Source organism: Cinclus cinclus, chromosome Z (genome assembly GCF_963662255.1).
Source record: "Cinclus cinclus chromosome Z, bCinCin1.1, whole genome shotgun sequence".
NCBI classification, from domain to species: domain Eukaryota; kingdom Metazoa; phylum Chordata; class Aves; order Passeriformes; family Cinclidae; genus Cinclus; species Cinclus cinclus.
Genome location: NC_085084.1, coordinates 32,672,559 through 32,744,647, shown reverse-complemented (window position 1 = coordinate 32,744,647; position 72,089 = coordinate 32,672,559). Strand labels below are relative to the sequence as shown.

Here is a 72,089-nt window from a genome sequence, read left to right as displayed (position 1 = left end):
ATGTTCTTCAATAATCTTTAAAGTTCTGAATGGAGTACTGTATTAACGCTTAAAAAATAATAGGTTATGGTAGAGATTAGATTCTAAGTATAAGCACACAAGGAAGGATATTGTCATATCATTTAAACTAGCCTGAAATGTTTTTTATTTTCCCTAAACTTATGTTCTTCAATGATCTTTAAAATTCTGAATGGAGTACTGTATTAACACTTATAAAAATAATGTCTTAACTAAAGAAGAGCATTTTTGGTATAGGTAAATAGTTGCCTGAAAAATGCTATAGGGACATGTTCAGATATGCTCCATTGTTCTTAATATAGGTATTACTTTTGCTGATGCTACATCCCATTGGACACCCATTTTAGTTATTTTTTCCAAATGCTTCACTCTGAAAGCACAAACCAAATTAAAACAGAGAGGCCAAGCCCCTTTAATACCTTCCTCTTGAACTCTTACATGTTCCACCTTAGCCTTCTCAACAAGATGGTTTGAAAGCACCCTGCCCCACTAATTACATTTATTTAATTTATGTTTTCATAATATTTTCACTCCACAGGTTTTTAGAAAATTAACAATTTTTCATTCACAAGTCCTCACAGTTAGGTAGCATTAATATTCCCAGAATATATATATATATTTATATAATTGTGGACAAATTCAAGCAGACATGGTAATGGAGCTTGTCATCACAACTCAGTGACAAAGGTAAAAGATCACAGAATCATTAATGATGAAAAAGATCTCTAAGATCATTGAATCCAGCTGTTAGCCCAGCACCACCAAGCTCAACCACTATGCCAGTACAAACACCACATCTATATGTTTTTTGAACACTTCTGGGATGGTGATCCCATTTCTTCCATGGGCACTCTGTTTCAGTGTTTGATAACACTTTTTGGGTCACATGAGGTTGTGACCCAAGGGTGCTTCACCTTTTTGAACCCCCTTAAACCAGCGTTGCCTCACCACTTCAAAATGTAAATTTGCACTGAGTATAAGACTACGTATCATGGGCTAAATGATAGTTCAGATTCACATCTGTCATTGCTCCAAGCAAGGGCTAACTCAATGAGCTAGCTCTTTACTTAAAAGAGCCTGCTGAAGAGAATTCCTGGCTCATATTAGATGGCACCAACGCTTAACAGAGATGCACAGAATTAAATAGCTTTTTTTTTTTTTCTTATTAACAAATGATTAATCTCAAATACCACTGTTTCTTTGTTGATGCCCTTCCCTTCTTCCCATGTGGGAAGCAGAAGGCACAATTCCCTCCACTCAGACTGTACACAAAGTTTATAGCACTACTCAGACTGTACACAAAGTTTATAGCACTTTTGAGAAGAAAATTTCCACTCTTTCAAGCGTTGCTCTTATAACTCAAAGTGGCTTTCTCTTACTTTGTATCTCAGTTTTTTTCAGTCTTGCCTGTACATTTGAAATTAACACTGTACCAACTAACATTTCATAGAAGAACACGAAGCACCTAAGCCTATGTGCAGTTTGGATTTCTAAATGTATTTGCATAATAATAAGATGTAAAGGTACTCCCATGCAGAGTTATCGTATCTTCCCTGATTTAATTGTAAGATAGTTATTTGATCTACTGAGATATTTTAGGAAATCCCCTCCTAAAGCTACTGAGTTTTGCGTCAATCTTTGCTGCATCTGTTAGCTGAAATGTTTTGGTCCTTTATTTTGCACATAGTGATAGAGAAGAAGTGCCATAAATAAGTACAAGAATGGGAATAAGGCAGTTTTGTGCAGTTGATTTTTTTTGTTTTGTTTTGGTTTGGTTTGGGTTTTTTTTCTGTTTGTTTTGTTGGTTTTTTTTTCTTTTTTTTGTGGAAAAGGAAGGAACAAGAAAGGCATTGACTTTATTAAAATATATAGGCAGCTCTGAGAATAATGGCAGTTTCACTGTTGGCCACAGGAGTGGCTTTGCTCTAAAGACCTTCTTTGAACTGAAGGCTGTACATTTAGATTTCATCAGCAAAAGTGCTTTCTGGCGCAATGACTTGTAGTATTTTCATGCAAATGATACAGATGATAAATCTGTATCCTAACTATAAGATCACTAGGCAGATTTGGTGTAACAAACACATTGCAAAGAACAATAAGCATCATCAGTGACAGGAGTGAATTGATTTCTTCCCACGTTGTGTAACACTTTTATGCAATATTCTTCCTCTTAGTATGTGATTTCTTCCCACATTTTGCACTGCTTTTCTGCAACATTCTTCCTCTTAACATGGCGGTTTTTTTCAGAGATTTTTCCACTACTATGATATATTATAAAACAAAGAGAAGCTACATTGATATATGGTCTAAAGTTCAGTTTAAAGAGATAAAAACTCTGAATGCAACTAGACACACATTTGTTTTACTACGAAAAAAAATACAGACTTCATAATTTTTAAACCAAACCATCATTTTAGTATTGTGACTCATGACTTCAATGGTAAAATGGGGCAATATATATATAGATGTGTTTAGCCACATGTCTTCATCTTTAAAACCCAAAAGATACATAATTTGCAGTGTGGTGTATTTGGGAAAATTGCAGCTTGGAAATGGTCCCATTTAAGTGGTTTTCTGCATTCTGAGTTTTGTGATGGCTCATCTATACACACATTTGTGATTTTAATAGCAGCACAGTTCACCTAATCATAAAGTTAGCTGAGGTCTAAAAAGAGATAAATCTTTTAAAACTGTTAAGTCTCATTCAGATTTCCAAGGACAGGTGAGGAACTTGAAATGCCCAGAGTATTGATATGTCTATTATTATTATTATTATTATTAGTCAAACTGAGCCTTTTTTTTACTAATTTTTTATCCAGACTCTGCTGTGTGGCTTCTGCTGATGCTTTATATCTGGTCAGTTTGAAAATACAGATGTGTGTCTAGAGAAGAGCTCCTTTTGAAAATAGCTAAGAGTTTTATTCAGGAAAGGTTGGTCACGAATTAGCAACACCCAAAGGAAAAAGAGGCCAAAGATTTGAATAATTTGTATGTATTCTCTCCTTAAGCCATAATTATGGGAGTGTTGTAAGTGCAGAAGGTGAGGCACAAAGAGATAATAGATCCTGTACAGGTGTGCACTGTGATTTGGACATCACAGCAAACTCTGCAGAAAGCTGCAGAATTTCTTACGCCTTTTATAAGATGGAAAATCTCCAAAATAGCAGTAAATTTGTGATTGTAAGTTTGAAATACTTGTTGTAATAAGAATATTTTCTTAAATAAAACAAAGCACTGAAGGTATTTACAAAGATATGGTCTTTTAGCCCAAGCACTTACACAAAACCTTCATACACCTAAGAAGAAAATAACAGGGTGGTAATTCATAAAAGAAGAAAAAACTGAGCCTTGCTGTCACAATTCCTCAGCCTAAGATCATAGATGCTTTTTACTACCTGCAGAATAATACTGCAAGATTCATCACAGCACACTGTTTCCCAGATATGAGAGACCACAGATGAAGATCACACAGTTAACTATTCTCAGAGAATCCATCCAGGATTTATAGAACAACATAGTGAATGAATCCTCTGCTGAGGCACACAGCTAAAAATATTTCTTTCTAGTGAAAGCATCTTTTTCTAATTTTGCACTGTGCAAAAAGCTGCTTCAGTAGAGCAGCACGCTTGGCATTTCTCTTTTACCAAAAATCAGTACAATAAAAATTAACACCAATGCAGCATTAAGAAATAGGCATTCTTTATTTGGCACCAGATACAAGGGGATATTTCCTCTGAAATACCATGCATCCTGAATACAGAAAAGGTTCCTGTGTATATACTGTATTTTAGATACTATAGGTAGGTTTTTCAGAAGAAATATACATATATGATAACCACTTCCCCAGAATCATTAGCATATATTTCCTCCCATTGGCACATGTGTTCTCTTGTCCTAGTGATCTCTGGTGGCTGGTGATCCTGAAGTTATACTTGACCTCCTTATGAACTTGCTACTACATCCTAAATTAGGAGACATAACTGGCCTAGTTCATTAACTTGCAGGTCCTTAGATCAGTGAAGTATAGTTTGTGATTCCTTTCCTTGGTTAATGTTTATTGTAGATTTAACGGTATGGTTCCATAGGCTAATGATTTTGCAAAATGATCATTGTATTAACTTACCAGGTGCAAACAATTCTTCCATCTCTCCTATATTCTTTTCTGTGTTGTGGTGGGGGAGTTGCATAAGAAAATAGTTTGAAATATTGTCACAGTTCATGCAACTACTCTACAGTTTCTTTCCATGAAGCGTATATAGCAACATACCTCAATATGAGAAATACCATAGGAAACTCTGTCATCATCTATGGAACTTGAGCAAGCTGGGCAATCTGCTGTCAGAATCAGACCTGTTTGATGTATCTGTGTCTGCAGGATCATAGGCTTCTGTCCAGTACATGTACATGCACACTATTAGAAAATTATTCTGTGCTTCTTGCAGACACCAGTATAACATAGTTTTCATTAACACCTCTTTTCTTGCAAAGCCAGTGATGAATTGATACTTGCACATTTGTGACCAACAGCTTTAAGAGTTTTTATGTGGAAAATCTCAATCTGAACCAGAAAGCAATCTGAACCAGTTTGTCCCATGTGAGGACTGCTCTGTTTACAGCTCCAAGAAACATCAATTTGTGAGAAGTTGCTGTTGACCACAGCTAAATGATTTGAGGACCAATCAGCACAGTAGGACCACCTTACTATCAATCTTTGTGTAATGCAGGGTCAGAGGACCTGAGAGAGTAAACAAAAAGCCCTTTTCTTTTCTGTTTGAACTTTCAGTTCATTACCAGAGGTTAACATGGGTGACAAGAATGTCATTCCCCAAGCCCCTGACACCCAGACATTTGCATTCCTCAGAAAGGGATGGGAATTACACAATGCTGGCTATCTCCTAAGCCAAATGCCAGCCCAGTGCTGACCTACCTGGTCTCCAACAACTGCAGATGATCTCTTACTCTCAGAGGACATGGGAGGATCACACACAAAAGAAAGATAAAAAAATAGACAGAGCATTTTTGTAAGCACATAGCAATTAAAACAGTAGAGAGAAAAGGTAATTTCTCTTGATGTCGAATTTAAAAACGCTGTACCGTGTTTTCAAGTGCAGCTTTGGTCTCCTACTTGAATAGCAATATATCATAAAGCTATATTTCATAGCAAATAGAGCTTTAGTAAACTTGCTCTGCTTCAGATTAAAATGAAACGCCATATATTTTTTCCAGAAATATTATTGTTGATTTATTGTGAAAAGAAAGACCTTTAACTGTATTTAGAGTAGACACAAACAGAAATGACCCAAGAATACTAGCATTTTGTGTTAATTCCCTTTTACTTCTTAGGCTACATCAACTACTTGAACTTTCTGCTGGATCAGAAGGGAAGTAAAACACAGCATATTAAGTTAAAACCAGAATAGAAAAAAACCAGAATATTCAAGAAGACAGATGACTCCAGGTCACACTCCAGCATTAATTTCTGATGTGTCCTTGGGTAAGTCAAACAGAATGATTAATCTGAACCAGATATTGTTGCAGTAATGCCTAAAACTATTTGTGTAAATTATTTCTGAAAAGAGGGATTATTCACACATATTTGAGTTGTATGCTCCTCTGCAGACGTAGCCCTCTCTCCATTTACTACAGAAGAAAATTATGGGCTCACTTAGATATTTAGTTTGTGCCTTCTTCAGATATAGGTAACATGAATTTCTTTAAGTTCTAGTTTAGACTTTATTATCTCTAAATCCATATGTTTAAAACATAGTTACTCTTTTTTTCATTTTGTCTTCTACAGCTCAGTGTTTGGCTTTTTGGAGATGGGACTGTCCCTCAATAAGTGCATACAGCACCACACAAAACAGAATTCCTACAGAATTACTGTAAGATAACTAGTATTAGCAACCTCTTCTCTAACTCTTGTAATGGGTGATATTTGCCTCACAGTCTGTGGTCTGGTGGTTACAGTACAGTCTGAGCTTTTGCTTCAGTCAGAAGTGAGTTTATTTGCAGGTAAAGGTGACTAAAAAGTAAACAATCAGAAAGAAAGACTCAGACTAAAAAGAGTTTAGATAATCTTTTTCTCTTTTTTAAATTTGATTTAATCCCTTGCATCGGAAATAATGTAGTTCTCACAGAGACTGTAGCTTTCAACTGGCTCCTGGCTCTGATGAAGGTTTCACCTTATGTTGACAGAATAGGTGGGTTTCAACACCTCTTTAGATCCAGTGTAGGAACTTGATTAGGAATGTGTTTTTGGAAAAATTTCTGTTTTAAGACCTTTTCTGTAAGTACTTACTATTTTGAATGTCACAGAGAAGGGAGGATATCTTCCTGCTCTGTCTGCTATCAACTCTGAGATCAGTAGGGCCTTAGTCACCACTAGCTGTGGGGAAATGCCATGTAAATGCAATAAGTTGTTCATATAAAGGATTTTTATGTGCTCTGGCATAAACACAAGACATCTTGAGGTAATATATCTGCCCTCAGAACAGCCACTAGAGTTCCATCAGCTGGTCCGCAGCTACTAGAGCCCTGTTTTAGGACAGTGGCAGGAGAGATTAATGCAGTGCATTCTTTAGAGGCTTCTGTGGGGATGATTATTTCTTGGGAAAGAGAAGAACTTAATGAAAATTAAATATTTTTACCCCAAATCTGCTTTATTTAATATTTACATCCTCAGTTTGTTGCCTGCATGGATGTTTACACCTGCTTTTGCAGTGGGGCCCACACAGAGAAAAGTGTGAGGTGAGCACATTTTTTTGTGCCCCAGCAGTAGATACATGCATCTGGCACTGCCAGTGCCCAGCTGTCCAGACAGCAATGAGCTGCACCCCAACTTTGATTTATTATCTTTGTTACTTCTTCCTGTGTAGAGTATGGAATAATAAACATTAGGATCTTTAGAGCAAGGGCTACCTTTTCATTCTTTGTCAGTGTGACATCAATCACTATGGCATCCCTATCTATGCCTGGGGTTTCTATACATTATCTACAATGTAAATAGTAACTAAGAACAGTGACACCTGTGTGCCAGCAGCTGAGATTTCAAGGGTATTTATGTCTGCACTGCATAAAGAACTGTGGAATCCTCCCTTTTTGAATAGCACTTTATATATCTCAAGTCATATGGCTTTCAAAATTTTACCCATTTAAAAAATATTTTGCAGTTTCAGTATGAATGATAACAACCATTCTTATGCTGAGTTGATCTGTAGATAAAAGTCTGAATATTATAGAACTTGGGGTAAGGATTAAGGCCACCATGCCCTGGTCAGCTGATTCCACTGTGATAGTGATGACCCTCGTAGCCTGCAGCAGTCCATGGCATAAACCTGATGTAAGCCATGGATGACAGAGACACTCCAGCTCTGCAACTGCAGTCCTTAAGTACTCCTCTGTCAGAGGCGTTGTATCCTAGGTTTGCTTGTATGTTGGATAAAGTGGAAATCCAGGATCCATGAACTCACAATGACAAGAGTCTGCATTGAGCCAGCCCCCCTTTGACTGTGAGCCAGTGCTGGTGCAGAACAGCAAGACATAAGTTTATTCAGGAAAGGGGAAAGAACTGAAAGATCCAAAGCTTAAATTTAATCAGGGGACATAGACCTGTCAGGGAACTTAAGACTTAGAGGTGGCATAGGTCCTACACCAGTCCTTGCAGCAGCTGAAAATCAAGATAACGTTGCTAATATTATTTATATGGGAAGGCACAATTGGATAATTTTTTTTAATGTTCTGACAGAATAATGTAATGGCTGGAAGGAGGAGGTCATATTGCCTAGTCTCAGTAGTATTTATCACATGAGGAGCAGAGAAATATGGGCTACTTTTTCTTAACTGTTAGTTTCAAAAGCAGTTTTTTGTGTAAAATCAACAGTAATAATGAATGAGCTGAATAGCTACATCTCATAATGGCTGTTGCTATGGAAATTATGAAAATATGCTTGTTCTTAGAATTACAAGGAGTCCCAGAACTTCAAGGTCCCTTCCAACCCAAATCATTCTGTGATTCTGTGACATACAGGATAATAGCAAAAAACCCCCACATTATAACCACTCTCTTCACATGGTTCCATGACACTAGACAAAAATGTGTAGGCCTGTTTATAATTCTTATCTCCAAAGTCAGTCTGCTATCATTTACACTATCATACACATAACACTCATGCCATCATAAACACAACACTTTACATGGTCACTTCAAGAAAAGATCCTTGAACAATCAGGATACAAATGCAAAACTCCACTTACATCTTGGGCTCAGGCAGTTCTTTAATAAGTTTTGCGTTATTTACCCAATTGTTTCCATGGGAACCTCTAACTCTGCTGCTAGTAATTGAGAAAGATTCATAAAGTTCAGCAAAGCCAGCTCAAAAGAGCAGCTGCAAGCTGTTTAGGTGGCCTAGATGAGACAGAACAAAGGGACCTTTAGTAGGAGACAGGATGGAAGAAACTGTAGTACCTTAAAAATAAATCTGTATACCTTAAGAAACAAGTTAGGTGTTTTTAGCGTATTGGTCCCATCAGTCCATAAAGGGCAAAATTCAGATGAAAGCACATAGCACACTTTTAATAGCTCCAGGCATTATTGAAACTTCTATATTAAGGGCAAAATTTACATGACTGGATAAATTGCAAGCAACACACAAACCACATGTGAAAGTAAAAAGCAGCAATGCTTCCTTAATTTTGGCCAGAGCATGAAGAAACTGGACCTGGCCACACTCCAGGTTTTCCCTTGCACTATAGTGTATTTCTTGGGCTCTTAAGTGCCAGGGATGCCACCTATGTGCATTATATTATCTTCTGCTCCTTTATTGCCACACTAGGAGTGTATTTTTCGCCCAGTAGAAATGAAGGTTGAGGCAAAGCTTTCTGAGGCTCTGTTTGCTGGCAAGGCATTCAGTCCTACTAAAATTTTTACCTAATAAGGGAATGTTGCCTCTGAAGTACCAAAACCAATATATCATGACTTGTCAATAGACAAGGACAAATGTAACTTTAAATGTACTTTACTAACAGAAATATATATATAAGTGAAAGAAGAGATCCATGGACTGAATCCTTCTATTAAACTAAAAACAGAAAAGTTCCTTTTTCTCCAAGGCAACTTGTGAGATTTGTACAGTTTATTTGTTAATTTGCACAGTACACAGTTGAAACATAGAATTTTATGAAGCATTAATTATAATATGAAAATTTGAAACCACTGTTCTTGATACTGAATTTGTTTGTAACATTCCTGGATTAATCCTACCAGGATTAAAGGAAACTGTGCTAATTTTTGAGCATGATGATTTTCTAGCAAAAACTAGTTGCTAAGTTCTGGGGAATTATTTGATCTTTGTCTTTGTGGAAGTTCTCAACTTTGACAAGCTCAAAAAATATTCCATTTACTGTCTCTTTTAAAGCAGCACTTCAATGAACTTCAGAAAGAAATATATTTGGCAAATGCAGTTCGATACTTTTACTAGCACATGAAGTGATGACCATTACATTTTTGTATTTTTGATGATGGCTTGGCATGCTGTCTTGGTTTGAAAGACAGGTGTTTGCTAAGGAAAGCAGAAGCTTCCTTTTGAACTGAAAAATGTGATCCTTCCTTCCCACAGATTATTATGATTTTGAAAATAAGAGAGCTTTCAGGTAAAGATATGGGGATAGGAATAACAGTTCTTTACTAGTATATCTAACAAGACAAACAAGAACAACAGCAGCTATGAAATTACCCACAAACAGAACAGTAACTCAGTCCCAGTGTTTTTTGGCTGCAGGCACCTTTTCCCTGAGCTGCAGTTCCCGGTGCTGGGGGCAGGCAGGTCCCGCAGAGCTGCAGGAGGGCTGGGGGTGATGGCAGAGCTGTCACAGGGGGAGAGAGAGATGGAGAGAGCCCTCCGCTCACGGTGTGGGTCCTGGTACTCAGCAGAGTGCTGGATGGTGGCAGGTTACAGCGAGAAGGCAGCAGGGCAGGGTCTGACAGCAGTGAGGATGGCTCCCGGCGCTGGGATGGCAGGGATGGATCAGAGGCAGCGATCGTCCTTCTCGTCCGAACTCCGCGGGGAAATGGGGCCGAGCCAGAGCCTTCTGTCTGCTCTTCTGGATGTTTGGATATCGAGGGGTTTCCCTCTTCTCTCCCCTCCCCCTTGTCACCAGGGCCCAGTCAACAGGTACCTTAGCATGACAGTGGGGAAAATTCCACAGAGGGAAAAGGGAAAGAACCAACCCCCAACACATGCTAGTGTTCTTTTGCCATGAAAGTAAGGCCAGACATTGCAGTTCCACTCTATTGCTGATAAGATGGGAAGATGAAAATAGGAATACAGAAGCTCAGGGATTTGGGGATTTACTTCTATGTTGAGTGGCTGGGTTGTGTTGTTACAAAGGGACATCTGTGAGAAGAGTGAATTTACTATCTTTAACTCCAAGCTGAATCACTGTGCAAGTGCTCCTACTGCTCATTGCCAGGTAATTTTAGAAGTCCATCACCAGAGCAAAGGGAATCACAGAAGACAGATTTACATTGAATTAAAGATTACTGATGGAAGACTTCGCACATATACTACTAACTTCCTTTCAAAGTGATTTACAATAAAGCTTATGCAGAATGCTGCTGTTAAGGGAGTCATCTGTCACAGAGAAGGACAATGGTATTGGTTTGGAGGGGGATAGTTGGACTGTTACGGGAAATTTAACCAACAGCTGATCTCCGTGGCTGACATCAGGAAAAGTAATTTAGTCTGGAGTCAATGAATCTCATTTACACCTGGTGAAGTAGATAAATGCTTTTGAGATTCCTTTCTATGAATTGTTGAAAAACCAGTAAGCAAAAATAAAACCTTAATTGTATCACCTTAAGAAGTCCATTGAACTTTTCATTTTAATTATCCTTTCAGCAAAATGTGATAACTGTATCTACCTGTGTCCCTGAACAGTTGTGAGAATAGACTATTGTTCCTAAATAGCTTGCAGGCTGAAGAGGGATAAAAAAGTTAACAGTTAATGTTAGCATTTAGGAAAAGAAGAGCAGAAGGATGAAAACATCACAGGCAAAATCCATGTGTGCTTTTTACTGTTTTCTCACCCATTATAAGAGTCCCTTCAGAACAGAAGAAGCCAGGCACATGAAAAAAATAGAGACACTTCTGGCAAGATGTGCAGGGCAGGCCAGTACTACAGCAATATCTGCTCATGGGTCTTCAGGATCATCTCTCATCATATGGAAAATGCACACAAGAGCGGGGGTTGATGTACAAGTGAAGGAAGAGAATGCTATTCATTTGTTTGCTGTTGCTTAATATGGGCTCGGGCAGTATCTTCCCAGGCCTTCTTAAACACACCCTGGTAGCTGGGAACACTTTCATATGGAACAGTTATGAAATACTATGGCTGATGTAGTTCTGATAAGATGCTGTAGCAATATTTATAAACTGCTGAGCTCTATAGATAGCAATACACTTGGTAACAGGAAATGGGACATGGTTGCTTCACCTCTGCAATTAGTGAAGCAAGTCTCTGCATGTTCATACACTCTTATACAACATTAACTGGATAGAAAGACTCTCTTGGCACTTGGGCTCATCAAAATGCCACGGAGACAGTATAGTATCAGAAGGCACTGGGCAAAATTAAAGAGCTTAGAACACACTGCCTTCTTACAGGCAAATTCTCTAATACCTGTACTGCTGTGTAAATAATAGGGCACTGAAAATACTTGACTGTTGGTATGATCGGTATACATTATTCTCAAGTTGGGACTGCTTTTTGCCTCCATACAGAAAATTTTTCATTTTCTAAAATGCCTGTCATACTAAGGAGTTTTGCAAATGCTGGGCCTCTGCCTACAATCAAAACCAAATAAAGCAAAGTAAATGTAAAATAACTGAGAGAAATTAAAATATTAGTCATAGCATCTTGTGTCAAGGTTTTGCTCATGTCCCTCAGCAAACAGATGTCCTTTACCTTTTGCCAAGCACTGATTTAAACTGCTTATAAATAGCATTTTCTTAGCTCCTTCTCCCCTCTGCCAGATCCAGGGAATTTAATCAGATTGGAATCAAAATCCATGGTCTCACTGGTGATAAACTTCAGATCAATGTGGTCAGGTTTTGTTTAATCACTACCAAATTTCACACCATTTGAATTCATGTGATCTGACAGTGATTCAGATTAGCTTTTTTCCCTAAGAGTTAAGATTTCAAAACATGTTGCATAAATACAATCGTCTTACTTTTAAGAAGTTTTGTCAGAAATCCACTGTGTTTATAGAAGGAAGAGGCAATGGAGAGTTAGCACTAGAACATCACTGAGCATCTGTTGGGGGGGCTTAGCACACAGTGGAAGAGTGAGACTGGGCAAAAATTTGATAACTTTCTAAAATCTTTAAAGCTATGACTCTAAAGACACAGAGACCACATAATTCTAGGGGTCAGGGTTAATATTTGTAATGGGGAAAAGCTTCTGTATGGTGGCAGCAAGTGAGATCTTGGTGATGGAAAATCACTACCCTGACAACATGAATAGAAACAAAAACCTACTCCTCTCTGAACTGGTTGCAAGAAAGTACAGCATTTTAGTCCTGTCTGTTGTGCAAAAAGAAGGTTTTTCTATATCTAATATACCTAAAAATACAGAATAAACTAAAGAAACTAAAAAGTCATAAAAGTGGATGTAAGTTGGAAGAAAAAGTTAGAAAAACATGTTGAACCTTGGGAAAGGAGGAAGAGGTTTCTTTTGTGCCTTGTGTATTGCTGATAGCATGGTTGTCACTGTGTGCATTGTAATCACAGCCATTAGAGACACACAAGTGTTGCTGCAGATACTCTCAGTAAAATTCTTTGCTAGTGATGACTTCTAGTGTTGCTCTTCATTACGTATCAGCAGAAATATATTATTCTGTGGATCAAACAATCCTGCACATTGCAGTGCCAGCTGGCCACTGATTCATTTCAGTGAGAAATCCAACTTGAAAAACATGATCAGGATGTCTCTCTTTGGTAAGCTGCACAAACAGTGCTTATTGCAAGCTAGACACATGGGCTTGACAGCGTGCCACAAAAACACACAGAACACAGGCATGTTTCCAAACACTCTCACTACCTGTTTCTATGTACTAAATTTTTAGAGCATGCTCTGGAGACTGTCAAGGTTTATGAAGGCCTGCACATCTCTGACGTGATCCCCTTTTTCTGTTGCTGACCCAGGCTGAATTAAATTTTTTTTAATGTGGTTGGTTTGGGAGTTTTTGATAATAACCTCGGCTTTTTGTTTTGCTTTACCACCATATAATTTCATCCTCTTTTTTGTTAAGGGGTGCCTCTTCTCAGATATGTGAGATCTTTTCTCTGTTACAGCAGATTTAAAGAAAAAGTGATAATGAAAGGGAAACAGCTGTATCTATCCAGGAGAGAATTTTTTTCCATGCAGGCACTTCAGAAGACAGATCTCATAGCCACAGACCTCCTTAGAAACCCTGCCTTGCAGGAGATTATGGCTGGGAGGGTGAAGAAGCTGGAACAAGATGCATGTGCTGAGAAAGGTCTAGGCAGACCTGTAGCAAGTAGAAATAGGGCAGAAGGTTTTCTGGACTTCAGCTAGTCCTCCAGGACTAAGTACCTGGAGAGTTTACAGCTACTATCATCTTCTTTTTGCCTGACCTACATCTATAGTAGACAATCTCAAACCTGTATTTTAAGTATGACTTACCATGTACTTAATTTTATTGTCATTTGTATCACTAAGGCTGGAGTCCCTTAATTAGCTCCCTTCAGAAGTCAAAGGCCTGAAAAGGCATCTCAAATAGGAAGTAAGAGAGATGAAGTTGGACAGAAATTAAGAAATTGAAACAAGTTTAGGCAGTGTAGGCTCCTGACTATTGAGCACATGGACAGCATAGAAATAGAATAGAATAGCATAGACATAGAAAGCAACTGGACTGCTGAAAATCTCAGTGAGTAGCGAGAGGACAAGAGTCTGCAAGGTTCTAAAAGTGAGCACTGGGACAAGGGAAATGCTCGGACTGCAGGATCACTGAGAAGAGGTAGGTCTTGAGGTTCTCCAACCTCTGAAGGTCAAGATAGCTCTTTGAACACCTGGCTCCTCATTCCTATATCACTGTTCCAGGCATTTACATCAAACACAGCAAATAAATTATGCCAAGTCTCTTACAGACTTTTGGAGTGCTCACTCTCATGGTTTAAAGTAGGTGTCACCTTTCCTCTTACTTCAAGCTCATTTCAGCCCATTCTTCCAGGAATACATCCCCTTTAGCTGTATAATGGTAGTGATCTTTTGAAGGGAGAGAAAGAGGGGCAAATTCAGAGCAGAGTGTCCACTACAGATATGGGGCAGCACAGCCGGGGTGCAGGGTGGAGGAAGGGCCTTTGAAGTATTCAGGGAGCATCCACTTTGCTCAGGGACATCCAGATATTAAGTGTATTGAAACCAAAAGTTGAATCCATAGACGGTAATCTATACATGGTACAGCAAAAAATGTGTGGCATTTGCGATATCAATGTCACCTCTCATACTATCTGCTTTGGAGATGGTCTTAGGGAGCCCTTTGCCATGGAATATGAGCCCAGTTCTTAGGTGGAAAGGGTTTTCAGCATATTGTTTCCTTTGTGGTTCCAAAGAGGATACAACGTGTCTCTGAATCTCTGTACAATAGACAGGTCTGGTACTTTACAGTCCTGGCTGTTAGAACAGATTCCCATTCAGAAAAAAAGATGGGTAGATTAGAAAAATAAGAGAAGTGGAGCAAGCTTTGGGACTAAAGGGGGAAAGCATTTGAGATATGAATATCAGAAGATAATTCTAGTATTTAGATACTAAGCAAAGAAACAATATATTAGAATAAAATTATTTTCCATGTTAATGTCTTGAAAAACAAGCTTCAATTAATTGGAGCCGGCAGATAGGTACCACTCTAATGTTACCAACTTTCTAAGAAAGTATAATAAAGAGATTCTCTTTCAATGAAAACATTTCACAAAACATTTCAGTAGCCTTCAGAATCAGAAAGCATCTTAAGATTTGTAACAAATATTTAATATTCCCCATGTCCTGAAGCCATTTTTTGCTGTTTACAAAGCTCTGTAAAGTTGTTGAGGATCATGTCACTGTTCTACCAATGCATCCACTGAAACTGCTTTTACTTTTAAGTTGGTAACAAACAGAAGAACTCAGTAGAGTGCCCAATGAAAAGGGACACAGAAGTTACTTTCTTAAGGAAAGCATGACTTAAAATTAAGCCCTAATTTAGTGGCATCTTATAAAGTGATTTTGTACCTTAAATAGAAAAATAATTTTGTAATTTTTGAATCATTTGTATTTCTGGGTACATGGCCACTACTTGCATTGTAATTTACCAAAATTATCACAGCTAAATTGATTCAGCTACTGTGTTTAAATATGTGCTTTATTTTCTAGTGTTTTATATTTGTTACATTCCTCTAGAGGGACCATTGCAGTCAGGGTTAAATATTAGGATACCAAAAAAAGCATCCTAGAGTGCCTTAGCAAGAGCATTGCCAGCAGGTGAAGGAAGGTGACCCTGCCCCGCTACTCAGCCCCAGGTGAGATATCACCTGGAATTCTGTGTCCAGTTCTGGGCTCCTTAGTAGGAGAGAGACATGAAGCTCTTGGATCAGGTCCAGCAGAGGACCATGAAGGTGATTAAGGGAGTGAAGCATCTCTCTTATGAGGAAAGGCTGAGGGAGCTGGGTGCGTTCAGCCTCAAAAAGAGATGATTGAAAGGGGACCTCATCAACTATTTGAAGGGAGGGTGTTAAGAAGCTGGATCCAGGTCCTTCTTGGTGGTGCCAAGCAATAGGACAAGGGGCAGCGGGAACAAATGAAGAATACGAGGAAGGGCTTCTTTACATGGTGTGGGTGACCATGCCCTGCAACATATTCCCCAGCGAGATTGTGGAGTCTCCCCCACTGGACATACTCAAGAACCATCTGGACACAATCCTATGCCGTGTGCTTCATATGACCCTGCTTGAGGAGGGAGCTTGGAACAAATGAGCCACTGTAGTCCCTTCCAACCTGACACATTCTGTGATTGTGGGAACTGTCAGTGCATTTCATCAGTATGGAGTCAGCTTTGGGACACCAATTATGACACTTGCTGACACATTGCTTCTTCTTTTGCTTTAGCAATACTTTGTAATGGACTACATATTTAATGCATAATAGCACATATGGACATATATTACCTACCTATCCACTGCTTAACCCAAGTGCTGATATCTATCCTCTAAATAAAAGAGTATATTCAAATGTGATGAAACATAGCAAAGTAATTTATTTTGCATTTCCCAGAATAAGATAAATGATGTGAAAATATTCACAATCATAATTTAACATTCCTTAATTAATTGTATTTGTCTGTCTTTGGCGTCTTTTTCACATTTCCTTAATATTTAATTCTCTCCATACAAGGTAGAATACCTGTAGGCAAAGGTACAGAAGAGTATTTGGGAGTACTTTTGCTGGAGCCTTAATGGTAACACAACTGCAGTATGTAAGTACCTAAGTGTAGACTTGTACCACTGTGTCAAACTCTGCCTGTAGGACTCTGGTGGCCTGTGCTCTCACCCCTTTAAGTTTCCCTAAAGATTCCCAAAGAAGTTGCATTCCCCGTCCGATATGCCTGCTCCCCATGAAAGGTCTGACACCTGCTCCTTATTCCCTAGGGATGGAGAGAAGCACTGTGGCCAATACATCCCAATTTCTTTGGCCACACAGCCCTCTAACCAAAGAGTAATTTGCTGCATAAATGTCTGAATCAGCCAGAGGAACTTTTCTTTTAGCCTTTGGAAAATCTGATTACTTCATGCCAAGCATAGCTGTATTGCCAAATGAGAGTTTGTTTATCAGCCCCATTCTCACAAGTAGGTAACTGTGAAAAGACTCAGTGGTGAGTAAGTTCCTGCTGAAAATAGTCTGGAGTTTCTTTCAAAGCCACACCTATTCATGTGGTGCAAGCCTCTTAGGTGAGCTGCTTGCTCTCTCATGACATTGAGAAGCAGAATGTCACAGTCCAATGAAGAGCAAAGTAAGGCTTTAGACTGCAGAGAAACATTGCCCATTAAACCATATCTAATGTTTGTATTCTTTCTCTCACACAAAACATTTGGTGCCTGAGTAGCATTTCTATTTGCTTGAGAAGGAAAAAGAATGAAAGGGCAAAGGAAAGGTTACTTGCAGGGGAAGCATAAAATGTTTCTGATTCAACTGTGATGGTCAGCTGAAGACAAAATGCCTACTGGTTTTCACAAGTGCCCAGGACCTTATGGCTGTGATACACAGAAACAGAATATAGCCTTTCCATATTCAAACTTACAACAATTATATGCCCAAAAAGAACATTTAACTGTAATAAAAACCAGAACAAAACAATAAGAAATGGATGAAAATATGTAATCTTGTAATAGTCCCTTGGAGGATGCAGTAATTTGTAGACTCTTGCTTCCTACTTATCAAAATCAACTGTCACACCTTACACTGACACCATGGGTTTGGAATATATGATGCAATGCAACAATGGCTCATGATGACGAGCATGCAGAATTAGCCCATCCCCTGTATTACAGCTATGTAATACATAGCTGTATGATACACCCAGTTATGACTCACTGGTAAAGGACTGAACTTTTTGTCTTTAGGCAAAAGGGCACAGCAGCTCTGTCTACCAGACACAGTGCCAGTGCTTTCATGACACCTCCAAATGCATTCAAGCTAACACTGATCCAAGAACAGTTTTTTCGTACCACAGGGATTTTTGGCACAGACAGACAAGTAGAAGGGTTGCAGACAAGCAAGACCGACAGATCAAAAACCCTGTGGCTTTCACTTTCTCACTCTAGGCTGAGGTCTCAAACTTAAGTTTGAGAAATTGGGGCAAATTACTCAATCATTTGTTTGTGCACTTTTGTCAGTATCTGAAACAGATTACCCTCCTGAATAAGGTGAAATTTTGAGGATCCCAGAGTTGTTCCCACTGTTTCATCCTTGATGTCTAGATTGATATCACTAACCTTAATGCAACAATAGTAACAACAACCACCAGCTGCTTATACTTCTGTTCCTGGCAAGACTCTATTCTTACAAATACAGAGCTGACAATAGACACTGGTGGTTGCTAAGACCAGTTGATTCTAGAAGCAGGTGAGTTGATATTCCATTTCAGGGGCATCCTTCTGGAGAGCATTCTACCATTTATACATAACAGATGACATTAATTCCTATCTGTACATCTTTATATATAAACAGTCACTCTCTGGGTCAAATGAAAACCAAACTGAAGAGAGCTCCTGAGTAAAACAGAAGTCACTACCTGAAAAGACCATGACACTAAGAGATCTAGTAACCTCCATCTCGTCTATTGCTGAGCAGTCCCCAGCATGAAACCAGTTCACATAACACCTAACAACTTAGTATTTACAACAAACTAAAGCAGGTTCTGCTTAGAGAACAGAAAATGTACATTGAATTTGTTAATTCACTATTTGAAAAATAGAGGTCTTTTTTCAGAGCTGACTCCATTGAAAAAAATCAAAGTTCAGCCTTCTCTCTCACCTGTTGTGCATGTGATTATAAGAATATTCCTTTGCAAAGAAATTTAGAAGAACATCAAACTGTAATGCTTTTGTAAAGGGCTAAAATAGTAACTGAAACTTGATAATTTCCTCAGCAGTTTTCCTCATATTTTTAAGGAATTCCTCCTGTCAAGGACAATGCAACAACACAACTAAGCATGCTCTTTCTTTGGAAAGAACAGGAAAATGCTATGGAAATACCGAATGTTTTTAGAAACAGAAACTCAGCACCATTTATATTGGTTAACTAGAGAGAAACTGAAAACTCAAGTTTCAAACTGTGCCTGACTAGATTCAATGTATATTAGTTTTCTGAGCCACTTAAGAGCTTCTTCAGTGTGCTCATTAAATAACCACAGCAGAAATACAATGACAGACAACACAGGAAACTTGGCAGATCAGACATCCCAGGTCACCCTGATTGCTTCTAACTGGATGCACACTCCTGTGCAAAGCCAGGGTCTGTAGCTGCTGTGGAAAATGTGGAAAAGAATAGATGATCCCTGTGAGCTGGGTCAGGAACTTCCCAGGCACCAATTGCAAACACTCTGCATAAGGGACCCCACTGTTTCAGCTAGTCTTGGCTCACCACACTCTGTGCAGCTCCCAGATGTGCAGGAGTAGCTACTGAAGTTGTACCAGCCCTATCAGCCCAGTTCAGCACACAAATGTGAAAATGGCTCTGCTACTGCAATGCCTGAGCAAAACGGTCCTTCTGTTCTGGAAAAAAACATTTCTCTGTTTGAAATAGCAGGTGTGGTCTATGCTATAAACACATAACACAGTTTGGAACAGCTCAGCTTCTCAGGTACAGGGGCCTGTTACTTGCAGCTCTTTTAAAGAAATGCAAGTACAGCTTTTGCAGGATTTATACCTCTATTAGACGTGGTAAATAAGAGGTGTTCCTAAAAAAGAGTTGGGAAAACTTGCTCAATGTGGTTGTGAAATATATTTGCACAGCAGCTTTTATCATGTTCCTGTGACCTCTATTATTGAGCTTAGTTTCACAAAATGAAGAAACTGGGGTATTAGAAAGCACTGTGGTAAGATGGAGGAGTAGCAGTAACAGCTAAATGAGCAACTCTGGAATCATTCATATCTGATTGAAATATTGCGTTAGCAACAACTGTTTCTAAATCACTTCAAGAATAGCTCTTAAAATAGCTTTTTAAAATAGTATTCTTAAAATTCCAGACAAATTTTCCTCTTGACAATTTTAGCTGTGTATTTTTGTCTTCAGGTTACACTGTCCTCTGGTTCTTTCAGCAGCACTCAGGCAGAAATTGAAGAAGTCAAGATGTCCCTGTCAAACAGTGCTATGAATCTGTGACTTTTTGTGATGAGAGCCAAGTATATGGCTAGAAAAAATGTCTTAATTCTTTCTGGCTACTTGCACATAACCCTTCTGTCCATCTTCAGGCTGTACCTCTACTCATATTGTGGGAAACTGCTTGCAAATACTCACAGATATCAGAAAGCAGATCCCAGCTCTCCGTAAAGGAGTGCAGATTGATTCCTGGATGCTTGACAATTCTGTAGTGGTTGGGAAAGATTCAAATACAACTCATATCTTCACAGCCATTTGGGAAAGAGGCATTCCTTAGGGATGCCTCTGACAAAGCTAATGGTGTAAAGTGTAATTCCAGCCCTTGAGACATGAGTAGGAAATCCTGAGAGCTATCTTGGACTACATTCAATCACAAGTTATCTTGTCAGTATGTTAACGTGGACTTCAGAAACTGCCGGGCACTCAGCTTTAAGGCAGGGCTGAGCCTGATTTCTAAGACAGATATCTTTATAAAGCACTTATTCCCTCCACCCTCTAAGCTTTGATAAGTAATGACCAAAACATCTTTACAATTTTGCTCACCTATCTGGCCAAGGCAGTTTTGCTTCCAGGCAATCATAGCTGTAGCAGCAAGAAAAGACTGTGAGCCTTCCAACTCCTTCTGGATCTGCTTTGACTGAGCTCAGGAATCACCTCCTACTCTTGCCACCATTTCTGTACCATGGTGCCAGTGTTGGGGCCCAGGAGTGTCTAAAGGACTAATCTCAGTGTCATTTCTCAGTGTCATCATATCCACAGATCCATTTACATTTATTATTTTTGTCTATATGTATTCTTGGAGCATCAAATACTTGCTCTTAGAAGCAACAAACATTACCTTTAGATCTAGTGTCCCATTCAGTCATGAAACATCACTATTTAGCTCACTTCTGTGGCTAGATTCTGTTCCCTGGATTTCACCTTTTTCAGCTTTTGCTCTTGGCTTACAAAAACCCTCATGTTTTTGAACCCCAAGGGGGCTTTCTGACTGCAATTTCTGTTCTGTTGCTCCCTGACCAAATTCTTTCCCCCACTTCAAGCCCTTGATGTATGTCTTTGGTTCCCAAGTCCGCAAACAACCTGCCCTTCACTGCATCCACTAAGACTTGGGAATGTGCTCTTGGCTATCCTTGCTTGGGTTAACAAGTAAGCAACAGTTTGGCAGTAAAAAGGGTTGGGAGATGAAAAGAACCCTGAGTGCCCACTTGGGTCTAGCAGGTGGAAAAAGAAAACTTGATTACATGTTTCTAATGGTAGTATACCTTTAACTTGTACTCAGCATTTTTAATTTCCAAGAAGGTTTGCATTGAGGAAAACTCAGAAACTCTCCTGTAGAATTAATGCTTACTCTTCTGAAAATCATGAAATATCTAGCTATCTAATCAACCTGCAATTTTGCTTTATTTTTTTCCTTATCTTTATAAAACTGAAATATTCATAGAAGATATTGGCCATTATGAGGCCATATGTCAATGGCCAATTGCATTCCATGAATGAAACGATAAATTATAGTCAGAGCAAAATGTCCATGCGTAGTGTGTATCCAAATGGACAATTAACAGTATTTTTTTTAATACTTGTAAAAAAATCCAACTTTATTCTCAAAACTATTAATGAAAAATATAAATTTAAAACATTACCTAAACAGACAAAAATGTAAATGCAAATTACTTTCTTCTTCTCCCTCTATGCATGTACTCAATATTTCTCTAACATGTTTGTGGTTAAAAATAACTACTATATTTCGATATATATTCTGCTCAGCATGTGAAATTCCATGTCCATGACTGTTATCAGATGTAGAATTATTTGCTCATCTGGTGGGAAAATACAATACTTATGCTGCAAAACCAGTAGCCAATGGAACCACACAATAGTTATTCTGTAGAATCATGTTAAATGCTAACCAAGGAGAGGTGCAAAATAATGAAGTTACTTCCATGTTTGGGAGATAACATCAGTTTATCCAGCACTGACCTGTAACTTCAAAGTTTACAACCACCAGAGGAAACCCTGGGACATAAGAACACTTGTGCAAAAGGAAGGGAACATTTACTACTAATAATTATCATATGTATGTTTATTCAAGGAATATCAATTAATATTATGTATTCAGTATAGAAGCAAGAGCTTTTCTATACTCAGCTCAACTGGTGGAGGAGATAACCTATGTGCATCCAGTGCTCTAATAAAGAATGACTGCTTCTTAATGCTATAGTGGCATTAAGGAGCTTTATGTTCCTGACTTTTTGGTAATAATACCAGCAACAGTCTTTGTGCTTAAAAGGAGCCTGTTTGCTTAATATTCCTTAGAGATATGACTTTTAAAACACCAGAACACAGAGATTATTTTTGAAGAAAAGCTAGCCCCAAAAGTGAGAGGACTTACAGCTTTAAAAATACCCAAACAACTCTGAGCCTATATAATAAATAAATAAATAAACAAACAAACAAACAAACAAACAAATAAATAAATAAATAAATAAATAAATAAGTAAATATCTTTAGAAGGGAAAAAGGTCTGGAGCACAATTCCTGAGGGACTGGGGATGTTTAGCCTGGAAAAAAAGGAGACTCAGGGGTAACCTTATCACTCTCTACAACTTCCTGAAAGGAGGCTGTAGGCAGGTCGGGGTCAGTCTCTTCTCCCAGGCAACCAGGAACAGGATGAGAGGTCAGAGTTCCTTAAGCTGTGCCAGAGGACGTTTAGGCTGGACATTAGGAACAAGTTCTTCACAGAAGGAGTGGTTGGGCATTTGAAGGGACTGCCCAAGGAGCTGGTGGAGTCACTGTCCCCAGAGGTGTTTAAGCAAACACTGGACCTGGTACTCAGTGCCATGATCTAGTTGACAGAGTGGTGTTAGGTCAGAAGTTGGACTCAATGATCTCAAAGGTCTTTGCCACCTTAGCTGATTCTGTGAAATATACAGAGATACAGATATAGAAATATTTACTGTTTCCTTTTGTACTTCAATCAGACGCTCTCACCCTTGATCATCACCCTCTTTTTCTCATGCCACCACACAGGGAGATTCCTGGCAGTCCTTCTTGGCCTGTGGCTCCGCAATAACCAAAATACTGTGGCCAGATGGTTTTGTTTTCCTGGAGGTAAGAATAGCAAGATATATTCCATAAGGAGCATAAAATTTGTTTATAGGACATTTAAAAAAAATAAAACTACTGGTGTGTAGATATGACAATTTCCGTGCTGAAGTAGTGGGCCTCTTCTGATTGTCTTTGACACATCAGCAGAATATGGGAGGCTCCTGAGGACTAGCAGAAATCAAATATCCCTCCTGTTTTCCAGCAAGGTCACAAATAACAGCCATAAAAGTACAGGCTGATTAGTCTCACCTCAGTCCCTGGGAAGGTGATGGATCAACTATCCTGGGAATCATTTCTAAACAAATGAAGAACAATAAAGTGATTGGGAGTGGTTGGAACGGACTTATGCAATGGGAACCAAAATTCTATGTAGCCTTCTAAGACCAGATGACTAGTTTGGTGAGTAAGGGGTGGTTACTGGAAGTTGTGAATCCCACAATATCTTCATAGACAAAATGACAAGGAATAAACCAGATAAGAGTGTGGTGAAGTAAACTGAAATCTGGCTTAGGCAGCCAGGATCCAAACCTTGTGATCAGTGCAAGAACTCCAGCTGGAGGGTAGTCACTACTAGAATGGATCAAATGTCAATAGTGGGGCCAGTGCTGTTTGAACCCTCAAAAAGTTGGCAAACAATACAAAACTGGGAGGTGTGGCTGATAATATACATAGGTGGATTGAAATTCAGAGGGATTTTGACTGTCTGGAGGGGTGGGCTGACAAGAACTACATGGAATTCAAGGAAGAACATTCCCAGTCGTGCATCGGGGAAGGAACAACCCAAGGCAGCAGTACACACTAAGGGCAAACTGCCTGGGAGGTAGCTTTGCAGAGAAGGACCTGGGGGATGCTGGTGGACATAGCTGACTATAATGCACCCTTTAACAAAGGTCAACATCATCCTGGCTTTCATTGTTATGTGCATTGCCACCACATGTAGTAGCAAGGAAACAGACCAGCTGAAGGACACAAAGGTGACAGATATGAAACATCTGACCTAATGAGGAGTGACAAAAGGAGTGACAAAATTGTTCAGCCTGCAGAAAAGGCATGAGAGAGTGTTACCAATGTGCAGAAATACCTGGTTGGGTGGAGTAATGAAGTTGGAGACCAACTCCAAACTCAGCAAATTACTCTCAATGACCCTCAAGCAGTCAAGTCAAGCAGTAAGTTGGAATAAATGATCTCCAGAAGTCTATTCCAAACTCAACTCTGTGAAACTTGTGAAATTATTTATCTTGGTTTTCTACATGAAACTATTCTCCAAGTATTCCACAATTCAATACTGAGTGCATAAGCATACTTATTTCCAACAGCGATACTTCGAAGGCTTACAGGTTAATCAGTTTGGATCAATTTGTCAAGAAAAACACATGTACCTGAAACATTATTGTTTGAGGTTTTTGTTTTTTTTTTTTTTTTAAAAAAAAACTGCTTTCATGTTCTATTACAAAATGGTTTCTGAAGATCAAACGTACTGAAGCTTTATGCCTTGCAGATTTGCATTTTGAGGTTTCACTGCAACCTGTAGTTTTAACTTGTTCAACCCTTGGGCATTAGAGCTCTGGTATCCAATTTTTTCTGGTGTTCAATTTTTTGAGATAAAGACAAGACAAAGACTGTGTTATGGCTAGCCTAGAACCACATTTGTTAATGTTAAGAGTTTTCACATATGCAGACCAGATAGTTTGTTACTGCCAAGTAAAGAGGATACTGGCAGAACTGTCTCCTTTTTGGTCTCTCTCCTTGCTCCTACTAGACTTTTAGATCTACAAGTGCTCTAGGACTTAAATGGAGTTCTGAACTCACTTAGGCACGGAGGCTAACAAGCAGCGGGAGCAATTGCAGAGATTTCTGTATCAAATCCAACTAATATCTGGACACTATTTTCACAATCTAAACATTTAAATTGAGGAAGATGCATGGCAGTGTATTTATATAATAACAAGCATGCAGAGCTGTAATACACACATTTCTTTGATTTAATTAAAAGGAACAAAAGTGGATTTTTAGTAAAAGAAGACAGACATCTTAAGATTTTAAATTACTAAAACCAAGTTTCAAAGACCCACAATCCTTACCAATGCATATTCCCTTTATAATAAGGTATTTTACGAAGTAATTTCAGAGTGCAGATACATTAATGGATCTAATCATTAAGCAAAGAGAAAACTTTCACTGTCTGTCCTCTTGTTTTTTATATTTTCATAAGGAAAATTACACATAAGCAAAAAAAAATCAAATTTATCCTAGCCTTCTATTTGCCCAGAAGCTCAGAGATACCATTCTAAACACAAGCAGGAAAAGCTAAGTGAACTGGAGAATACATACTTGGAAACACTTATACAAATTGTGAAATAGCATTTCAGTGGATTTGAAATATGATTATTACTGTAATCTGGGTGACAAATTGCCTTGCATCTGAGGATGGAGACTTAGATCAATTTTCTATCTTCGAAGCTTATGTAAGCAATGTTTTTCAACAGAAACTGATGACTGAGAAGAAAACTAGGAGGTCTGCTTAGGGTTAAAACCTTTTCATAGATACACCAGTAGGAGAAACTCTAGTGGTTTTGGTTTCCACAGCCTTCTCAGCATTAATACCAGTATTACTACAGGTTAATCCACTATTGTTCCTTTGTTAACTAATTATATTTATCCCTTTTTATCAGTTCAAAATTACATGAGTGTTTCTATTGCATCACTTTTGTTGTTGGAACAAGTCTCACACCTAGGCCACCTAGGACCTTTACAACAGAGATCTCTATTAAATTAATCTTTTTCAGTCTGCAACACTGTTAAACACTGTTAAATTAATCAATATTTTGTCAAAATGATGAATGAACCAAGAACTGCAGCTTTATAGCACATGGGAGGGCTAATTTTGTTTTAAATTTAACCATAGTACACATTTGCATTAAGTCCCAAGCACTTGATTAAAACACCAGGGTGTATCATGCCCCAAGGCACAAGGAGGCACCTCTGAGCAGGCAGATTTACCCTACTTGAAGAACACTGATCTCTGTGAATTGTTGCACTCCCTACTTACAGAGAGGAGACCAAAGGTATGCCCCCTACTCTTGAACTGTCACAGCTCCAGGTGACCCCATGCTTCAGGCAACTTTTTACTCTTTGCTCCCCACTAATCTTAATATACTTGCTGGAAGAATCCACGTGGCAGCAAATTTGACTAGAAAAGTTGCTCAGGTTGGAGGCTTTACCATACCTGATTTTCCTCCATTACAATATTGAAAAAAAAAATACATATTGAAGAGTCTGGTTTTAAACCATGAATCAACTTGAACACTGAGTGCTGCAGCTTTTTACCTTAAACACCTCATGAGAGAGTTCTTTCTCCCCATACAACCACAGGGCAGAACAACATCCCAGAGAGAATGGAAGAAAGGTGGATCCTTTTCTAGATAAAGTTATTTATACTAGCTTGGTGTTTTCCCGTGGAGCATTGCTCGAGGACTGCTCATTCATCCGTATGGCTGGCTGAAGTATAGATGTCAGTGTCTTCATTTTATTTAAGAAGCCTCAGTAAAGTTTGTTTGCATAGAGCCATTAACCCTACCTGTCACACAATAAGCAACCTCTCAATCTAATCTGCCAGGCAAACACCTTCTACAACAAAAAATAAGCTTTACTGCTTCAGTTTTTTAAACTGTGATTATTTGCTTTATTGATTACTGGAGATACAGGCCCTCAGTCTTCCTCCTTTTCCTGTACTATCATATTTTAAGCCAAGATACTCTTTTGCATAGGCTGTTTCTGCCTTAGAAAAGAGATGGGAGCCAACCAGGTAAGGGTTATATAAGCTATATTTCACCAACTCATACATATCAGCTCTGAATTCTCTGACTCCGCTAGACTTGTGACTGTGCCAAAGTTTAGTGTGGCAATTCAAGTAACGGCAAAAAATATGTCTATAAAGCTCATTGAGACAATCTTAAATCAATATAAATGTGATCATTAGACTCTAAATGTAGGAACAAATAGAAAAAATCCTGCCATTTTCAGTTACAAATTACATACAAACACAAAAGGGGTATTTCAAAACTAAGGTAATTTGTTTTACTTGGAAAGTTATTTTTAAGGAAGTTATAATAAGAGATCACTGAAGCTAGTGAAAAGGCATGTTGCTGGCCCCATGATTTATTTATGTGGAAAGTAACATTAACCAGGAATTAACAGATCACACGGGCAGTGTTTGCACTAGGATGGACTGATACCTCACCTGTTCTTACCAATAATTAGTAGCTTTCCACTTTTAGTTTTAAATTATACTTTTAATTTGGTCAATTTGTCACCAGGTGAGATCCCATCTTTTATGACAGTAAGCTGTCTTTAAATTGCTATAGCCTAACTTCTCACATGCAACTAGAGCTAACTTGAAACCCAGTTGTTTCTACAGTTGTTGTGGTGACTAGAATACTTTTTGAAACCACAACTGAGTTCTTAGCAAAATGTATGACCACTCCTTTACCTACATTAATAAGAGAGAGCCATGGAGGAAAAAAAACTATTAGAGAACATGCATGCACTGTAATGTTCAGCTTGTGTTCTCAGGTCAAGACACCTGAGAAAAAGTATACCTTCTCATGTACAGGTAAACATAGTCTCTTATGGGAGGCTGTGCTTATGCTGGCAAGCTCAGTATGCAGGTACAGCCAGTCAAATAATTTTATCCTCCCACAGTATACCCCAGATTGAGTTAAATTTAAAACAGTTAATGCAATGCGTGTTTGCCTATTACACAATAAGCAAAAAAAAAAAAAAAAAAAAAATAAAAAAATTAACATTTCTGACCCCAGATCAAAAAAGCTGAAGTGTAAAAAAGAGCAGAAGTGTTCGGAGGTCTCTGCATATGAACCCCCTTAAAAATGGAGCCACACCACATTAATAGGAATTGTCATAAACACTGTAATGAAATAAAGGCAAGAATAGCTGGCCCAGAGGATTACTAATGAGCAATTGACTCTTTCATTAACTGGGCACTAACTAAAACGTAGCCAAGGCTGGTAGTCACCAGGTTGCTTTAGCACTTCTTGGGTTCCACAGATGGCAGTACGACTGCTGGAATTGCCCCAGTCCTTGGTGCAGCTGCTCTGACTCACAGAGTTCAGCACGGCCAGTGGCTCACAGGTGCACAACTATGCTAGAAATAGCAATCCTGTCCTGCAGCATTCAACATTGCCAAGAAAGCATTTGGACTCAAAAGCAATAAAGAAAATACAAAAGGCCATGCAGCCCTACGTCAGCCCCCCTTTCACTACATCTCAGAATCACAGAGCAGTTAATGTTGGAAGACACCTCTGGAGATCATCCCGTCCAACTCCCCTGCCAAAGCCGGGTCTCCTAGAACGGGTGAACCAGGAACAAGTGCAAGTGGGTTTGGAACATCCCGGGACAAGGAGACTCAATGACCTTCTTGCGTAGCCTGTTCCAAAGCTCTACGTGTGCAAAAAAATACTTCCACACGTTGAGAGGAACTTCTTGGTGAAACTTCTGATTTAGTTTACGGTCACTGTTCCCTGTCCTGTCGCTAGGCCTCGACGGAAAGACTCTGGCACCTCGGTCTTGACACCGGCTTTTAAGATGCTGATACGCATTAATGAGGTCCCCTCTCAGTCTTGTCTTTGAAGATTGAACGGGTCGAGCTCCCGCAGTGTCTCCTCAGAGATGCTCGGCAACACCGGCAATACCCGGCTGCCCCCGACCCCTGCCTCTGTGGGCAAGGGGCTGCGGTCTCCTCAGCGGCCAACACCAAAGCCGGACGACACGGAGCCAGCGTGGCTGCCGCTCCCGCTCCCTGCACACCCGCCCGCCGCCGCGGCCCCGCGCCCCTCCCCGGCAGCCCGAGGGGGACGGACACAAGGTCAGGCGGCGGCGGCGGCGGCGGCGGGCGGGGGGCCGGGCCGGTAACGGATGTGCCCGCCCGCCCCGCCTCCTGCGCTGACAGAAAGGCGGCGGCGGCGGCTCTCGGTGCGGCAGCGGCTGCCGCGCGCAGGCCGGTGCGGAGCAGCAGCGGCGCCTCCGGAGCCGCCCCAGAGCCCTCCCGCAGCAACCGCCGCCCTCGGGCCGCCCCCGCCTCGCCTCGCCCCGTTCCGCCGGCTCCTGCTCGGGCCGCCGCGCCCCCCCGGGGATGGCGGTGCTGGCCCTGGCCTCGGAGGGACTCGCCATCTTCGGGCTCATCCTCTTCGTCGTGCTCTGGCTCATGCACTTCATGTCCATCATCTACACGTAAGCGCTGGGGTGCGGGGGGATGGAGCCGGCGTTGTTCCGTCACCCACCCGCCATCGCGTCCGCCGCGCCGCCTCCGCCCCGGGCCGGCGGCTCCCCTGCCCCGGCCCCTGCCAGCCCGGGCACCCGCCCGCCTCCCTGCGGTGTGGCTCCCGCAGACCCCGCCGAGAGCCCCGGGGGTCGGGCTGGCCGTGCTCAGGGCATAGCTGTGTCTCTGCCGTCGGTCTTCGGGTCAAAACCGACCTCTGGGCTTCTGTCCCCTGCTCTGTGCGGTGATCTTTGCTCGTTGCCCTTAGTGCTGCTGGGGAAGGCTTGGTGTTTGCTGTGTGCTGGTATACACCTGTCAAGTGTGGCTTTCTCGGTGATAGTGGGAGACCAGGGTGCACAGGACTTAGAGAATGTGTGATGTTTGACTGCAACGGCTGCACGGCAGAACGAACAACTGAAGGAGCCACAGTACTCTGTGCCAGCCATAAGCACACTTCTTTTTTTTTGTATTGAGAAATAATGATAGTACTAGTAAAACAAGTATATATAATGAGTCAGATCCTTCTTGGATAAGTCCAAGTAAAAATGCCTTTAGAGTTTGTGAGCATTGTGAGTGTTTACATTTTAGTGACTGACAAAGTAGATAGAACCTGGCAGAGGAATTTTCTGTGGGTATCTGGGGAAAGGATTAAGAATGCATCTCTTTGTAGTTAGTTGTTTTGCTCCCTTAAGTAAAAGGCCACTCTTGCATCACTACTAGGATTAGAAAATACCTGAATTTCTGTTTGCTTTCCTTGTGCTTATCTGTTCTCCTCTCTTGCTGCTCTGCTGCATCTGATAGGTATCTGTAATAAACCTCAGCCCTTACTGAAAGCAAAGTTTGCAGAATGGGTCAGATTGGAAAGGACCACAGTGGATCGTCTGGTCCAACCATCCCTGTTAATCCTAAAGCACATGGCACAGGACCGTGTTCAGACAGTTCCTGAATATCTCCACTAAGGGAGGCCCCACAACCTCTCTGGGCCATCTGTTCTAGTGCTCAGTCATTTGCACAGTAAAGGAGTCTTTCCTCATATTCACGTGGAACATCCTGTGCATCAGTTTCTGCCTTTTGTCCTATTGCCTGACATCACTGAGAAAGGCCTGGCTCCATCCTTTTGGCATCTTCCTTCCAGATACTTATAGACATGAATGGGGTCCCCTCAAGTCATCTATTTTCAACATTGAACAGGCCCAGCTCTCTCAGCCTTTCCTCATATGAGACATACTCCAGTCCCTTAATTGTCCTCATAGTTCTCTGCTGGACACTCACTTTTGTCCCTTGTAGTGAGGAGCCCAGAACTGGACACAGCATTCCAGGTGACACCAGGGCAGGGCAGTAGAGGGGCAGGGTCACCTCCCTTGACCTGTTGGCACTGCTCCTCTTAATGCAGCCCAGGATGTCACTGGACTTCTTGGCCACCAGGACACACTGCTGGCTCATGGGGAGCTTGTTGTCCACCAGGACCCCCAGCTCCTTCTCCACAGAGCTGCTTTCCAGCAGGTCACCCCCAGCCTGTGCTGGTGCCTGGGGTTGTTCCTCCCCAGGTGCAGGACTCTGCGTTTGCCTTTGCTGAATTTCAGGAGGTTCCTCTCTGCCCATCTCTCCAGGCTGTTGAGGTCCTTCTGAAGGGCTGCACAGCCCTCTGGGCTATCAGCCACTCCTCCCACTTTGTGTTGTCAGTGAAATTGCTGAGGAGGCCTCTGCCCCTTCATCCAGGTCACTGTTGGATAAGTTAAATGAGAATGGGCCCACTATTGGACCTTGGGAGACAGGGCTAGGAACAGGCCTCCAACTAGAGCCTGTGCCACCGATTATGAGCCTCTGAGGTCTGCTGTTCAGCCAGCTCTTCATCTGCTTCACTGATGCAGTCCACACTTTCTCAGTTGAGTTCATAGATACCAAAAACTTGCTTCTGCTGCTTTTTTTTGTTTGTTTTTTTAAATGTGAAATTACTAATAAGCTCTAATAGTTTTATTTTTCTTCTACTGTAGTTGAGTTATCCGTAGATCTTGTATTCACTTGGATGTTTCCTTTCTTGAAAACTGCCTGTGTGGGTTACCTCAGACACCAAGGGCAGGATTTCCGTATGGGGAGCAGAAAGGGTGCTTAGTGGAGGAAGGGACTACTTTGGGCATGGCTGATTTTGGTCAGCTTTAATGCTGACTAAACCAGTCCATTGCATACTTAAAAGGCTCAACCTGTCAAGTTAGCATGTGTGGTGCTATTGCTTGTAACTCTTTTACTAGTAAGTGGTGACTGAAATGGGCAGGAGACACAAATGGAGCAGACATGCAAGAGGATGAACAGGAGACAGAAGGATGAGATGCTAAGAGATGTGAGAAGAAAGAACAGGGAAGAGCTAGAGGGAAGTGTACACTTTTTGGCAGTTGATGCCACAGGAGTTACACCTTCAAAGGGACTGGGTCCTGTGGAGGCAACATGGGAGCAGGGACACTCCTGAGTGCACTCTGGGCTGCAGGTAAGGCACTCCTGAAGGGACTGCAACCTGTGAGCCACCCATGCTGGGGTGGAGACACCCTGAGGGGCTGCAGCCCCATGGTTGACTCTCCCCTAAGTAGACTGCAGCCCATGGCAGGCCCATACTGGGGCACAGACTATGCCAAAGGGATTGCAACCTCTGCATAAGTTACTCCTGCGCAGTTACACCTGCTAGAGGAGAGTAACGGTTTAGGATGCAACCAGCAGTAGAAGAAAATGAGTGACAAGTAAGGCATAGCTGAAAAACCATTGCTGACCCTTGCCTCCTGTGTCATCTTGCTGAAAGGCTGGGGAGGGACTGAATGTAAGGAACTAAGGAACCATGCAAATGAACAGTTCAGATATAAGGGTGAGGAGAAAGTGTTTCTTACTGAAGTAGAGCCTGGGGAAGGAGGACAAAGGGTACTTCCCTGGAAGCTAGGTTGTGTATCTTTTTTTCCTCAATACCTAAATTGATAATTAGTTGCCTTATCGTTGCCTAATTTAAATAGAATTGCCTGAGTTGAAATATTTTTGCCTGTAACAGTAATTGGTGGGGAATGCAGACAACAGCTGGACCTGGTGTAGCCTGCATTTAGAGTATTTACAGTGTTGTGAAATCTGGATGGAGTTGTATTTTTTGTTAATGGGAATTTGTGTTACAAGTGCATGTATAAATTGTGTGTTAACAGATGGAGAACTTGTCAGTTGTGGAGGGGGTGGGTAAGAACTGGGGTGATCCAATCTTAGCCCCTGAAGCGCCCAGTCTGCTTCTAGCAGGGCTCTGGAATTGCCATCTCAGTAGGGCCAGAGTCAGGAGCTGTCTTTGGAGTAATAGGCTGATGGCAACAGAGGTATTTAGTGTTCAGTGCCAAACCAGTGGCACATGGTTGGAGGTGAGCAGCTGGTAGCCCTGAGATGACCAAATTGCAAACTGTTCTGAGTTCACAGGCATTTGTGGAGGAGCTGCCCTGTTTACATTGAATTGTGCGACAACACTGCTGCCCTGTGAAGTGAAAATAACGTGGTGGACACCATCCCAGGCAGCTGTGCATCAGCTGTGGTGGTGCTGGGAAGCAGCAGCTGATGGGATGTAGCTGATAGCTAGAGAGGGCACTGTGCTGGGGAGTTTGGAGCCTGTCCCACTTGTTAGCATTGCCCTGGGCAAGGCAGGAGGGCTTGGAGGTTGTCTCATGGAGCAGTACATGGAGGAACAGTGTGGTCCTGTGAGCAAGATTGTCCTGTGAAGGCAAGGTGAAGGAGGTGATCAGCTGTATTTTCTTTGAATGCTTGAGCATGCTTATGAGGGAAGGGCTCCAGATAAAAGATGATTGCTAGTGTTACAGCCTGAGAAATCTGGTGGCTGGACACTGTTACTAGAGCCCTCATCTCCTAGAGACCAGAGTTTTATCCCGGATGGCAAACATAGCGCATTGCCCCCTTTCCAAGACCCCTGTGTTAGGAAAGGGTCTTAGCTTATGCACAGAAGCTGCTTTTTATGTCAGAGGATGCAGCGTTAGAGTAGAACTGGATGATACTTGGTATATACTGAATAACACATTGTTCCATTACAGGCAGTACAGAAGAAAGATGAAACTAATTAGTCTTCCTGTCTTCTCCTTACAGACAGTGTTGTTGGTTTAATTTTTTTGAAGTCATTGAGGTACTGCTTGTACTCAGTCTGCACTGTGTCTAGCCATGCTGTATTGGTGAGTTGGAAGATCCCATCTTGGCCACTGGAGTACTAAGATAATGTAACTTGTCAGTGAAGCTGTTGTGGACTAGACAGTCATCCTTCTGCCATTTCTCACTGGTATTTAAAAAGTTTGATTTAGCAAAACCCTTAGAATGTGTGAATTAAATAAGTAAATGGAGTTATTCAAGAAAGTAAGCTTTTTTGTCTTGAAATGCTTTCAGCAGTTGTTGAGATTAAGATCAGGACAATATTTCTTTTGCATTGGTTTATGCTGTAATTGCATTCAGTGTTGTAGGGTTTGGATATCTAAGGTACTGTTCTTCCATACTGCATTTGCAAAATCTGTTCTTGCCACCTCTTTCCTCTACTTTGGATGGGTTTGAAACACAGAATCGTTTAGGTTGGCAAAGACCTTCAAGACGGTTGATTCCAACTTTGACTGATAACCATCTCATCATTTAAGCCTTAGTATCAAGTGCTATGTTCATTTCTTGAATGTCCCTGGGGCAGGTGACTCAGCAACCTCCCTGGGCAGTCCATTCCAATGCTCAGCTACCCTTCCCATGAAGAAATTCTTCCTGATATCCATCCTGAACTTCCCCTGAAAGAGCTTGAAGCCCAGTCCACTTGCCCTGTCAGTAGTTGCCTAGAGGACACCAACCCCCGCCTGGCTACACCCCCCTTTCAGAGAGTTGTAGAGAGCAGTAAGGTCTCCCCTGAGCCTCCTTTTCTCCAGTGTGAACATCCCCAGCTCCCTCAGCTGCTTCTCACAGGACTTACTCTGTAGACCCTTCTTCAGCTTCATTGCCCTTCTCTTGACAAGCTCCAGCACTTCAATGTCTTCCTTGTTATGAGAGGCCCAAAACTGAACACAGGACTTAAAGATGTGGCCTCACCAGTGCCAAGTCAAGAGGGACAATCACTGCTGGCCACACTATTTCTGATATAAGCCAGGATTCCATTTGCCTTCTTTGCCTCCGGGACATGTGGCTGGCTCATGTGCAGGCAGGTGTTGATCAGGACCTCCAGGTCCCTTTTTACTGGGCAGTTTTCCAGCTGCTCTGCCCTCAGGATGTGGCACTGCATGGTGTTTTGTGACTCCAGAGTAGGACCCAGCAGTTCACCTTGTTGAACCACTGTCATAGCTTAAGCCAAAACAGAAATTAAGCATCCACAGCAGCTCACTCAAACCCTCCCAGCACTTCCACCTCGGTGGAACACCACCTCACAATTGATCCTGGCCTATTGATCCAGATCACTCCCCAGAGTCTTCCTACCCTCCAGCAATTCAACGCTCCTGGCCAATGTAGTGTCATTGTGAACATACTGTGCACTTGATCCTGTTGTCTGAGTCCTCACTAAAGGTATTAAAGATGTTAGGTAATATTTGGTAACTTTCTTAAGCTATTTATTTGTCTCTGTCTTTATTTATCTGGTCAAAAAACCTGAACTCATGTGAAGTCATGTTCTGGCTTTGAGTCTTCATTGTTCTTGTCCCACTTGTCAGTGGTAATTGTAATTACAGCACTTAATGAAAATCACTTTAAGGCAGCCCCACTTAGTTGATACTGAGGTTGTTCATTTTCTTGGTTCCCAGGTGTAAGCAGGAAGGGTAGTGTGTGTCATTTAATTGGTAAACATACTGCTGGTTTTAGACAAATTATTTTTGAAAGCTTTTAGTTACAATAGTAAATGAAGAAATAATGAATTCTGCATTTATGTGGTATTTGGGTGTAACTGGGCCTTGTTTGCTGAGTGAAAAATCCAAGACTTTTTCAGAAACATATACAGGTAATAAAAAACCCAGATGTAACTAAAAGTAATCAATAGCCTTATCGTGTGTATGGAATCAAGGAGGAAATTCAGTTTGCATAGATGCATAAAACTGAACTTTTCTGAGGTACTTCTGCGACATTGAAAAACTTCTTAAACATGGCTTCCAAACCCGAGCAAGCAAAAAACTCTACACAGCTGATGTTTAACTTCTGCTTTTTTTTTTATTGTGAAGTAGTGTATATCTAATTTAAAAGGCAATGTTTAGAGAACTCTCCTGTTACTATCAAGTGTTGCCAGGCATAAGTGAGCAAACACTTTAGTAGTCTCCGATGGAGATAATCCAATTACTACTTTATGAAGTTAGGGGTAGCCTTTCCTCCTGTTGATAACCAAACTCGGAGACCTGCAAAGTATGATTGTGCTGGCGCTTCTTCTGGAAGTGTCTGAAAGATGTGTAGCACATGCAGAATGCCAATTCTGGTTTTGGGTATGTGACTTAAATGAACCTTTATTCAACTTGAACAACCTACACTTAAATGTCTTGTGCAGGTTTTCTTCCTCAAGGTAAGTAGTTTTTTCCAGTTATGTAGCTGATGACAAGGCTGATGTAAAGTGTTGGTGACTCCAACAACAAACAGATTGTTGTCTATAATCCTGTATGTGTGGAACAGGGAACGAAGGAAATTGGTGCTCTAATTAGCTGTGTCCTTTTGCAAAAATTCTTTGAGGGTTAAAAGCAAGCAAAAGTAGTACTGAAGTGTTTGGCCATAAACTGGGACATTGGAGAGGCAAGAAAAGTCGGAAAGTTATCTGAGGCTTCTGTTTGATCTGAGGTGATGTTTTATTTTCCTACTTTTTCCCTGAGTAACCCTTATGTCCCATAATCTGTGCATTGATGGATGAGACCTACTTTATGCAGAAATCCCAAGGTGTTTGCTCCAAGTGTTACATCTTTAAAGCTTCGCATTGTCGGGGTTTTCAGCGAGTGGATAACATTGTAGCGAGGTAAATCTGAAAGACAGCAGTGCAAAGATTGGAAGTAAAGTACAGTTATTGGGGAGGAACCCAGGAAGTCTTCAGTGCGTGAGAGTGCAAGTCAGAATAGGCAGAATATCCTGAGTTGGAAGGGACCCACAGGATCATACAAGTCCAGCTCCTGTTCCTGTACAGGACAGCAGTGTTGTTGTGTGAACACTCCTTTAGTTCAAGCAGACTTGATTCTTTGACTGCTTCCTTGCAGGGGGAATCTTTTTCTAAAAGTGTCCAGCTTGAACCTTCCTTGTTCTTCATGTCGTTCCCTCAGGTCCTGTCACTGTCACCCCAGAGCAGGGATCAGTGCCTGCCCCTCCTGTTCCCCTCACATGGAAGCTGTAACTGCAGTGAGGTCTCCCCTCATTCTCCTCCAGCCTGAACAGACCAAGTGACCTCAGCCACTCCTCACACGGCTTCCCCTCCAAACCCTTCACCATCCTCATGGCCCTCCATTGGATGATTGCTAATGGTTTTATATATTTTTTTTTAAATGTTGATGTGCCCAAAACTACACACAGGACTTGAGGGAAGGCTGTACCAGTACAGAGCTGAGTTGGACAATCTCCTCTAATAACTTAGAGGTGAAAGGTTTTTTTATTTTTTTTTTTTTTTTTAACACTGTGAAGGAAATTGGAGCGCTTTAGGCTGGAAGTGCCAGTTGAATGCTATGTTCCTGCTTGAAGCTGAAACAAATTTTCATAGTTTGATGTATGCACAGTGAATTGATATGATAATAGCTTGTGATAGAAGATGGCAGCTATTGAAGGAATACTAAGTTTGAGATGCACAAAATCATCAGGTGTCAGTGATTGCTGGGGCTGTTTGACATCTTCATTAATGGCATGGAGTTGGTGAAATGGTCAGCAAGTTTGCTGATGGTACAGATGGAGAGAGTGGCTGATTGGTCAGATGAGTTCAGGGAGACACAAGAGGGGCTGGAGAAATGGTCTGACAGGAAGCTTATGAAGGTCAACCCAGGAAAATGCCATGTCCTGAGCCTGGCAGAAATAACTCCATATATCAGCATAGGCTAGGAACTGACAGGCTTGAAAATAGCTGGGCAGAGAAGGACCTGTGAATGCTGATTGATGCCAATCAGCCAATTGAACATCAGTTCAATTATGAATAGTGTCATGGTTTGGGCAGAGAAAGCCATTGCTGCATGGCTGGCAAGTTAGGAAGGAGATCCTTCTGTTCTACACAGTCCCAGAAAGGCTGTGTCTGGAGTGCAGAACACAGTTTTGGTCTCTCCAGTATGAGTCATGGGTATGCTGGAGCAAGGCTTAGAGCTACAGAGATGATGGTGGGACTGCAGCATCTGTCACTCAAGGAGGCACTGAGAGCTGGAACTCTGCCTGGAGAAGGCTTGGAGGGATCCCATTAATGTGTGTGAGTACCTGATTGTTTGCAGGGGTGAAGGGTGTGAGGTCCAGGACTTGTCTCAGTGGTGCCTTGTGACAAAATGAAAAGCAACGAGGACAAATGCAAGTGAAAGACTGTAATTTTAAAGCAAAGGAGACACTCCTAACTGAGCATTGGAATAGGCTTTCTGGAGAGTTTGTCCTTGGGGACAGGAAAAACTGGCTAGTCCTCAGCCACTTAATCTAGTTACCCCACTTAGAGCCAGGCATTTGGAGTAGCTGATCTCTAGAGGTGCCTTCCAACCTCTGCTGTATGGTGATTTTTTTTTTATTTTTTTTTGGTGAGAGATGACACTGAGGCAGCTGTCTGGACTATTGGAGAGCAATAGACTAAGAAAGAGGTTGTATGGAGGCTGTAAGTTTTGTGTGTTGCTTGTTTTAAACAAGTTGAAGTTTACCTGACACCATGTAATTATAAGACTTTAATTTAGACAATCTTTAGGGAAAGATGTGCCTGAAAAAAACAGGGGATGATTTTTAATATGCTAGGTGTGTGGTTGAATGGGTTTCTCTATTAGAAGCTTGATAAATGGGGAAAGCAAAACAGTGCAGGACCAGAAATCTGAGAGTGGTAAGTGTGGGAGAAAACCAATAATGTTGAAGGCAGTTAGGGCTGGCCAATTTTTTTAATAGTGAGAGTCAGGAGGATAGGACACAGACTATAAACTTTGGGGTGAACATTAAGGTATTAGTGGCTCTGAATGATTTACCAGAATGCAAGAAACCTAAGCCTAGATTAAAGACTGTTTAGTGTTCGTTTAAAGGAGAGGAATCATGGCAGTTTGGATGGTGTACTTATGTTGGCAAGACAGTACAATAGGTGTGTTTTGATTTTACAGCCTACTTGTCACATCTCTTGGAGTGGTTTGTGTGGAAGATAGAAGGCTGTAAGATTTGGAGTATGCAATATGGAAATGAAACAGATTGGGTTAATGGAGCTCTTATAGGACAAAGAGCCATCCAGCTTTGTATGTGAGCTGGAGTGGAAGAAACTGAATAGTGGGATGGGGAAAAATATAATCTTTCTGTCAGCTTTTGTCAGGATACTAAGTTTTAAAGGCATTTAAAGAAGTTGATGCTTTACATGAAGTGTTTCCATAAAAGCATGAATTTTGATTGAAGTGGATGAGTAGAATGGTAGATGATAAATTACTCTAAAAATTGGAATCTGAAATTTCTGTCCATGACATGCTGAGCATATAGCTCAGTTAACTAGCATATAGCTAGTTTTACTGGTTTACTGGAGCACCCTTTAATATTTGTGTCCATCACACCCTGAGAATGGCATAATGCTAAACAGTGGCATCAGAGTTCACTAAGATTTTAAAATTGCTTTTTAACTGAAATAAAGAACTGTAGTTTTGACACATTTAATATTGGTTTTCAGTTTTACTGAAGACTACTGTTTAAAAGAAATTAATTACTTTATTGTGAGAGATGTTTTTCTATAGACTAAAAAATATTTTAATTTTGCTAACTGCAAGGTGACTAGTTTTGCTTTTTTAATATACATTACTATAAATAGTAGGCAATAAAGATCTATGCAAGTCTATATCTTATAAATGGCCTGGGTGAATTCATACCTTGAATCAAATTATTTCAGTTTCAGCATGTATAAACAAAGTCCTACATTGTCTTTTGGACAAATAAGGTAAAAAAAATACTTACAAGTGTGAACTTGTAAGATAGAAAGCTGAAGGGATGCATTGTACTAAGAGAAAAATTAAGACTTTATTGCCAGTGTTACTTGCAACACTTTGCTGAGGAATTGTTTTATTTCTTATAACAGTTTTTCGAATACCTGGTGGGTGCTTCTAGTGGAACAATCTTTTTTCATTAAAGCAACAAGATAACTAACAACCTATCTTTGCCCATTTGTGCTGGTTTGGTCAGGTTTTGACCATTTGAATTCTTCTCTTAAAATACCTCTGTGTAAACCAAACATTGTTTTGTTTTCTTCCCCCTCTGTTGATAGGGCTCATTTTGGATTTGTTAACAATATAGTCCATAAGGAGGAAACTGTAAATGAAGTTAACCATTCACTTTTATGTTGTTTGCAGTTGTCCTATTCTTATTAAGCACTTGCCTTAATCTTGATTCAATTTTCCCATGTAATGATTTCCCAGATGAACTGCTGCTTTGGTTTAATAATAGGTAGTATGCTGCACCTTATTTTATGAAGTGGAAATATCTCTTGTCTGGTCATATCACACACTGTTAAAATATTCAAGCTGATGAAAACCAGATATTGATCAATGTATTGAGCTGTTATGGAACAAATATCACAAGTGCTTTATACTGAAATACTTTTGAGTTAAAAATAGAATTAAAATTGAATTCAAAATTGTTACTTCACACTTCCTTTAAACCATTTTTAAGAGAGATGATACATATGTTTTATACCTACATTTCCAAGAAGATCCTTTTGTGCAGATTTTGTAGTGGTGAGGGCAGTACATTTTTTGACAGTGCGAACCAAATATTGTGGTAGACAATAAGACAGGTAAAATTTGCCAGGTTAGTTTTTCTGGTTTGTATCTATTGGAAATATGGAAAACAAACTGGCTTTCTGAAATGCAGTCAAACATGATGTTGAGTGTAGAATTGTTATCTTAACATTTTCATTCAAAGCATTTTTGTGTTTATGTAATTGCTCCTTCAGTTTCTGATGTTTCATACAGGAGAATTATTCAAGCTGTCCAAGGCATTTGCAGCACAAGGGCAGTGACCCTCTCACTGACAATTGTGCAGTCCAGACAAGATTTATGGCTTTTTTATTACCCCAGCTGTGGGTAATATGGTCCCAGACGGTGTGTTCAAACTTGTGTGAATTGGTGTTTGTCTTTTTCAGCAGTGTACTGTTTTGTACTCTGAAAACACTTGTTGCTGAGTTAATGAAATAAAAATCAGTCATACACTGAAAATAAAGAAAATAATACCTGCCATATGGTTTGTTAATATAGTTCCTGATTATCCATTAACATAATTGTGTTACTGGCAGCTAACTGTTTTGGAAGTTTTGAGGGAGAAAAGGAGCAGCCTGTGGTCTGTAGGATGCACATTACATTATGTTTAGCAAATTATGTTGTCATTTAAACTGCCTTATGAAATAATTGAGAATTTTCTGCCTGAAGAAATAATGGAGGCTGAGCTAGTTTAGTCTTAACATATTTTCAAATAAAAGTCAGAACACCAAATTTAATAGTCTCAAAATAAAATTGTTCTAAAGCTTTGTGTTTTAGAAGCTCCCAAACATTAATGGGTTGATCCTGTACTAAAAGGTGTCTGCTATGGCTGGTTTATCTGGCCCGGAGTTATGGCCATTCCCTGGAGATGCTTTCATAAACAAAACACAGACTGTTTTGGATGCAGCAATTCTCTGAACTTGCATAGCGTTTGTTGCAAGGAGTACCAAAACCATTTCTGTTTCTATTGCCTTGATTCTTGATTTGATTCTCAAGGGGATAACCCAAATCCCTTTCTTCTGCTATACCTTTCTAAATGTTTCTGCTGTTCTAATCTGCCTTCAGTGATCATGTGGCTGTGTGGTGACTCAGATCAGCAAGTGAGTTTTTCTGTGGGGTAGTTCCCTGTTTGACCAGCAGGCTGATCCAATTTGTCTAGTGGTGCTGACTGTTTTGTAGCCACAAGTGGGGTGAGGGTGTGGCAAAGCAGAAACGGGGAATAAATTGCTATTTTGATGGCAGACTGCAGATAGACTACAAGGAAAAATGGTGTGTTTATTTTTAATGTTTAGCGTGATGCAGTAATGGATGTGTTGTAGGCAACTTGCTGTGTCTTTGTTAACTCCATTCAGCTTGCTGAATTGTGAGCTATCAAAGATTTGGTCATTAAAAGGGCTCCTATTGCTTCAGGTTCAGCCACAGCCTATTGTATGGCTGTTTGTTTCTCCTTTTATCCTGAGGGTGTGGGTGGGGAGTAGGAGAAGGAAGTATTTGCTGGCTTTAAGCTGAAGTCTCTAGTGTTTGTTCTTTCTTATTCCTGATAAATAAAGTTGGGTTTTTTTCTACTTAAAACTGTAAAACAGGTTTGAAAGCATTTTCAATTTCCCCCTATTGCCTCCCTGTTTTACAAAAGACTGTAGTAAGTGATTGATTGCATATACTGAATATGACTTCACAGTAATACTTGGGAAAGGCTGGTTAAAGAATTTCAGTAGTGAATGGAGGTTTTAAATTTGAAATGGCAAAGAGCACTAGATAGGAACCTTAACTGTTCTACACTGTATGATTTTATCCTTGTTCTTAGCCACTGATTGAACAACTCCTTTCCAAAACTGAAAAAGCAAATTGGTGTTTGGAGAGCACTCACCTTCTAAAAATTAACAATGATCACAGTCTGGTTTCTTTCTTGATCAATTCCAGTTCAAGACCTCTAATTTGACCTTTTTTTTGTCTGTTTGGTTGGGGTTTTTTTTGAAAAGTTTTGATTCTTGAGCTTCTTTTAGGTTAACTTTTTTAAAAAAATATTTTTCTCCACTACCCATTGTGATTTCAGGGCACCACATTTTAAGTTCCTTTTCATTTTGTCTGTGGAGGCTATGTGTAGTACAGGAGACAATATACACTGAAAGTGAATGAAGTGGTTTTTTTGCCTTGTACACTTAGCTGGTATGTGATGAAGCACAATTGTAACATGCTTTTCAACATAAACCCCTAGTATACAAAAGGCAGGATTGCATTTTTTGTTTTCAGTGGTTTTGCAGGCATGCACAAAACTATGACTGTTTTTCTACTAACAGACAGCCAGTGCACACCTGAATCATACCTAACCATGTTCTTCTTTCAGACTCATCTACGTACCCCCTGTCTCTGAACATTTTATCTAGGCCAAGTGACTTGTTGAATGTTTTTAGTTGTATTAGGGTTTTCCCTTTAGTACTTTCCTGTTGTCCACACCTGTCTGTTTCTGCTCCTCCCTGTTCTTGGATCTGACAGTTGTGTAACTATTAGGCTGGTGAGTGGCCATGTGTCCCTACGGCTGTTGAGCTGGATGTGAGTGGGTGACAAAAGTGGAGGATGGGAAAGAATGCCTCTCTGAAAGCAGTGTCTTAGTGGTGCAGTGGTTTGACCCAGGCCAGCAGCTAAGCAAGGGTGCTTGGCAGTAGCATATTTCTATAGGCTGATGTCTTCCTTTCAGTCAAGAAAGGTAGAAGAGAGCTATGCCATAAGCATTACTTCGAGTCACTTTTGAACACTGGCACTGTTTTCTGTTACTAATTAACTTAAGTTAGCTTTTTCTGGCTGATAAGGAGCAACCTCTTGGGGAGTGAATGCTGTGAAGGAAAGCTGAAATGTAGAGTTCCTTGTGGAACAGTGTTTAGGGCCTTGGCCCAAATCTGTGGTCAGCTCAGCTCTTCTGGAATCCCAGTGAAGCATGAGATGGAAGGAGACCCTATTCCTGTTCTTCTGTGGTGCTGGCAGCACATTCAGAGCCTTCTTGAACATGCTATGGGGCTCTGTGCTTAAGATGCCTGAACTCTAATTTGGCAGAAGACAATCTGAAGTGGAAGAACACAAAATCCAGATTTAACTTTCAGTTGGGTGAGTGATTTGAAGCAGGACTGTATGTGCATCAATACTGGCAGGATGTGTTGTTTGGCTGGAATGAATGGCAGCACAGGAGGAGGATTACTGGGGGACCTTTTCTGCTTCCGAAGCTGCGTGATTGTCTTGCTGCATCCTTTCAAGATTGGTAGGAACTGATGAAATTCAAACATAACGTGTTGAGTAATAGTTTTATGGTGGTTTATGAATCTCAGCTAATTCACTGTGGGTTCTGACAAATGTCAGCCCAGGACATCCCAGAAAAAAAGGAGAAAGGAGGAAAGGAGTGCCTCTGAGCACTAACCTGCAGTTAAACTGATTCAGTTACATTATAAAGCCCCTCTCAAGGGGAAGAAAGGTTTAAAACAAGACCAAGGTGTTTAATTTTTGCTTTAAGAATAATTCTTTCAGTTTACTAAGAGACTAGTGGCCACAGGTGATTCTGGATTTTCTGTTTGATCTGTCTTTCAGTTTTCAAATCTCTCTGGCATCTATGAGGTCCTTAAAAAGAGTAATAGTGTAGTAGGCCTCCACAGTAATGCAGTAGTAGTATTTCTGTGGGCTTAAATATGGACAGAGAAATATAAGAAATAAGTAATTGATAATAGTATGTTATTCAGCCTAACTTGTATCATTGCAGAGTCCCCTTGTTTTTCTCTGCCTCAATGTTTTGCTTCCTGATGGAATCTGCTAGAGTGCTGACTATGGTTGCTTATATGTGCCCTATTCCTCCCACCTTCACATGCAGACAAAAACTTGCACATATATATTTATTATACAAAATGTAGTTATAGTAATATATATTTATTATGTAACATTATATATAGAAAAAAATCTTAGACATGTAGGAAACACAGGAAAATGTAGAATCATAGAATAGTTTAGGTTGGAGAAGCTCTCCAAGATCACGAAGTCCAACTGTTAACTGAACACTGCCGTGTCCACCACTAAACCTTGTCTGTAAGTGCTGCACCTTTTAACTGTCTTGAAGCTTGGTAACTCCACTTCCTTGCACAGCCCATTTCAATGCTTACTAAGCCTTCTGGTGAAGATTTTTTTTCCATAATATTCAACCTAAATTTCCCCTGGTGCTGCAACTTGGGGCCCTTCCTCTTACCTTGTTGCTTGTCACTGGGACCAGAGACTGACCCTGTGTCACCCCAGTCACCTTTCAGGGAGTTGTAGGGAATAGTGAGGTCACCTCTATGCCTCCTTTTCTCCAGGATGAACACCTTCAGCTCCCTCAGTCTCTTCTCATCAGACTTGTATTCCAGACCCTTCCCCAGCTCCTTTGCTCTTCTGACACACTCCAGCACCTCAGTGTTCTTGTAGTGAGGGACCCAAAACTGAACACAGCACTCAAGGCACAGCTTCAGCAGTGCCCAGTACAGGGAGACAGTCACTGCCCTGCTCCTGCTGGCCTCACTATTGCTGGTACAGGCCAGGATGCCATTGGCCTTCTTAGCCACCATGGACACTTGGCTGTCAGTCCCTACCATACTGTCTCATGTTCAGCCATTGTTGACTAACACTCCCAGGTCCTTTACCTCTGGGCTGATTTCCAGCCCCTTCTTCCCCAGCCTGCAGTTCTGCAGGGGTTGCTGTGACCTAAGTGCAGGACCTGGCACATGGCCTTGTTTAACCTCACACAACTGGCCTTGGCCCATGGATCCAGGCTGTCCAGATCCCTCTGCAGAGCCTTCGTGCCCTCCACCAGATCAACTTGGTGTAATCTTCAAACTGACTGACAGTGCACTGGATCCCATCATCCTGATCATTGATAAAAGTATTGAACAGGACTGGACCCAATACTAATCCCTGAGGAACACCACTGCTGACTGGACACTAACTGGACTTAACTCCATTCCCCACCGTTCTCTGGCCTGGCCATCCAACTAGTTCTTAACCCAGCAAAGAGTGCATCTGTCTATGACATGGGAGCCATTTTTTTCCAGGAGAATGCTGTGGGAAATGGTGCCAGTGGCTTTACTGAGTCAAGGTAGACAGCACTCATAGCCCTTCCCTCATCTACCAAGTGGGTCACCCTTTCATGGAAGGGGATCAGGTTAGTAAAACAGGACCTGCCTTTCCTAAACCCTTGCTGATCCCCAAGTTATCCTGTACATGCCATATGACGACACTCAAGATGATCTGCATCAGAACCTTCCCCAGCACCAAGGTCAGGCTGACAGGCCTGTAGTTAATTTCCCAGATCCTCTTTGCATCTCTTTTTGCAGATGGTTGTCTTGTTGGGTAGCCTCCAGTAAATTGGGATGTCTCTCATTAGCCAGGACTGCTGGTAAGTGTGAATGAAGAGGCTTGGTGTGCATTTCCATGAGCTGCCTCAGTAGCTTTGCATGGATCCCATCCAGCCCCAGACACTTAGATATACAAGTGGCACAGCAGGTCACATTTGTCCCAGGTTATGGGGCTTCATTCTGCTCCCTGTTCCTTTCTTTCTACTCAGAGGCCTTGTAACCTGGAGAACAACTGGTCGCACTATTAGAAACTGAAGCAAACAAGACAGTATCATAACCTTTCCATATAATTTCTCACTGTTTCCCTCTGCGTTCAATAAAAGATGGAGGCTCTCCTTAGCTCTCCTGTTTCTAATGTGTTTATGTATACATTTTTATTGTCTTTTATGGAAATAGCAAGATCAAGTTCTAGTTGTGTTTTGGCTCATCTAGTTTTCCCTGCCCATAACTTAATGACATCAGAGATGCCTGCATTGTCTTTCAGAGGTCGTAATCTCTCCTTTTCATCCTGAGTTCCAGCCAAAGCTCTTTCTTTAGCCAGGTCACTCATCTCTGCCTTGTCTTTTGGCACATGAGGATGGTCAACTGGCTGTGTCTTTAGGATTTCCTTCTTGAAGAATGTCAGGATAGCCTCCCAAGGTACTCTGTCAAACAATCTCCTAAACAGGCCAAAATCTGTCCTCTGGAAGTCCTAGGTGACAGTTCTGCTTCCTACTTCAGACCCTTCCTACTTTTCCAAGAATTGGAAACTCCATAATTTTGTGACTGTTGAGTCCCAGACAGCCTCCAACTATCCCAGCATCTACCAGTCCTCAGGTCACAAACAAAAGTTCCGGTGGGGGCCTCCCCAATGGGCTCACTCAGCTTCCTGACACAGTGGGTATCTTCTACGCACTCCAGGAGCCTCCTAGACTGTTTCTTCTTTGCTGTATTGTATTCCCAGCAGACATCTGTTAAATTGAAGTCCCCATGAGAAAAACAGCTAATGATTATGAGACTTCTCCCAGCTGCTTGCAGAATAGTTCATCTGTCTCTTCTTCCTGGTTGGGTGGTCTATTACTAAATCCCACCAGGGTTTCTGCTTTGTTGCCCTATTACCCTGATTCCTGCCCATAAACGTTTAACCCTATCATCACCATCATTAAACTCTAGACAACCAAAACAGTCCTAAAGATACTGGCTACCCCACCATCTCTCTTTCCCTGCTTATCCCCTGAAGGATGTGCCCTGAAGGAAGGGCTTATAGCTATCCATTGTAGCACTTGGGTTGTGCCAGTCATCCCACCATGCTTCCATGATGATAGCTGTGTCATAGTTTTCCAGCTGCCCAATGGCTTCTAGCTCCTCCTGTTTGTGGTCAATGCTGCATGCATTGGTTTAGATGCATTTCACCTGGATAATTACCCTGCCACCTGTTTTTGAAGTAAGGTTTTCCTGTGTAACAGTTTTCCAACACTTGGTATTTTCTAGGACATCAGTAACCCTTGTGTGTTTGCTGCAACATGGATCTCAATCCCCTGCCTCCACTGAGACTGGAGGATCTCACTAGCACACTATGCCTTAAGTACTGACAGGCTGTCCACAAGCTTATTTCTATGATTTTTATCATAGCCTGATATTTATCCTGATTTTTAGCCCTTTCTCCTTTAAATTAGTTTAAAGTTCTCACAATGAGCCTTGCTCACACCTGTGCAAAAATCCTTTCCCCTTCTTTGAAACAGGTATAACCCATCTGTTGCCAGCAGGCCATGGTGTCATGTAAACCAATTATGGATCGAGAAACCCAAAATTCTGCTGGTGACACCAGTTATGGAGTCAGATGTTATATTCTGCTTAACCTTCTTGTGATGTTTTGTCTCTCATCCTTCTTTGCAACTTTGAGGATAGAGGAGAAACTATTTCTGTTCTGATCCTATAACTAGTTGTACCAAGGACATTATTGTGCACACATTATTTTACATATAGAAGTTCTCTTTCTTTATAGAAGCTATTATTGGTTATGTAATTTGAAAATTATTAGATGACTGTATAAGAAGTTACTGCTGTGAGATACTGGAACTTCTTTGTTAGCTGTCTGTGACTTATTATGTGAATTGTCTTTATACTATTACATTAAGGGTGGTAGGATTTTGTCTCCTAATATTAGTCCTGGTGAAGCAATGATGCTGTTAACGCTAATGAATTTTGGGGTTGTCTGTAATACTTTTTGAAATCCTCCAGTCTTTCAGTTGTATTTAATGCACTGACCAGTGTGGTATACCAGTAACAAATTTCATTTTTTTTTCTTCTGTGGATAAAGGTATCAACTTCTGGCAGTGTTTTAACTTTATATACATAGTTAAATATATAGTTATATAGATGGATATATTTCATTATGCATATAATATTTAAAGTAAAGAGGCTATGAGGAGCCCATCCTTGTAACCTTTCTGTTACCGAAAGGAGAATAATCTCACATTTTCTTATTCCTGTTCAGAATAAGACCTTATGCCCTATATTCCATAGCAAACCAACACTCCACAAAGACCTGTGTGAGATGTTTCAGATCACTAAAAATTCAGTAGTAGCAGCAGGAAAACAAGTCCCTTTCAGAAATAATCATCTGCTACCTTGTCTTGATGACCTGTGAAACGACAGCCTTTGAGGAGTATCATCAGTGCTTTCTGCATCTTGTTCTGCCATCTTGCCAATATTTAAGTGTATTTTACAAATTTCTCCTTAAGATTTACTTACCTCCCTGTAAAAGGGTAGTTCTTTAATTAAAGTAGCTGGTGAGGGAAAGTTGACATGAGTAAATAAGGATTGTTGAGGTTTTTTCAGCCACCTTTAAAAGGTCTGTGTCTGAGAGACCCAGCAGCTTGTCTACTGTAGTAAGGTTTTTAGTTTTGCTAGAAGAGAGATGGAGAGGGACTTTTTGCAAGGTCATATGGTGATAAGAGAAGGTGGAGTGGCTTCAAACTTGTGGAGTAGGTTAGATTAGATATTGGGGAAAAAATTGTTTCCTGTGGGGGAGGTGAGGCATTGGGACAAGTTGCCCAGAGAAGCTGTGGATGCCCCCATCCTTGGCAGTGTTCAAGACCAGGTTGAGTGGGGGCTATGGGCCACCTAATCCAGTGAAAGGTGCCCTGCCCATGACAGAGCATTGGAATTAGATGGCCTCTAAGGTGCTTTCAAACCTAAGTCATTCTACAATAATCCTCTTCTGCCCTTAATGAGCTGGGGAAGGGAAGTCTTGTCTTGCCCCCCCCCCCCCTTTTTTTTTTTTGTGTAATTTGGTACAGATTAGCAAGAATTCATTCTGAATGGTGGTAATTTGTCAGGATTTTGGAGACTTTTTTTTTTCCTCTGCTGAGAGGAAATCTGGGGTATAGGTGCCTCTGTGGGTTAATTATTATTCTGATAAGCAACAAAGATTTTGCAGGTGCTTTTCCACTGATGCTAGATAGTGAAACTACAGCTCTTGACGTCATTACCATATGGCTGCTTTTTCTTTTTTCTTTCCCCATCTATGTATTCCAGTACCAGACTGTATAAAAAAAATCAGTTTCACTATCTAGGGACTGCAGGCTGATTAATTTAATAGATGTGGGTGCAAAAGTACTTAAATATAACCTGGCGACATTCACATACATTATCTGGAATGCTTATAAGCACTGCTGTGCCAGCATCTGTTTCAAAGGTCGTTGTTGGTTTTGACTGCTTTGGACTAATATCAATGCAAAATAACATATTTTATCCTATACACAATAGAAAGTGCATAATAAGGTCTCCTTTGAGAAAGGATTGCTTAGCTTTATAATTTTGAACTGTATGTGCTACACATGAGGAGTAATGTAGAAATGAAGACCTTTGTGATCACAACATATGTCTGAGAACTGAGCCAGCATAAGTGCAAGTTAGTGCTCAAAAAGACCAGCTTAATCTTGTGTCTCTTTGGAGACTTTGGTACATGTACTATAGCAGATTAACTCTGTTGATGCAAGTACATTTTAAGTCAATGTTGCTCAAATTCAGTCTATTATTTTGACTTCCACGTTAAATGTTAGCCTGAATTTCAGTACTGTAGTTTTTTTAATGGTTGGCCTGTTTCTGTGGTAGGTTTTCAAATATAACTTTATTCTTTTTCAGAATATGCCACTTCACAAATAGTCCTCAGTGTAAAATGATCTGGTTTACTGTTAATTTGCTGTTTGGTATGCAGACTCTAGCAGAGCACTGTAGTTTAGTGTCACAATAGCTCAGTGCTTTCAGAAGGGCAGGCTGCAGTGCAGTTATGAATAGCACATGAACTGGAATCTTGCTTAAGATAGAATGTTAGGGGCAGTCTTGCCACTTGCTGTGATAACTGTATGGTGCTTCAGAACTGAATAGATTGTGGTAATGCTTCATGTCTTATTTGTGTGTTTTGCAAGGCTTCTCTCTCTTGCAGTCTGTAGGCTTCTCTTACCCTAATTCAGTCACACTCATAATACTGTGTCAGCATGGTTTGTACTATGTTGCCTTGCAAGAGTCTGCAGATTTTTAATTTATGCTTATTTACCACAGTCCTGCCTTAGAGCTGTCTTCACAACTTATTGCTCTGACATTTCTAATATTTCCTGTTTGTCATGGCTTTTGCTGCTGTACAAAGCTCTATACATTGGTACACTATTTTTTTCCTCCTCCCTTGCATTATCTACTTTTTGACCCTTCTGGTCAAAGTTGCATTCTTGAGACTCTCCCTTTTCATTGGCACTAAAGGCCTTATTTCCTGTTATGTTTGTGAACATTGGTAGGAAAATTTCTGCCTGGGGTAAGCTAGCTGAATTGCTGCTTTTTTTGACTTTGGTCTGACCATCCCTTGGCAGTTAAATACTCAGCAAGTCTATTTCAATTTACTTCTGCAGAGCCCAGGCCTGGACTCAAAGACCGCACTAGGACATAATCAGCTTTGTTCTTCTGGTTTTTTGGTCAACCCATTGTTTATTCTCTGTAACACTATGCTCATGATATCTAGCTCCTTACTTGCCTAAATGGCAAACATGCTGGCTGGGGCTGATTAGGTATCAAATGCTGCTGTCCCACTTCAGGGAAATAATATTTTAGATCTACTGGAATCTCCTCTTACTAGAGCTTCTTCATAGTTCAGTAATTTTATTTGGTGAAAGTTTAAAATGAGAATTGATATAATTAGGTACACATTGCAAGAAAATAGTCTTTCAATTTGACAACTCTTCATGGTAGAGAACCGCAATATGCGGTCTGTATGTTAATTTGCAAATTTTATGTTTCTGCAGATACTTGTCCTTCTTGTGTATTTGTCCTACTAGTGTATATGTATTTTGTTAATACAAGTTGGATTGTATACTGGCCCATTGTTACACAGTGGTTTAACACAGAAGACCAAGGGAAATTAAGCCTCGGTGAATACAAGAGATTGGACCAAGGAAGGTTCAAAATATACCCAAAAACTAAATTAAAACCAAATGAGGTTAGATGTTGGTGCCAAAAAAAAATATGTATTCTATTTAATAGTAAAACAGAAGGAAAGAGAAAAGAAAGAAGAAAGAGAAGGAAGTGTGCATGGGGGGTGGGGGCAGGGGGAGAGTGACGTGGGTTAGGTGGAAGCACATCACCCATATGAGGGTCTCAAGGATGTCTCGTTGCTCCCCTCCCTTGCTCTTCTGGGTGTTGAGGGTCTTCCATCGCCGCTGCCACAGCCCAAGAGTCCCGAAGTGAGTGGATTAACTAATGCACGCTTTGGGCAGGTGGGAACACCCAGGTGCCTCCCTTGCAGGGCGCCAGCGTGACCTTGTCCCTTGCAGCACTGAGGGTCTGGTGCCTCATCTTTGGTGCTCCGTACAGGGTCTGGGGACCCCTTTGGGGGCCCTTTGATGGGCCATGACACATGGCCCTGTGCTGTGGATAAGCTTTTCCCAGGGTGAAGGGGCCCACAGCTGATCTCCCCTGCACAGTGGAGGATCACAGGGTGGTCACTGAGCCTCTGACCAGAGGCTTTTCCAGCACACACCCAAAACCTCTCTCTGCCACCCTTTGGTGCGAGGGTCTCTGTGAGTTTAGCTGGCAGCTGACAGCCCTCGGGCTACGGTCTCCACTCGAAAGGTGTTGATTCCTGTGTGAATGTATTCTTCTCTCCCCAGACCTGAGTTTACTGTATCTTATCTCCATAAGTGAGCAGTTCAGGGCCTCAGTCAGAAGGCCTGTTCAGTGTGGTGGTCTTCTCTGCAGCTTTCAGAATACAGTTTTGCTATAACAGGTAAAAGTCTTTCATGAGAATGTTTAAGTTATAAATTATAACATTCAGTCTCCAACACCCATCAGTCTTTCAGAATCCAATTTTTTGTTCATTTACTCAGGAGTGTAGGATTAAACATTCATTTTAGTGAGTTGTGGTGTTATTGCCAACACATTTTATATATTCAGTGTGGCAGTTAGAGACAGGGTTTAGTGTGGACTTGGTAGTGCTGGGTTAACAGTGTGGCTTGGTGGTCTTAAATGTCTTTTTCAAAACCTAAACAATTTTGATTAATTGCTGAAATACCAGTAACCATCTGAAATTGCATGTAAAAGTTTATCTATTGTTCTGATCTTGCTGTCAGGATTTTTATACTACAGTTAATTTATCCTTAATCTTTTCTTGGAGTTGATTCAGTTTCCTCCGAATTTTGTATAACTTGATGCAGGACAAAGCACCTGAGCCTTTTGCTTTTTGCCTTGTTTACAGGAAATTGTTTTTTATGATTATTTTGTTATAATACTATGAGTTTTAATGCTGTGGATGAAGGAAGAGAAATCTCATCTCTGCTTAAAATGCATAGTGTAAAATGCATTAACCTGAAATATTTAATAAGTTAAATAAAGCTGAATGTAAACTACATGTTATGCTAAGGTTTTTTTGGCATTGCCTGTGACATCAGATGTTGACATCAACTTTGACATCAACTATTGAACAGAAAAATAGCTGGTTTTTCAACAGCTGGATTTAATTATTTTTGCAGCTATTTTAACTCCCAAGCTTTCTTAGTCCTGACTGTATTTTGAATATCTTCCTCTAGCATATTTTCCTAAGTGGTGTTGTATGCTATTTTTCATTACAGGCGCCTCCACCTCAATAAGAAAGCCACGGACAAACAGCCATATAGCAAGCTTCCTGGTGTTTCACTTCTAAAGCCGTTAAAAGGCGTGGATCCTAACCTGATAAACAACCTAGAAACCTTCTTTGAGCTGGATTATCCTAAAGTATGTATATTATTTAGTGTGGTTTTTTTCTTCCCATGCCTCAAAAAGTCATATGAAAAGCTTGGATGAGAGCTATGCTGCTCAATTGTCTTGGATTGTTCTTCCTTCTGCAGAAAATGTGTAATTACGTATTTTACATGTTGCAAACAAAACTTAGTCCTTTTTAAAAAGCTGTCTATTGAGAAACATGTCCAAGGCTTAGAGGTGAAACATACTGTACACTTCACTAAGGCTTGCTTAATCATTATTCCTGTATTTATTCCTGGTGTTTATAGATTTAAGTGTTTCATACTGCTATAAGAGATCACTTGAGAAGCAAGAAAGTCTTCTCAGTTGACTACTTCTCTGTAAGAGATCCTCGAATAGAGAACACTTAACTGATAGCCTGAAACTTCTTGATGGTTCTTGCTGATGGCTCATCGAATTAGGAGCTCCTCAGTGATGAGGTGGTGTACCTCACCAGTTGTTAGTAGGTAGGGCAATCTCTAAGCCATGTCTTGGTGTTGGGAAGTAAAAAATTAATAAAAGCTCACATTTGCTGCTAAGCATTGTTTGAATTTGTAATACAAGCAATAAACAATATAACTGGTAAGTGTGTGAGATGTTCTCCTTGCTCTAAAGACCTTAAAAGAAGTCTGCAAATGTTTGCTGTATCATTCAGTATTTAAAGTATGCTCCTGTGGATGGGAAAAAGAAGACACTTTTTACTGAATTTGTCTGCTGAATTCTGAAATTTGAAATTTAGCTTTAATATAAAAACTTCTCTTGTCTTAATTCTTCTTGAATCTGCATCTGACACTGCTGTTCCAGTTGCAGAAGGTCAAAGGTTTGTGTAAGCTTTATAGCAAGTTTCGTTTGTGTGTTCTAACAGAGCCTTAAACTGACACCTAAGTAGGCAGGGTAAAACAAATAAAAATCCCCTAGCACTTGGAACTAATCACAAATTGGAATTTTTTTCTGTAATGAATCTTTGGGCCTTTTGAAAAGTTTCAGACATGAATTGTATGAATCCTTTCAACTCAACAAAGTGCAATAAAGTGTGGCCAAGCACATTTTAAAGCATACTTGAGGCATGCTGCATATGCCAATATTGCAAACAGTGTAGAGAAGCTTCAGCAATATCATAAGCTGTTGTATGACCTACAATGAACATCAAAACTGAAATATTTGACTACAAATAAACCTTGTTTAATAATTAAAAAAAAACCCAGTTGTGTTGGATCGTGCTTTACAAGATGTAGTCTTGGTCCTTCTCAAAGGAATTCATGAGTTCTGAAAACACATGGATAATAATCTTTAGATGTTGGTGTTCCACACAAATCTGAGTTTCACATAATAGTAGATGACCGTATTTTTTCCAAGGAGAGTGAAAATGAATGTGTGAATGCTTCAGTTTACTGCAGCACAGATTAGGAAGTATGGGGAAGGCCCCAAAAAAACCTTTTTTTAGTTACTGTACAGAGCTACTTAGAGATTGAATACCAGGCAATACTGTTGTTCTAATTTTTGTGGTCAAAGTTCAGCTGTGCAGTGAAAAATTGTTATGAAGGATTAATATGAAACTTTTTCCAGTGAAGCTGAATTCAACCTGCAGTGATAATGATTCTCTTCTGTGATACTCTGTGAAATACTTCTCTTGAATGGAATCCAGTTATGCTGCCTCAAAACTGAAGTATTTACACATAAATGTTTTTATTAGTAAACAGTTCTCGCCTACTCTGCATATTACAATTTTGAAGAAGTTTTTCATGTCAAATTAACCTGATGGTAATGTTTGTATAGATAAGCATCTTTGTATTTCTTCTGCTTTTATCATGCATCTTCTAGGTATTTTTTACTTTGCTACTGCATACAAAGGCCACTTGTTTTGAAATTTTCTCTTTTCAAATATTGGAGTCTAATATAACTGGTTTACTTCTAATTGAATTTCTTGGAGAATATGGATATAGAATTGTCATTGCTGCTGTTGATTGAAGATTAATTATATCATTACTTGGAAAACCAGTTGTATTTTACAAATTTAATGTGCAGTGAAAAGCTAATTTCTTCAGTTGTTTATTTCTATGGTGTTCATGCTGTCAAGATTCTGTTTTGATGAAAGGACATGTCCACTTAATGAGGCAGCTCTTTTAAAGTCCGTTTTCAATGCTGTAAGATGATAGAAATCAAACACTGTGTGCTCCTTAGCCAAATTGACTTTGAGTTTGCATTCTGAAAGGTAGAAATATTTGGCTGATAGTTTGTAGTGCTACAATAAATCTTAACTCCAATTTAAATGATTTTAAATTCCCTCAATATTCTGAATGGAGTTAGAATAGTTTAGGCTTTTGTTTATGACAATACCATTTATTTGATTGGTAATGTATATATGTATTTAACTTAATATCTTCTGTTGTATGTGATACACGATCATCAGAAATTTTCATCATAGAGCCAATAAGGAGCTGTCAAAACTCAGGTTACTTTCACCAAACTACTTAAACAAAAACTTAATTTTAGTGAGGTGATAAAATAGTGTAAGTTTGAATAAGAACTGTTGTGATTGCTAGTTTGGATTCTTTTTTACAGCAGCTGCTGCAAATGGGGTCCAAGAAAATTGTTTCTTGTTGAGGTTGAATTTTTCAGTCTTGGACTGTAAAAATGGCTTCTGGGTATCTTGATCAGAAATTTGCATTTTCTGTATTTCAGTCTTTGCATTGGAACTTTAATAGGTCTAATTTTAACAGGGTAAAAAAAAGTTACATCACATAAGAAGTGTTTAATAAATTTGCTATTACTGCAAAAACAGAAATACCTTTACCAAAGCTGCCTCAGTGTTGAGTGATTCTTATTTCTTCACCCACTATTGCTAGCTTGTGTAACCATGCAGCAGCAGTTTTCCCTTACCACTTGTTGTTTCTTCAACCATTACTCTATTAATAAAATGCAGATATATTACATATACATATTCCTGAGCTTTGTTGTACAATTAAGTGTACATATACTGGTCTCTGTGGGTTGTCTTCCAGCTCTGTTCTGCATATGTATTTATAAAGTAAAGGAATGGAAGATGTAGTTCAGAGGTGTGCACTCATAATGTGTCATAACCTTTAATATTTTGTGCTGTCATTTTCTTGAATGTAATACTGGATTTAAGATTCATATGTTAACTAAAATGGAAGTGGAAACAAAGATTTACCTTGTATACCAGAACATCTTATTTCATGACTAATAGAAGCCCTTCAATAATAGCAGAAGTAATGTTCATCAGTGAAAGAGTTGATTGAGATACAGCCTTAGTTCCTTCTTCAGAAGTACTTAGCTGTGCTTTAGAAAACTAGACTCATTTAGCTGTAAAACAACCCCTTTGTTTTTTGTTCTATAACAGAACTCTTTATTTTTTTTATCTTACTACACTATTAAGCTTTATTTCATACACCGTATGGATATTAGCTGTGTGTATGTAAATATATATGTGAGTGTATACATTTTTGTTTTTACTAGTATGAAGTACTACTCTGTGTACAAGATCATGATGATCCAGCTATTGATGTGTGCAAGAAGCTCCTTGGCAAATACCCAAATGTTGATGCTAGACTATTTATAGGTAAGCAGGGCAACTTGGAGGTGGGACTCTGACTTGTAAAATGACAGCTCTTCAGCTCTATATAGAATGCTCTATATACAGTTGAAGACTCCATATGTCTGTGGACTTAAAAAAATAAATAGTTGTCTTGTTCATCTCATGTGGCTTCTGTAGTTAATCACCAGTTTGCAGTAAAAAAATAAGAATTTGTAGTCACAGTCTATGACATCAGTCCAAGAAAACTTTAGGAAGAATGATTTGGGTAACCCCCTGCAATTTTTCCTCCTAATTTTAAAACAACATTTTAAATCCTGTCTTTGCACTGAACTAAATGTGCATTAGAACAAGGTAGTAAAATGTTGTGGGTTTTTTCTCTGATACAAAACAAATTTGACCATGTCTGTCAGCTGGATGTAAAGGAGTGTGTTTCACTTTTTTCTGCTCCTTTTTTTATTTTTCTGCTGAAATTACTGTAGAATACAATCTTCATAATCATAGTCTTAAACAATAATGTGATTAATGTTTGCCTTAAATGAATGTAGTAATAAGCTTTATAGTTCTACTGTTCCTTTAGTTACACTAATCTTGCTATCCTGCCATTTTAAGGAAGCATTTGAGTATTTTTCCTTCTACTTTTCCAATTATAAAATATAGAATTGAAGGTGTATTTAAAATGTAAATATTTTGTATTAAAGTGGACTTTAAGAATTGGTGGGTAAATACTTACTCTTTCAGTTCATATATTTAAGTATTTTGGGTATTGAATCTGAATTCCAAGAACTCCTCATACATTAATTTCGTATGATGTTTGTATTTTTTAGGTGGCAAGAAGGTTGGCATCAACCCCAAGATTAACAACTTAATGCCTGGCTATGAAGTTGCCAAATATGATCTCATATGGATTTGTGATAGTGGAATCAGAGGTAGGTGTGTATGTGCTAACTGTTAAACTGTGTTTATTCACTGTAAGGGAGAAGATTTTGGAGATCATTGTGACTGAGAATATAAGCAGAAGTTAAAGTAAAGAACTGGAAAAAAATTGCTTTCAAGGAATAAAAGATTAAACTCTAATTAAAGGAGAAAATACCTTCCAAGAAAATACTACTCAGCCTGTTTCCGTTTTATTTGTTGTTGATGATAATAAGTGTTAATCACAAATACTATTTTTCCAAAACCGTTCTTGTAAAATAGTACCCATACGTACTCTCCATACTGGTAATAAAAGGAGAATCAGTGTCTCGCTGCAGTAGTCTGCTGATGAAAATTGCTCCATCAAGTGTCCTTCTTTCCTTTGTCACTTAGTAACACCAGACACACTGACAGATATGGCAAATCAAATGACTGAAAAAGTGGGCTTGGTCCATGGGCTTCCCTATGTTGCAGACAGACAGGGATTTGCTGCTACCCTTGAACAGGTGAGTGCAGTGTTTTTTGGGGGGGATTTTGTTTCATTCTTTTTTGCTTGCAAAACCTTGCTGAGTGAAAGCTGTGTTGTGCCTCTTGTACTTTGTGAGTGAGGAAATGTTTATTTTTAGGTGCAGTCACATTTCAAACTCAGAGTAACTAGGCCAACTTCTAAATGCTCCAGAATTCCTCTGTGGTGTTCCGCCTGTTGGCTCAATATTTGAGTTTACAATGCGAACAATGAAGTTTACAAGATATGCATTTTGCATTTTATAGTTAAAATTATTAAAAACCTGAAGAATTGAACTGACAAATGCTTTCTAGCGCTTACTCAGAGAGGAGTAATTAATTCTATTTTGATACCTGAAAAGGCACACAAAAATGTCCATGGCAAGTCAAAGCTACATCCAAGCTCATGCCATATCTTATTTTCAGCAGGATTTACAAGCAGAGCCTTTGAGGAAAGTAGAACAAAAGCAAGGCTTATCTCCTATTTTCCTGTAATACTGCCTCAGGTTCTGTAATTGTCAGCTGACACACTACCTGAGCAGGAAGCAGACTTCTATATTTACTAATCCTTAATATAATAGTATTTTAGTAAGAACAAGGTTTCTTAAATGAGCTTTTCCCTCCTTTTTTTTTTTTTGAGTCCATATACACTTCTAACACCTATAGTTTTCTTTACCTGGAAGTTGCATAGGTCTCTTTGTTACAGGATCTATGTCTGCTTTATTCTGACTCTTATCCTGTAGTGCTATTTCATGTCTCATCATAATCGTAGTGAAAGGGAAAGTGAAAAGTTGATTCCTATCCACCACCTTCATACTACTCATTCGTCCTATTCTCCCCTCTTCTTTTTCAGTAAGTTGTCTTTGGCAGGATGAAGAGGTTGAGTTTGCTTTTTTATTCTTTGTGTCTCAAGGCATGTAATTTAATAAATTTTTATTTGGAGCTGGCTTTGGTATAAGGCGTTTTGGCCCCAAGGCTAACCGATAGTGGTAGGGATGAAAGAGAAATGTGAGAGATGAAATTGTGGTGAAATTCAGTACTCCATCATTGCTCTAAATGAAGGATGCTTTTGAGCTGATTTTTTTTTCTTTTTTTTTTTTCCCCTTTCTTAATTATGCAAGTCTGAGTTTTCTCTTAAAAGAGAAAAGCAGAGATGTATAGCACAAATTTCCTAATACTGCTAATTGTTAGAGCAAGAATTACAACCCCTGCTTCTGTGTTCCTGGAAGAGCTTTATACCTCTGATCCAGTATACTGCAAGATGAGCATGCCTTTTCTTGAATGAGTTATTGTACCAGTGTGAAGGCAGTCTATAATAAGGAAAGTGAGAGGCACTGGCACTCATTCCCTCTGTTGTTTTGTATGTCATTTCTAGTCTTAAGTTACTGAATCTTGTAAAAAGGTTTGCTCACAATCTGTTTTTTCTTCACTATTTTTGTTTGCAAGTGTGGTAAGCAAACAAATAGAGAACATGTCTGTCAGTTATCACCACATAATATATTAATCGTACTGATTGTTTTGTTACTTAATGGATTTTTAATACATATATTCCCTGAGAAAAGCTTCAGTAAATTAGAAATGAAGTTCAATATGTAGGTTTAAAACCTGCTTATAGATTTTCAAAAACACAGCCAATATTACCAGTACACTTCTCAGATTTGGTGATACACTAGGTTTTTTAGAATGGTACTAAATACTAAATTCTTTCTAAATACACCATCATAATTGGCCATGTCTAGTGATTTTTACCCTCTGTATGTTTTCAGAGGAAAAAGTTGCCAGTATAGTGCTTATATACGGAGTTTTAAATGCCTTTTTTTCTTTCAACAGGTCTATTTTGGAACTTCACATCCAAGGTCATATATTTCAGCCAACTTAACTGGCTTTAAGTGCGTAACAGGAATGTCATGCTTGATGAGGAAGGATGTCTTGGACCAAGCTGGAGGACTGATAGCTTTTGCACAGTATATTGCTGAAGATTACTTTATGGCCAAAGCTATAGCTGACCGGTAAGATGACTCTGAAGTAAGCTTATTGCTTTAGTTGTAGTTTAAATCTTTCTTTTTGTTTGCTTTTTGTTTGTTTGTTTGTTTTTTTAAACACGTGGCCCATACTGCAAGTACAGGTCAGCTTCATGTATATATAGCAAACATATTAATGGCATGTGCTTTGTCCTATCAGTGTTAGTCTTTTAGAAATAATTAAACCATGCTATTTTCAATTACTTTAGAGAAGAGTTTCAGAATTTGTTTTAAGTATATGACTTTTTCAAAGAAGAGTTTTGATAAAATTATTTTGTTTTGCCTGTACCCATTGTAGTAATGAGGCACATATGCCGAAGAAACTTCTCAAGCCTAATGAAATTCTTGTGTCTTTGTTTTCAAGTTGTTTTTTGCATCTCTTATTTGCACCTTTTTATAATAACAAATTCCTTTTTCAGGGGTTGGAAATTTGCAATGGCCACACAAGTTGCAATGCAAAACTCTGGTTCATATTCTATTTCTCAGTTTCAGTCCAGAATGATCAGGTAAGATTTTGAACTTTTACTTCCTCTCCCACCCATCCCTGCCCCCTTCTTCTGATCGGGACAGCCTGATAATGAGAGGGAATACATTTTCCAAGGTGATTCGATCTAATGCCCAGTGTTCTAAAGTTCAGTGCACAGCTTGATGCATGCTTCTTTGTTAGTGCTGGGAGAGAGGCACTGAACTGACTTTTCACTGAAGAATGACTGCTTAAAAAAAACCAAAAAACAAACAAACAAAAATGCCCCTGCCCTTAGAACCTTAATAATGCTATCCATAGCATCTTTGAAAGGGAGGTTTTTTGCAGTCTTTATTTGGACATGTTAATTAATTAGGTCGCCATTTTAAAAAAAATACTGTGATGGCTTATTTGGTGAGGTGGGAGAGGAAAGTCAAAAGTCAAAACTGATTTGTTTTTCTTTTCCAGGTGGGCCAAACTACGAATTAACATGTTGCCTGCCACAATAATTTGTGAGCCAATCTCAGAGTGCTTTGTTGCCAGTCTGGTTATTGGATGGGCAGCCCATCATGTGTTTAGATGGGATATAATGGTATTTTTCATGTGTCACTGCTTGGCATGGTTTATATCTGACTACATTCAGCTAAAAGGTGTTCAGGTATGTAATTTTATTTTCCAGGAGCTTACTAAAATTAGTACTGCCATTGACTTCAGGAAAAAGCTAAGCTTAATTACAACCATCAAATAATTATTTTGGCATGCAGGAAATAACAGGTCTGATCCTTTTACTTCAGTCATCTAGCTTCAGTTACAGTATCATGAAAAGGAGGAAGTGATTGTAATTTTGTATTTTACAAAATTCTGCACTTGCCTCTCATGTTTGCCACAAATGAGAACAGCATTTGTGCTTCTAATGCTGTAGAAAATATTTAGTATGGATAATTGTATCTTGAACAAGAAAATATTCTTGGGTTTTAATGAAGGATGTTGTTGCTCTGTAAATCAGCATAGTAAGCTTTATAAAGCATTTTTAAAAAGTTTTAAATTACTTTAAAATATCTCTTGAATTATCAGTATGATTAAATACCTTGGTTTTTATTCTTTCTAGGGTGGTGCTCTGTGTTTTTCAAAACTTGATTATGCAGTAGCTTGGTTCATCAGAGAATCCATGACAATTTATATTTTCCTATCTGCTTTGTGGGACCCCACTATTAGCTGGAGGACAGGGCGCTACAGATTACGTTGTGGAGGCACTGCAGAAGAAATTATTGATGTATAGCCACACATTTGTAACTGTGAATGTCAAAAAGAGATGGGGAAAAGAAAAGTATTATAAGTTGTTTATATACTTCCAAGAAAATCTACCTTCAGTAGTTTTATTACCTGTATGTTTGGTATCTGTTCTTCAATTTATTTTTGCATGGCACTTGCATCTGTGAAAATACATCTGTAGTCTTGGCCAAATGGTACCTTCCTCCTGTGTACAAATAAAAATAGGAGAATTGGTCTTGACATCTGCTTTCTATTTAAATGCTCTGCAGTAGACTTTTTTTAAAAAAATATCCTTTGGGATATGAACAGCTTCTTACTCCTTGGTGTGCTAGCCTAGTGAATCTAGGGTTCACATAGCTATTTTCCAGCTGGGTTGCACAAGGCTGTACCTAATAAAATCAGAGGTACAGCTGATTTTTGTTTTATCCCTCTAAACTGAGCTAGTAATGGGACCTTGGGAAAGAAGCTCTGAAATGTTTTATGCCTACCTCTTGTAGTTGCTGCAGAACAATATGAATAGAAAGACTAAACCGCTTTGTAAAAACAAACTAAGTGAACCTGTAGTCTTGTGTTTATATGTATATAGGGAATATTTTAATCACTGCAGTAACCAAAAGTGGACTGACTTTGCTAAGAATGAGTTGGAAGGATTTACTGGTCAGGCATGTATTATGGGCATCTTTTGGCCAAGTCTGATCTGGTTCTGGCTTGAACCTCATTAAGCACTGTGCTGTAAACTAGCCAAGGTGATCCCGTCAGTACTTCCATCCTTTTTTAAGGGGCGTTTGTCTTTCCCTGTGAGTGAATGCTTTCATGGTGGGGGGTGGGGGGGTATTGGGGGTGTGTGTGTGTGAGTAGGGAGTAGAAGGGAGCAGAAATACATTTCAGAAACATTTCACACATGAGCTATTTTCTTACGCAATGTCTTAAGAATGTAATTTCATGATGCAGGTATTTAATATCTTTGTAAAGTGAACATGCATACCTATACTAGTCATAATTAAATATTCAATTGCAGTAGATATTGTGAATATATTAAAGGGCCGGGTGAGTTTGCTGTTACTGATTAAAACTGTAGTCTTAATTTAGATATCAAAGTTTACTCTTGGCTGTTTGCCTGTTAGTCTAGCCTTTAAATTGGACTTCTGTATTCCAGTGGTATGACTAAAAGGACTAGATTATAATGCATGCCATGGTTTTCCTCTCTCTGTTCCCTGTAACTGGGTTTTCAAACTCATTGTGAAGTTTCCTAATTTGTGGTGAGCTGTACTTGTTTTCTTTGAATACTCTTTTTTTTTTTAAAAAAAGAGCAAATCTAGAGAAGACTGTTGCATAAGCCTTTTGTTTTCATAATTGTATTTATGCTGCTTTACTTTTATTGATATGGAATAGCATATTGTCACCATGAACGTGAACTGCTAATTACAAGGTTGTGTCAACAAAGCAGCTTTAAGAGTTGGATGATGATGTGTAGCATATTAGCAATAATGACATGTATTTATAGAAATGGACTTTTTACCTTACTGAGCCAATCCCTTACCCATCATATGCTACACAAGTGTACTGTGTAGGTATTTGTTGCAAAACATACTCTGGGCCAAGATGCTTCATCCACCTTAATATCTCTTTTGCCTTATGGTAACACGGAACTTTTTTAATGGGCATTTCTCTATGGACAAAGGCTTGTGATGCTTCATTCTTTTAATGTGAATCAGGAAGAAGCACTTTTCCTGAGGAAAGTTTTACATTGAAACCTAGTCTAGTTGTGACCCACAAAAACATATTTTTTTTTAATATTGTTTCTGACATAGTTGAATTTACTGACAATGTTTGTATCTTCATTTGTTTCACAAAGTTTGATGCCATTCATTGCACTGCTAAAGTGAAGCTTAGCTTGCTATTTAGCTTTATGCTGATTTCTATGCAGGCAATGGAACAGAACCAAAAAAAAGAAAAAAAGGCTGAACAGACTTCCGTTTAAAAATTCTAGGTGGGGATAATTGTTTAACAGGTGCTTTGGTATTAGTAGAGCCATCTTTGGCTGTGAAAAATAAAGCTTCACTTAAGCAAATGGTTTCATTTGGGTGTTGCTTGGTTGATGATGACATGAAAACCAACAGTGTCAAATGTTGTAGACAATGCTGCAACAGAACTTGTGAAAGTTATAAACAGCTAATGTAAAGTTACGTTGATCTACAGCTGTGTAGAATACACTATGTTTATTTAAAATAATTGTCTTGTTTTTTCCTTTATTTAAAAATAAATTTTGAATACAATCTGCTTGGAGTACTTTTTTTGTTTCTTCAGTGATGCTTTAATGTGACAGCTTTAAGTGTTTATGGTAGCTCTGTTAGATTATATTTCTAATTAAAATTCATAGCTGTAAAGGGATGTGCCTTTTGAGCCTTTTACAACTACACCATCTCTTTTGGATTTTGTTTGACTGAAATTAACTCACATGTGTTGAACTGATTTTGAGTTATCCTTAATTTTTTAGAATAACTTCAGTGTACAGAAATTTTACAAGTGAACAGCACAGTTCCATATCTATTGTAACTAGCCTAGATTCAGATTTTAAGATAACGCCTTTGCCACAAAACACTTCGACATTGAGAAGTAGTGTTGATCCTTTGCCTTGAGGTACACTAACTTAAAAGCACTCTGAACTTGCTCTGCCATCTAACTTGGCTTTTTTTTTTTTGTCTCTTCCCTACCATTTATGAAGATCATGTGAAACTTAGTAAGAGACTGTGTTTATGAAAGAGTTGTTGGAATCCTGTGTGCATGGCATAAACAAACACCACTGGAATCACTTGAAAACTATTTATAGAAACTTAAATGTTCCTGAATGTATTTTGTGCTCAGTACATTTGTAACCACAATACTTATCCTCTCTCTTCAGTCCTTTTATTATTTTCCTGCCTACTGTTAAATAATGTTGTAATTTTATTCTGTACTTTCAGTCAAAGTCTTTATTCCTTGAATTCCTTTTGCTGTTCTTATTTCCCACTGAGTGCTGGCTACCTGCATTTCCTCTCAAGTCTGTTTTGACAGCTGGAAAAGCTTGTCTCTAACCACCTGTTTTCACAAATCACTTCTGGAAATTGTTTCATTCATCTTAAAAGCTTTTAAGCCTCACACCTAATTTCTGACTGTCTAATTTTAGGGTGGGTTTGAGATTCAGCTGTTGTCAGATTGAACTGGTTCTCCAACAGTTCTGATGCTGATGATGGCTATTGAAGCTAAGGAAGACTAAAATTTATTGTGTCAATAGGTACACTTTTAGTAGTGCTTTAATATTTAATATACAAAAATATTTCAGCTTCTATATTGTCTGTGCTTGTATAAATAACACTTAGAATAGAGAATGGCACTATATAGAATTTCAAATTAATTCCATCTTTTGGGTCTAAGAATGTGTAAGTTTTGAATTAATGATCACATTATAATGAATGGTTTACTGCTTGGATTTTTGGAGTGAATGGACAGGTTTACATAAGGTTTTTTCTTATTACCTGAACTAAAATCTGTGTCATAGGCAGTACGTAGTGTTACAATGCAGTTACCTGGGCAAATGAGAATTTCCCACCACAAAGTCTCTGTTTTTATGTTGGCTTTGGAGAATATGTGCAAGATTCTTACATTAATGTTGTAAAACTGCTGTAATTGAAATCAGGGTCCTGGAATGTGATTTTAACAAAAAACCCAATAAAACAAATCAACCCAAAACACAGCAAACAAGAAATCCCCACCAAAAAAGTAAACCATACCAAAAGTCACCACAACCAACGAAGGCAGCAACCGCAGAGCCAAACCCTGCTGACTTTGTGCATCTTGTTGATTCTGAGCCTTTAGAGTTGGACTGCTTGAAATGTTGTTACCTGTTCTGCACTGCACAAACAAATTTCAGTTACCAGCTATGACACAATTGAGAGTAAGTGATAATTCTTATGGTTAAATTAACCACATTATGCTTTTGCTTCCACTATTGTCTAAGGGCAAGCGACTGTGTTTTCAGTCTTAAGTCCTACCTGGAATCAGTGTCCAGTTCTCCCTACAAATCCAACATTAAGTGTAAGTGTACCAGCCACTCTTGAGGATCCTAAGGCTTTGGTGATGTTGAGCTATAACCTTGCAAGTTTGTGGCCAGTGGGTTTCCTTTCCAAAGGCAGTTTTAGATTAGTGTCCTGCAAATGTTCCAATTATGCTGAAGCCCTGCAGAGTGTATCTGGAAGGACAAGTGTCTAACAGCCCTTTTAAGTACAAGATGTTTGTGCTGCCCATCTTCATATTTAGCTGAAGTTAAAAAAACCTAGCCAGCTTAATCTTAAGAGACTGTAAAAAGTGAAGCATTTACAATGCTTTCTAACACAGCTTTTGGAACACTTTATTTCTTGAATTCTCATCAGATCAGGAGTGGACTGCTGCTTATGTGTGGTTTATGCTTCTGGGGAGAACATGCTGCTTCTTAATCTGAATCAGATCTAATGATTTTTGTCTAGCTGCTGGTGTGACTGCAGATGCTCAATTAAGAAATGCAGACCAGGGAGCTCTGCATTGGAAGTTTATGGATTGCTGCCTCTTTCTGCCTCATCCCTCCACACACTCCCCCAACACTTTTTCCCAGTTTCAGACAGGAAGGAAGGGCCTCAGCCAAAATCCCATGTGCCAGCTGGAATTAATGGCCATTTTATATGTAGCCGATTTGTGGGTAAATGGGAGAGGTCAGACTCATGTGCCTGTGCAGGAAGCCAGTAAATTCACTGGGAGCAAAAAGCAGGAGCTGTCAAAAGAAACCTCTTCACTGGGCTTTGACATGGAGTGAATTATTATTCTTGACTTTCTTTGCATCCTCTGGTCCTGTGTTAAACTTAGATCTGCTCACAGGGTGGAAGTGAGCTCCAGCCAATTTAAAGTTCTGCTAGCCCTCCCCTTGTCTTTACTGTATGATGAATAGCTTTTTTTTTTGCTTCTTTTATTTTTATTTTTATTTTTATTTTTATTTTAGTCTTGCCTGGTGCCTGGAAGAGTGTGTTTTTACATGTTGAACAGTAACATCTTTTTGGTGGTAATAACTTTGCCTTTTGTCTGATACCAAATGCTGGGAAAGGTGTTCAGACTACAGCAGGCCTGTAGACTACACATGTAAAATGCTGTAACACATTCAAAAGTGACTCCCTAACCCTACAGAAATTATAAAGAAACTGTGGCACCTTTGGTAGAATCTCTACATGTAATTTTTTTCTCTTGCATGTACACACACTACATAGATAAAGGTATATGTGCATACATTTTTATGTATGGACTTCTATATATAGATATGTGTGTTAAAGTAAAGTAAACTTATCAAAGTTACTTTACTTACCAAAGTAAAACCTTGTAAGAAGCCTTGAATTTGACAAACCTATTCTTTCTGTAAGTAGACCATACAGGTAAATTAATGATTTGCTAGTACAAAAGGCCAGCAGCACAAAGTTAAATAAATCATGAGCCACTGGATCTAGTATCCATTTCATGTCTCAGTAAGCAGAAAGAAGAAAGCTCAAAACCTGTAATTTTCTTCCTGGACATTTTTACTTACAAGCTTGAACACTGTTTTATCCATCTAGGCTTTTGCATCTTCCACTAAGTATTCAGAAACTCTGCTTCCTTAGCTGGCAGCTCCCCAAATCTGAGCAAGGCAAGGCCCATACTTTTGTCACTTGCCTCCTTTCTGTTCAGTTTCATTGACTTCTGCTCCTCCGTTTTGGAGCAACCAAGATTCTTTGTAAAAGAGTTTTCCCAAGGACAGAAACATGCGGGAAGGAGAAATAACAGCAATGAAAGTTGGAGCTAGTGAATGCAGTGCTAAATTTGCTTGTGACTAAGGCTCCAGAATGAAGTATGGGCAAATCTGGCCATTTCTGTAACATGCTGAGTAACAAGGAAGAATACAAGAGGTGAATCTTAAGAGAATTTCTTTAAATTTTAAGAGTCCTTAATCAGAGAGATGCTAGAGACCTCTGAGTTATTCCTGAAGGCTAGATATCAAGAATAAAGCTGTTTCCATTAATTTTATGGGGGTTTCATCATGGTCTGTTTAAGGGTTGTGTTGTATGGCTGGAAAAGGAGGAAAGCATTTTAGTGGGGATTGCAGCCCACTCTGCAAGATATGGCAACTTGTATCTGTTGTCTCTGGATTACAGACCTCTCAAAGGCTGCCTTATTTTTGCTTCCTATGTCTTGATGCATTCAGCTAGCCCTCCTGCAGATGATTTAGAGGATAGGGACAACTTGTCACTGTTGGGGCATTGGCTGAGTGGGGAGGGAGCTCCAGCTGGAGCAGGCAGGTTTGGACTTCACTCATGTTTGGGGATGTCTGCAGTCATGGACTTTATATGAGATGAGAATGTTAACTCCTAGGTAGTGTGGTATGGTGATGACTGTACCATGAAGGGTCTCTGCCCATGCTGCGGGACTGGGGTGTCTAAAAGCAGACAGCATTTCTAGCAGGGAGAAGGCAGCTGCTAGAAGGAGTATTGCTCTGTGAGTTCTACACTGGTGGTATGAACTAGGAACCTTCTTACTAGAGCTTAATATCTCAGGCTTAAAATATTGGTGTGTTTCAGGCATGAACGTGAAGTGAATCTTGTCTGTATGCAGACTGACAAAAGCAATGATCTCATCACGCTGTGTCAGCAATGCCCTAGCTCTGCTAGGAGTCAGCAGTCATATTTGACATTCATATCTTTATGTGTGTACATAAAAACAATCTTTCTGCAGCCAGAATATAACTACATAATATTTTTGTTCTTTGCCTTTTGAACAGATTGCTTTTGTATGCAACAGGTGATGACTAAAGAGATTATTTCATTTAGTTTAAAAACACAGCTGAAATGAACATCAGAAATAAAATTTGGCATTTCCAGCTCTTTGTCCACTGATAACGGAGAAGCTGTGCATTTTTTCCTCAGGCAGTCAGTTACTGTTGACAGTGGACTCATTCTTTATGAACATATAAAGTCATAAACCAAGTCTATACAGCAGGAAGGACTGCACTTGTCCATACAGTCTGTCTCAAGGCTGGTTTTTGTGGGGTCACAGCAAAGTAGCCTATGGCCAGCAGTAGACTTACACCATAAGGTCACGTACCCATTGGGTTTTCAATGTCTACAAAATGCTACAGATGAAATTGATGAAATTGCCCTTCAGATGGCTGGCATGGAAGGTGGTAGCTGTTTTGCAGGATCACAGAAGCTGTTTTCTGGCCACAAAATTCTGGTATTTTGCATTGCATGAGTAAGTAGCATTTCCTGCCATTGTTTCAAACATAAACGCAGATTATCTCCTAAAGGAAAGTATCTTAGAGAAAAAAAGAGCCCTTTTTCCTAAAGTTTGTTTCCTCCAAAATCCAGTAGATTTCCCTCTAAAGAAGCACCATTGATTTTGTCTAATTTGTAAGTCCCAACATCATGGGGTATTTTTACCCTTGTAGGCTGTAAAATGTTTTGAGCTTCTCGGTCCTCAGGAAGCTGATGTCATAAACAGTCTGGACACAGTTTTCTTTGGTTTTACAGGTGAGATGGCAAGAGATGGCAAGTCTCTGCAGGGAGTGAAACTCTACCATTTCAGTGCTGTGCTGCCTTCATCTGGTTTGTGCTGCATCCGCATCTCATGTCCGCTGCATCTGCGAGAGCCATTTGCTCCCATTGCAATACTGCAATCAGTGGAAAAATGTGTTTCCTTCTGTCAAGGGAAGTTTACCATCTCCTCCCTGCTGTTAGCAACGTGTGAAAATTAGAGAGCACTAAAGGGCATACCAAGTTCCAGGCTGAAGAATCTTATCTCCATGCACTGCAATGTGCAGATGGTGTGAGTCTGTTACACTGATGCTTGGCAGTCGCTTTTTGGGAACTGGTTCTTGCCAAGGTGGTAATAAAAGAGGGAGGGGGTGGTGGTGGGGAATTGTATTTGATTAGCATTTACTTAGAGAAAAAGACATTGTTTGGAAAGTCTTGCTGCAGTGTTCCTGTTTAAAAACAGTCCTTGCTACACATCTTCTAAACAATGTTTCCATTTTCCGGGCTCTTCTGCATACTTAGCTGAAACCTATTGTTTTGCCGGGAGAAAAGTGCATCACTACCCATTGGAGTTTGATCAGATTGACTAAGTTACAGATGCATGTTTTCCTTTGTGTGCTCAGCTGCTAGATCCTTACAGGCTTTTCTCTCTATGGTGGTGTGCTTAAGTCCTTTTGTGACGATATCACTTTGTTTAGTTACTATCTCTGTGTCCTTTAGAAGTACTCTGCAGATATCCACAAGTCCACAGGCAACGAATCAGAAGACGCTACTCTTAGAAAACTTTGTGTGAAATGAAATTTCCACTTTCCAGCCAGATAGTGTCTGTGCTACCACAAGGATCTCCTCAGTAAAAATGGGTATTGGATTTTTAGTAGAAGATTGGAAACCACTACTGCTTCAAACAGCACCAAACAGCCCACTATAATAAGCATTCTTGCAGCACAGAAACTTCTTGCTTCCTCAGTCCATTCAAGACTGGATGTGTGAGATGGCTGCTCAGGACTGGGTCCAGGTGGATTTTTATCATGCAGACAAAAAACTCTCTGGCCATCCTGTGCATCCACTCTCGCAAAAAAAAGTATTTCAGAAAGTTCAAAAGCAATCTCTTGTGCTTATGTTTGTGCCCATTGTCTCCAATCCTGGCCCTGTGCATCACTGGGAAAAGTCTGTCTCCATCTCCTTCACCCTTATCAGGTATTTGTAAATGCAGGTAAGATGCTCTTGAGCTGTTTCTTCTCCACACTGAGCAGTCCCAGTTCTCTCAGCTTCTCCCCATATGTCAGATCTTTTGGCTCCTTCATTGTGCTTGTGGCATTTCCATGGACTTGCTCTGTTGTGACCTCAGCAGTGCTGAGTGGTGGGGATCCCATTCCTCAACAAGTTGTCATCACTCCTTCCTGTGCAGCCCAAGACACCACTTGCCTTCTCTGTGGAAAGGGCACACTGCTGGCTAAAGTTCAGCTTGGTGTCTACCAGGGCCTTCAAATCCTTTTCCACCAAGCTGCTTTCCAGATTGTCAGCCCCCAGGCTTCAGCTGTTCCCTTCTGGGTTCAGGATTTTAAACTCCTCCTTGCTGAACTTCATTTTGTTCCTTTGGGCCATTTCTCCAGCCAGACCAGGTCCCTCTGGATGACAGCATAACCTCCTGGCTGTCTTGTATGCATCAGCATGGTGTAAAAAGGGAGCATGAATCTCGCGTTATTTTACTTCAGTATAAATATGGAAAAAAAATCTATTAGTCTAAACCAAAAGCAAAATATCTCCTTCTCGGTCTGAAATGGAAACAATGCAAATGGATTACTGATAGTAATCATTGGCTGTGACTACTGGCTGCATCACTAATTCCTGAAATAACTGGGTGAAAAAAGAGAATAAAAGAGTTTTGTTAATCCTTGACATATCTGGGCACAGACTCTGAGTGCTTTCATTGCATACTGGATATGAGTCATCTTCCCTGGGTGAGGAAATCAACAACTTGTCCTTCACAACAACCTTTCCTCTTTGCCCAATGCCTCCAGTCTCTCTGCTAGGTTTCCCCTTCACCTGCCCAATTGTTTCAGGGTCAGTATCTTACTTCTAAGTTTCCTATCGCTCTTTTCTTACCTCTAGGTTTGCTTTCTCTGCCCTTCCTTCCCATTTCTCCCCTCCCAGCCAAGTATAGTTGCAGGCTGCCACTCCTTGCCCAACCACACATGGGAATGACGTGCATTTCCTCATCCCTGTGCCTGGTGCAGAGACTGACATGGTTCTCCCCACCTTTGCTCCTCTCCGTGTCTAGGAGGTACCAGTTCACACAGAAGCCATCTATGGGGGTGTTGCTGGTGTGCATCCTCCTGGAGAACTTGCATGTGGAATGAACCTGCTCCTTGCTGGAGGACAGATGCAGAGGCAGCTGTGGTGCCTTGGTGGTCGCCATCCTGCTGACCACCAGTCAGTCTGTCCCACTGCTTCCATGCCAGGGGGATGGTAAAGAGAGGGAACGAGCAGCACGTGTGGTGGGTGTCACATGCCTTCCAGCTGAGCTTAGGGTGCCTCCAGCCTTTGTGCCCATTGAACCCATTGCTTATAACCTAGTAAGTGTGGTCCAGGACTCCTGGAATGGGGTCCTGGATGCTCCCGAGATGTTTTGAAGCAGTGACAAAACCAGGCTGGAGGATAAAACAGAGGATTGTCTTCTGTGTTGTGTTTTTGCCTGGCTATCCTGGCACCCAGAAAGATGATGTAAGGAGATGCAGTGTGTCCAGCACCTGTGTTCCTGAGAAGTGCAACTCTCTTGGCTTAAACAAACAAATAAACAAACATGTTTGTCCTCCAGTGGCTCTGGGCTCCTGAGCTTGACAAAGCACTGCAAACTGTAAGCCTTGAAATACATCCTTCACAGCAGAAATTTGAACATCTGCCATCATCCAGGCACAGGTGCTTTTGAGGACAGGCTGTGGAAATCAGACAGTTACTGAATGCCCCTCCATTGTGCTGGCTGCAGGGATTGATAAA

General features: G+C 40.0%; 1 protein-coding gene across 1 annotated transcript; it reads left to right on the top strand.

The window, feature by feature from the left end:
* The first annotated feature begins 29,203 nt into the window (after positions 1 to 29,203).
* Positions 29,204 to 62,320, top strand: UGCG (UDP-glucose ceramide glucosyltransferase). The gene is made up of 9 exons (XM_062513273.1): positions 29,204 to 29,301; positions 52,658 to 52,799; positions 56,283 to 56,385; positions 57,186 to 57,287; positions 57,667 to 57,779; positions 59,608 to 59,786; positions 60,218 to 60,304; positions 60,730 to 60,919; positions 61,370 to 62,320. Exons 1-9 carry the CDS (start codon positions 29,204 to 29,206, stop codon positions 61,538 to 61,540), a joined length of 1,185 nt encoding a protein of 394 aa, XP_062369257.1. The 3' UTR covers positions 61,541 to 62,320.
* Positions 62,321 to 72,089: the final 9,769 nt, after the last annotated feature.

Coding starts and splice junctions, on each gene's coding strand:
- UGCG (XM_062513273.1), top strand. CDS start 29,204: ATGGCGGTGCTGGCCCTGGCCTCGGAGGGACTCGCCATCTTCGGGCTC. Junction 29,302..52,657: donor TTCATGTCCATCATCTACAC/GTAAGCGCTGGG, acceptor TTTTCATTACAG/GCGCCTCCACCTCAATAAGA. Junction 57,288..57,666: donor TTGTGATAGTGGAATCAGAG/GTAGGTGTGTAT, acceptor TTTGTCACTTAG/TAACACCAGACACACTGACA.